Source organism: Cupressus sempervirens, chromosome 3 (assembly GCF_028749045.1).
Source record: "Cupressus sempervirens isolate cs-2001-9-10 chromosome 3, ASM2874904v1, whole genome shotgun sequence".
Classification (NCBI taxonomy): domain Eukaryota; kingdom Viridiplantae; phylum Streptophyta; class Pinopsida; order Cupressales; family Cupressaceae; genus Cupressus; species Cupressus sempervirens.
The window spans coordinates 992403836-992475924 of NC_143120.1; the positions used below are offsets into that span (position 1 = coordinate 992403836).

Here is a 72089-nt window from a genome sequence, read left to right on the forward strand (position 1 = left end):
TGATTATGACTCTATAGGTGAAAGGTCATCCATTGGCTAAAGTCATCAAAAAATGCACCTCCAACCTTAGGAAAGAAAGCATCCCCTTTGAATTTACAATCAAAGACAAGGTTTAATTTGATTTTGACTATAGCTTAAAGTAGTTCCTAGATCAAATAAAGATAAAGAAGATGGTACGAGATGCATCTACCAATATAATACCATATCCTTGAATCCTCAACAAAGCTCATCAACAATTGGCAACACTTGTAATGCCTACCCCTAGTTGACTTTTCATGTTGGATTGTTAGATTATTTTAAGCTAGATTTATGATTATGTTTTATGATTAGTGGTACTTGGTTACTATATTTGATTAAATGTATTTCATATTCAATTGATATATGTGTTGAGTTAGTTATTTCATGTGTTCATGATTATTTTGACGATGATACATGTATGTTCATATAGTGATTTCAGTTATTTCATGATATTAGTTAGAGGAATGATTTATATGCATTTCTATAGATACCCTCCCCATATTTGTATGTGTATGATGTACTTGTATCTTTTACTTTATGTGTGACATTTTTGATGTGGTTGAGGGAGGGAGTCATAGTCACCTACTAGTCAAGATATACACAATGCACCACTTCTTGCCATTGTCTATTTAGTTTAGACTATATGTGTATGTACATGCTCAAAGTTTATGCAAATTGCAAGCATCAAGTATCAACTTCCCTAAATTGACAGGAGAGCATACTGTATTGCAGTATCTTAATGGTAAAAGAGGGAAGATAATTAGTCCAAATCATAACCCTAAGCCAATTGTTCTAGAAAATAGGATAAGTATCTGAGTTGTTTACCTTTTGGAATTCGTTTAGAAACCCTCATTTTGTAAATTTTTAGAGAATTGCATTTTGAAAAGAAATCAAGAATGTTATATATAGATTTGATTGATTATTCGTTTCTCTCCTATCAGATCTATATGGGGAAATCTTTATATATATATATATATATATATATATATATATATATATATATATATATATATATCACAGTAATTAGTAATTACTGTGATAATTATAAATTTATATAATATAAATAGAAATCGTATTGATTAAGTGGGCTTGGTTTTTTATTTGTTTTTTTTAAATTAAAAAACAAAAAAATAAAATTTTAATAACTTGGTAGGACGTGGGCCACTACCACCACCTCCCCTCCTCTTTCTCTCCCTGCAACGGTTGTTGTAAGGACTGCATGCAACAATCTTGTTGTGGTAGTAGCATGTACTGCTAACGCAGTACCCTATTGTTGTGACAGCATTGCCATTAAGGTCGGCAAGCCATAAACATTTTTTTTTTAAATAAAAAGTTTATGTGTTTTATATTTATTAAATTTAATAATATAATAAATGTTTTAATATTTTTTAAATGGTTATTAATTAATTTAATTAATATAGTTTTAATTATTATTTATTAAATTTTAAATATTATTATTTATTATTTTATTATTAGATTAATAATTATTTATTAATAATTTAAAATAAATTTATTTTTTTATCGGTAAATGAACGAAGCCTTTGATTAACTTTAAATAAAATGATACAGCTTAGGTTTCTCTATTCAAACATCCACTAGTAGGAAAGAACGGAGAAGAAAACCTCTAGTCTCACCTGAGACCTTAGTCCTTTATTATTACACTATAAAAGGGGCATACCCCAATTTCACAGATGAGTATTTATTACAAAGAAAGTTGATAGTAATCCTTATTTTAATATGAGTGCTCTAGAGTGATCTAAATCAACCACATGTAATTTGCTCCAAATGAACCAACAGACCAGACCTTAAGATGCTTAGTAGGCATCCCTTCTTTGTTGTTTTGTCAGTAGCTCATAAATCTATTAAATAGAAATCCACTTAACAAGAATTCATTAGTAGTGTTAGTAAGTGATACAGATGAATAACCTGATAAGCAATTTAGAGTCTTTGTCAGTCTTTCTCAAAAAAATTGAGTTATATTACCAGCCCTACTTGTTCCTACTTATTCTTAGAAAACAAATATTGAAGCCAAATATATCTTGAAAAAATCAAGTAATAATACCACATGCTTAGAACAATGTAATTATCCTGGTCATCATTAAATATTAATCAATTATTTAACTAAATTTCTTAACTTATGAAAGGATTAAATTTGGAGACTAGCTTATTAGATTATTTGAGGTGTATTTAATTTAATTAACTTGATTAGCTTCATGAACTAGTAGTTTCACAATGAGCACCATCATACTACATAAGTTACAAATCAATTTATAATAATACAAAGTATCAGATCTTGAGAGCTTGGGCTATCCCGGAGGCACTGAAACTCATGATATCAGTTGCCTGAAAAAAAGTTAAGTTGAACAAAACCAATAGATTAAGAAGTAACAAAACTAAACAATACTGGGATAAACCCTAATAAGTCGAATATCCAAGCTGCATCATGAAATCCTAATTTATGCAAAGGGTAATCTGATAGTGAAGCACCTAGATGAGGGGATTTGATCAAAACATGACTACTACTACCTACTGCTTTGTAACAGGCCTGATTACTTACACTCAGGAAGCCAAAAAAACTCCCATTCTCAAGTAATTACTACTAGGTAAGATGAAGTGACAATAGTGTAATAGGAATGAAAGCTAGCCATTAAACATCTAATATGAAAAGAGAACTAAAAGGACAAGGTGTCCGAATTACAAGTCTACCTTTAAAGTATTAAAAGATGATGGAAATAAGAACATAGTCAAAAATAGACCCAGCTAGTAGATTCCTCGATGGGTCAAAATTTCAACTACCACATCTTCTTCATTAGAGTAATGCCTTAGTCATCTTCAGATAACACTATGATCGCATAAGATGTTCCTATCCTAATGTAGATGTCTCTTGAGAAGATTGAGAGTAACTAGAACTAGCATGAAATAAGAAAAGGAAGGAGAGGAAGCTCAAGGGGAATAAAATGATTATTGATCTCTGATAATTAGGAAAGTTTTCCCATTAGCCCCTTCATTAGCCAATTGATCAGCCTTCTTATTACCTTCCTGATATATGTGAAATATATGGGTATCTAAAAACTTATCAAGAACATTAAGGACCTCCTCTAAATTTGAATTTAGAACCCAATTGGGCATAGCTCTATTCCTAATAGAGTTTAGGATGATCTGGGAATCACCTTCAATGATAATTTTGGAGAGTCCTAGTTTTAGACAGAGTTGGAGCCCATCTTGCAATGCTTCCAACTCAGTAAGGTTATTAGTGGTTGGGACAATGGATTTAGCCCTTCTAGCTATCCAAAATCCTAAATCATTGGTAATAATACAACATGTACCTGCTATGCCTAGGTTGCCTTTGGATGTGCCATCAAAATTTAACTTATACCATCCCATGAGAGGGGGTTTCCATCTACAATATTCCCTTGCCTGTTTATTCTTCTTTTTATAAATGAGCGGAGGGTTGATGAGGTTATTCCAATTTTTCTTGATAAATCCATCACAGTTAGAGAAAGATCCTTCTTCCAATTGGTACTTCTTGAGATGACAATTAAATGTCTCTACTATGCTTGCCTCAATCTATTTCACAATCTCATCTGATTGTTTTTCCTGATCCCTAAATAATCTTCTATTTCTTTCTTTCCATACCTCCTAGATGAGGATAGAAGGGAAAGTATTCAAAATGTTGGCAGTCCAACTAGTGAGAAGTTTAACTAATGAATTTGGCATGGGGGTGTGCCAACCCAACATGTGCCTAAGCTAGTCCCAACAGTGTTGGGTGTAAGGGTAGCTGAATAAAATGTGGTTTGTATCTTTGCTATTTTATCTACATAACACACATTTAGAGGGTCCTTCAAAACCCAACTTGCAGAATATATTAGTTGTGAGGATCTTGTTTTGATATGCCAACCATAGAAATAACCCAGCCTTTGGTAGGTAGGATGGCTCACAACATAGTTTGAGTGGGATATTCACCTCATCCCTTCTTTTGGAATTAGTAAGGGTTTTATAACCATCCTTAACCCTATATTTGTCATCATTTGAAGCTACCCAAACAAGCTTTTCATTCCTCTCCAGTTGTTTGATTTTTCTACTTTTGATTATATTTTCATATATTTCTTTTTTCGAAGGTATTAAATCTATATTGTCTATAGCTTTCCACACCCAACTAATCATACCATTTTGAGAAATCTTTAATTTGTAATTACTAACCTTGCAACCCCATAAATTGACTAATTTCTCTTTGATTACTGTTGGAAACTCCAAGTTGTCTATAGGGGGATGTATGTCCCATGAGTCCTCCTAGAATAAGGTATCATCCCCCTTGCCAATATCCCAAGTGAGATATTTGTTGATGAGGGCTCGGTAGTTTATCATAAAATTCCAACTTTTAGATCCTTTAGGGAGGGTCTTCATCCTAAAAATAGAGAAGGGGTCTACTTCATTAATGTACTTATTATACATAATTTTAGCCCACTTTTTGTTTCTTTCAACAAAGAGGTGCCATATTAGTTTGGCCCCAAATGCTTCATTTTTCCAAATTAAGTTTTTGATGCCTATCCCTCTTGCATCCTTTGGATAACAAATATTTTCCATCTAATGAATGCAAGCTTTTTGGAATCCTTGTCATTCCATAGGAAACTTCTAAGTAATGTTTTGAACTTCTTATTAGTATTCTTGGGTAGAGGGAGGCGAGAAAGGGGGTAGATAGGGATGGCAAATAGAATAGATTTTATCTTAGTTATTTTGCCTACTTTCAAAAGCAATTTATCTTTCCAGTGCCCTATCCTTGTCTCTAGTCTACCCAAAATATTTTGCCACACCTTGGTGGATTTACTTGCTTTTTCTAATTCAATACCCAAGTATTTGCATGAGAATTCACCCTTCTTATACCCCATGATATGATAGATCTACTTTTCTATTTTTGGCTTAGTGTTAATGAAGAAGATTTCAGATTTTGCTGCATTTATTTTTTTGCCTGAAGCTGCAATGTAAAGTTGAATGATGGATCTAATATTTAATGCATCTCTCATAGAATTTCCACTAGGCTGAATGGTTTCATCTGCAAATTGTTGATGTGTAATATTGGGAATATCTTATGTCACCATAATACCCTTGATATCCCCTCTACTGTACGTAGCAAAGAGTGCTCTCCCAAATGCTTCCCCATAATGATATATAGAAATGGAGAGAGGGGATCTCCCTGTCTAATACCTCTAGAAGTTTTCAAGAAGCCCTTTGGGGTCCCCTTCACAAACATTGAGATCTTAGTGGTTGAGATGCATTGATATATAAGGTTGATCCATTGGTAAGTGATGGCATACAACAATAGATGATTTTGAGCCCCTTTTTATGAACATTTGTCTATATCTTGTTAAAGCTTATCATCTTTTATGCCTAGTATTTTGAACCTTTCAATGTATAAAGTATGAACTTATGGCATGAAAATGATAGTTGATATTATGTTTAAAAATGGGGTTCATTATGTTAAATCTTTCTTCATGTATGTTTAACATGGGTGGGTCTTCCTACAGTTGAAAATATTGTGGAACCGTTAGTTGAATGGTTAATGTTTTTCTTATAAATTAATAAATATGAATAGATGTTGTCAAAAGTTTTGTGTGTATCATTGATGATCGAAGAAATTTAAGCCAAGGAAGAATCAATTGGATGACCACAAAAGACTCACGTTGAGGAAGCGTTGGTGTTAATGGACTTGGCGAAAAAAATTAGAAGGGACCTATTTTCATGGATGACGAGTGGGACCTGACAAAGCAGTTGAGCAGAAAAGTAAGCATTGAAGCGGTGAGTTAAGCATACGTGGAACTATTACGAATACCTGGATTCCTGGAGGATGGTTTAAGTCAAAGGAACAAATCTAGCATCCTTTGTGCTCTATATTTGTGGGAATTCATGGAATAGTTAATTTTTTTATATTTGCATGTTGTAACGGACTATCCTTCAAGAGAAAATTGTAAATTTAGGACTTTGTTATTCCTTCCTTTTAAATAAGACCTTGTCTGTATTTGAAAGGTGAGGAAAGGAAAATAATAGAAGGATAGTAGAATTGTTGGTTATCTATTTTTTTATGTAACACTGCATATTTGAATGAATATATGGTTTTGCTGAGTTCTTACACTTTTATCTAAGCTTATCTTTCCTTCATTCTTCCATGGGGGCCCATGCAGAAGGTGAAGTTTACTTTAGTCATTAGGAGTTGTTTAGTTTTCTAAGCTAAGTGTAGAACTATTGTTCATATAGCCACTAATATTAGAACCAGTTACTATTCCTGCAGCAATAGGTGCATAGGTGAATGGCTAAGTAGTTAAAATCTCCTTCTAAGCATTTGATAATTGTCTTTTCTATTGGTAAAATAGATTTCCTTAATAGCACATGCATTCAAAGTAGTAGTGGCTTTTAGTGGAAATTAGAGCATATACTTTGTAGAAATCATCCACAGTTCATGCTCTCGGATTGATATTTAATGGAGATCAGCATAGTACTTTGGTAGTAAAGGATGTCCAATCCTGTAGCTAAAAAGGTGTTATATTGGATAGACATTTTTGGCTCCATTGTCGAGGATGGTGTCAATCTAGTATTCACTATAGAGTCACCTAGTTAGTTTCATTTTTAGTATTTTGCATGCATAGGAGAAGAGACCATCTTAGAAGATTTCTTCTCAACTTCAATTAGGAAGATACTTTTCCTGAAGAAGAAGAAGAAGAAGAACTATTTGAGAACACGTTTGCAAAAATATTGAATCAAGAACATTCACCAACCACATCTGCAGAATCCCTCCATTTAAATAATATTTTTCCTGAGCCTGAATATCAAGATAATCCACTAGCTCTGATCATTTATCAACCCTCACTAGGACATCCACAAATGACAACTGCTCAACCAACCTTTCCATTTCCAATCCCTCCTTAGTAAGGTAACCAAAATCTAAAGAATATACCCTCTGCTGCGCTACAAAAATTTTATGGTCTTATTACCAAAGATCTAGAGACCTTTCTCTTCGAGTTTGAAATTCTTTGTTGAAGCTATGATTATACCACAGATGCCCACAAACTAAAGTTGTTCCCATCAACTCTCAAGGAGGCTGCTTTGAGATGGTTTATGAGTCTAGGTGCCAATGTTATGACAGACTAGCAACAAATGAGCAATCTCTTCCTTGATAAATATAAGGAATATTGTGGAGGTCATGATTTAAAAGGAGATGACATTTTCAAAATGTCACAAAGGGAGGATGAGGCTTTGGAAGACTATGTTTCTTGGTTCATGTTTAACTTGCAGCATAATACGCAGCATCAGTTAAATGAGGAATCTCAGAAGCATCTCTTTTTTAAAGGAGTTCATGATAGGAGTATGGAAGCCTTAGACTTGATGGCTGGAGTTGACATTACGCAAAAGACATGGGCTGAAATCCGGAATATTTTCTTAAATTATTCCAAAGCAACAATAAAAAAAGGGATGAGGTGTAAGAGACTTACTCCAAAAAAATCTTGGTGCAAGACTATCCAAAACAAAATTGTCAAACCTCTTATTAGATTTCAAGCAAGACATCATTAATGATGTTGCTACACAATTGGACACCATGCAAGCAAGAAGAAAGAAGGAGGATGTTGATCTTATGCTAGCAAAATATTGTCCTCACTATAGAGAGAAGAAGCACAATTGCCGATGCAAACCTATCGCTAGCATGGACTCACAGCATGTGCCTAATGAGTTCAAGGTAATTGATGAAGATGGATAAATCATCTACATTGCTCAACAAAGGTTGTGGGCTCCAAAATTAGGTACTCCTCAAGACCCACTCCATAATTATAGTGGTAATAGTCAATGGCAATAGTAATGGGGTAGTCATAATAATTGGCAGTAGCCTAACCGAGGGTGGCAATAGCCTAACCAAGGTTGGCAGTAACCTAACCAAGGGTGGCAGTAGCCTAACCAAGGGTGACAACAATCTCAGCAAGGTTGGAACCAACCTCCTCTTGGTTCTCAGAACTAGCAACAATAGCATCAGCCAGCCTTGCCACAGCCTCCCCAACAACAAGGTTTAATGCCTCCTACAACCAATAGAGCCCCTCCTAAAAAACCACAAATTCCTGCACAACCTGCGCCTAACCCAAATAATGTAAAACCCTTAGCATAGCAATAAATTTATTCCATCACCTTGAATGATATTCATCTACATCTGGAAAAATGCTTGTGTCACCTTAGCAAAACATTATAATAGAAGTAGATGATACAAATGTTGAGTCAATCCAAGAACCTACCAACACTGTCTCTCCTATAGTAGGTTGGCAGAACAAGTATTTCCAAATGAGAATCAAGTTACATTAGATTTGCTTGATCAACTCAAGCAAATGATGGTGAAAATCTCGTTGCTTGATGCAATAAAACATGTTCCCATATATTAAAAAGCTATCAAGGAAGCCTATGTTAAAACTCTAGGAAGGAAAAAGAAATACCAAAGACCATCCATGTCCTTGGCTAGCTTTCTAATCTTATGCTTGATAACCCAAGGATACCCAAGTATGTAGATCTTGGAAGTCCAATAGTAACCCTTGCTATTCAAGGAATACAAGTGTAGAATGTCTTGATAGATTTAGGAGCATCCATTAATGTAATGACCAAGGAACTGATGTGCAAGCTAAACATTATTGGTCTCAGAAAAACTCTAACAAATTAGCAAATAGTTCTACTATTGTTCCCGATGGTATGTTGGAGGACGTCATTGTTACATTACATTTATGGGATTAGCCTATTGATTTTGTAGTTCTTTCTCCAAAAATAAGTGTTGGAGGATATCCTATCATCCTAGGATGACCATGGTTAGCAACAACCGATGCCTATATTGCATGTCGATTAGGAAAGATGACCATTTCAGATGGTACGAATACTAAAAACTTAACCCTGTATTCTCCTACTTAGCCTCTACTCCAAGATGACCAAGTTGTGTGACCAAAAATGGGAGATCCTAAAATGGACTTGGATTCTATTAAACAACTGATGATGATATCAAGAGAGTCATTTCCTCTATCATCCTAAATGAGTATGGAACATAACCTGAGACATCTTCTAATCATGAGTGTGTTTTAGAAAGCATCTTGCCTTTGTTGTTTCACTCTCATTATTCTAAGTCTACACAATTACAACATTTACTCCTTCCACATGAAATAGATTCATCACCAATTGCTCACATCTCAATGGTTGAAAAAGTAGTTACGATGGCAATTACCCCAAGGAAAGAACTTAATTTAAGTAAATCCTTATCTCAAGAACAACATCAAGATGTCTTGTAGCTGTTACAGAAACATCAAGATGCTTTTGCATGGGAATATACATATATGAAAGGTTTAGACCCCACACTCTGTATTCATAGAATCTATAGAGAACTCAACTTGGCCACCAAAAGGGATCATTTCCCATTGCCATTTGTCGACCAAGTTCTTGAAAATCTTGCAGGAAAGAAATATTTTTCATTCCTGGATGGGTTTAGTGGCAATAACTAGATTCAGATAGCACCTAAGGATCAGGACAAGACTACATTCACCTGCCCATGGGGAAGATTTTCTTATTCTGTCCTAGCATTTGGTTTCTTCAATGCACCTACAACCTTCCAAAGAGTTGTTATTATTATTTTCTTTGATATATCTGCAAACTATTTAGAGGTATACGTGGATGACTTCACTACATATGGGTAGACCTTTGAGGAAGCCAAAGAAAATTTGGATCAGGTCCTACAAAGATGTAAAGACTATAACTTGTCTTAAACAGTGAAAACTGTTTCATAATGATGCAAGGAGTGTTGCTAGGGCACTTTATTTCTCCCAAAGGGATTGAAGTGGATCGAACAAAGATAGAATTTATCCATACATTGTCTATACCAACCAAACTAAAGGGAGACAGGAGTTTTCTATGGCATTCAGGGTATTATCGGCACTTTATTAAAGACTTCAATAAAATTGTAGCCCCTCTATACAAGTTTCTCCAAAAAGATGTTGAGTTTTTATGGGACTTTGATTGTACAAAGGATTTCTTGCAACATAAAGAATTCCTTTCGATGGCACCAGTCCTCCAAGGACTAAATTGGGAGTTACCTTTCCACATACATATTGATGCCTCAAATCATGCAATTGGAGCAATGCTTGGTTAAAAGCTGGATTCAATATAACATGCAATATATTACATTAGTAAAAATCTTTAGGGAGCCGAATATAACTATAGTATAATAGAGAAAGAGCTATGTGTTGTAATTTATGCTCTAAATAAGTTTAGACATTATATTACAAGATATCAAATATTTGTACACACAGACCACTCTACTATCAAATATATGATGAATAAACTAGCAATCTCTGGATGATTGGCTTGATGGTTGTTATTGATGCAAGAATTTAACATAACCATTATTGACAAACTAGGTAAGGAAAATGTTGTAGCTGATTTCTTGTCTCGCCTTCAGACACCTGAGGATCCTAAATTCATAGACGCTAGTTTTCCTAATGAGCATCTCTTCCTTCTATCAGCACAAAATCCTTGGTATGCTGACATTACCAACTATCTAACCACTAGAAGAACACCCCCATACTTCTCTACAAAGGAAAAATGGTTGTTGGCAGAAAAGAGGTTTAACTTCTCATGGATCGCAAGGTTCATGTTTTATACTAGGCTAGATCAGGTGACACGTTGGCATCTCAGAGAAGATGAAACTTATGATGTTCTTCGCGCTTGTCATGATGAGCCTTGTGGTGGTCACTTTGCTAACAAAAGGACCACATTAAAGATTCTAAATACAGGTTATTATTGGCCCACACTTCACAAAGATGTAGTTCAATATACAAAAATATGAGACAAATGCAGAAGAATGGGTCAACCAACGAAGACAGATGAAATTCCCCTATAGCCACAAATAGTAGTAGCACCATTTGATAAATGGGGAATTGACTTTGTTTGTCCTATTGAACCACCATCAGAAGGAAAGAGTTACATCTTGGTATGGACTAATTATGTTACTAAATGGGCAGAAGCAAAGCCTATGAAGCACCCTCATGATAACAATGTTGCAAGGTTCCTGTACGAGTGTATCTTTACTAGATATGGTTTTCCAAGAGAATTGTAGTCAGATCAAGGGCCTCATTTTTCATCCAATCTAGTAGCTACACTTATGGAGGAGTACCAAATCTAACATGGTAAATCTTCCCCATACCATCCACAAGCCAATAGACAAGTTGAAGTGACAAACAGGGAGTTGGAAAATATACTCACTAAAATAGTGTCCTTACATAAGAAGGATTGGGCAGCTCAACTTCCTGAAGCTTTATGGGCATATCGAACAGCATGGAAATCCACTACTAGGTTTACCCCTTTTGAGCTCCTCTATGGAAAAAAATCTATCATTCCCATCGAGTTTGAACACAAGACTCTGTGGATAGCCTTAGAACTTGATATCACTCTTCCTATAGCACAACAGGACATCATATTGCATCTTAATGAGTTAGATGAATGGTGCAAGTCAGCTCTTCATAACACAAAATTGATACAAAGATAGAGGAAAAAATGGCATGATAAATTTATTAAAGATAGAGAATTCTCAGTTGGTGATTGGGTGCTCCTATATGATTCATGCTATCAACACCATCAAGAAAATTTTTAGGCCAAATGGCTTAGACCATATGAAATTGTTGCAATTTTTAATAATGGAGCAGTTCAACTATCTACAATTGATCTAATCAAATTCAAACTCTTGGTTAATGGACATTGTTTGAAGCTATATCATAAACCAGCCACCAGGGAGGAATTTCTTCAATAGTTCCAATAAGCAAAAACATTTCTTCCTGTAGCCTCTATGTCTGAGTCTTCCACTCAGACGCCTGCAGTCCCTTGAATTCATTTGAAGGTCTTCATAATAAAAATGTCACATTTATGTGGAATTCATTTCTTTTCCATTTCATTCCATCTCATCTTCTTGTCTTCCCATTATAACTCCATTCCATCATCATTCTATGGTACAATATTCTTCCAACCACGCTTCCTATCGCACTCCAGGTTGGTGACACTTAACTTCTCTCCATTCATTCATTTTATTATTTATTTAGAAAGACATAATTATTTTGATTTTTGGAACTTGCAATATTTAAGGGCTAGTGGGACCCAGTCCATGATAAGTTGGGGGGGGGGGGGGGGGTGGAAATCGAAGTGATAAATAAAAATCATAAATGAAAATCAAGAGACCTAAAATCATAAATGAAAATCTATGAAAATCTTATGTTGGCAAAAAGAATGTAAGGGGTAAGATGATCTCAGGGATGAGCTGGCATCACTTTGTACTTCATTTGTATGTGTGAAGTAATTAAGCAAGTGCAGTCATTATTTTATGATTTCACCAACGCATAACTTCTTATTAAACCCCCATTATGTTAATGCCATCATGTAGTACTAAAGAAAAGTGTGTTTTAAAACTATTTTTTCATTTTCAAACGCCATTGTAACCATTGTCGAAACCTTGTAGCAATCTTCGCCCCACTTTTCAGTCATTTTCAATCCCTTTCAATTTTTTTAAAAATGGGTGGAGAGCCTCAACAACATGAACTAGTAGATCATAGAGTTTTGTTGGTGGATCCCACAACATGCAATTTATTTCAACAACGAGACTGGTTGGCATATTGTCTCAGTTTGAAGCAATTCAACCAGGAAATTGTGCTTAGGTTTTACAACACATTAAGGGATGGGTATGCTACTGTGGAAGGAATTCATATAGAATTCACAGAAGAAGTGGTTGTAGAAGTCACTGGGTTACCCACAAGTGGGGAGAGATGGATAGAAGACATGGATGTGCGGGCAACAAAAGAGCAATTCTCAATGCATGAAGATCCTCGACTAGAGGAAAATAAAAAGCAAGGTACTTTGCAGTTATCTCTTCCTCTATAATTTATCTACCCTGTTGAATTTATTATAAGATATTTTACTTGTGAAGGAAGATACTCTTATTTGCATGTTGTGCATTTTAAAATTTTAAGTGGGTTACGACATGGTGATCACCCTGTGAATCTTCCAAGATTTCTCTATAATATTATTAAAAGACAAGCTTCTGATATCCAGCAATGGAAAGTCTAGTCAGTGTCCCACCATTGTTTAATTAGGGCCATAGTTGAAAGGGAATCAACTAGGCGGCACTTAGGAACATGGGAGGATTTCATTAAATAAAAACAGGTGGGACCTCAAAGTAGTGGACCTAAAGGGCAAGGAATGGGGATGCGAGAGAAGACTGCTGTAGGAATTAGGAAAGTAGTGTATAAAACAACTCCAGAAGCTTTGGCTTCTGCATCCCCACCAAAAGTTGTGAAAAGGAAAGTTTCTCCCGTGGATGCCTCTACCTCCAAAAAGAGGAAAGCCCGTGCAACTATTGTAGAGGAAAGTTTAGAGGAGGCATCTCTGCCATCACATGAAACTAAACTTAATTCTGAAAAGGGGAAATTTGTTGATAAGGGTAAGAAACCAATTTCTACTCCACGAAGAGTCACCAAAATTTCTAGGGTAAATTTGAAGACTGAACCTTCTGTGCCACCTGCTGAACCTCCTACATCACCTATTAATGTTCAAACCTGAGTACTTACACCTGCACAATCACCAAAGCACAAAATACCTACTCCTAAACATAATAGTGATCTTGAGGAAATTCTCCAAAGACCAGTTAGTCCTATCAATACTGATAGTGATACAGATTCCTCAGAAAGAACAGTGTCTGGGTTTGAGCAACAAGTGGAAGAAAATGATAGTTTACCTTCAGAGGAATACCCATCGACTGCTCAAGAAATAGTTCAATAAATTTTTGAAAAATTCCAAGTTAAAATGGCTATTGTGTCTTCTCCTTAAGTCGTTGAGACACAAGAAGAAGTTGTCAATCATGTTGCTCATCAACCGCCTGAGGATGACAACACTATCGCTAGACCGAGTGTTAATCCTTCTACTAGCCACTTTGATGATAATCATTCTATTATCTGACATCATATGCCACCCAATATTCTTACTCCACTATCAACTAGCCTTAATGTTTATCAACAATTTCAGTGGGAAAAAGTAAATTGGGATCTAGAAAGGAAACAATTGCTCAAAACCATTAAAGAATAGGCATGGCAAATTGAAGTCAAAGACAGTGAAATTAAGGTCCTACAACAACATGTTGCTAAAGTAACAAAACTCATTCTAGAACTTTTGAGTTGCAAGTCACCATCTCTTGTTTATACATTGTCTTTAAAAGAGAAAATGGTCAATTTTCAATTGTCTTGGGTTATTCGGGGGTTGAATCCTTCCTTGAACACACCCCAAGAGTTTTATGAAGCATTTAAATTAGTTCCAATGGCCCTCCAAAATCTTCTTTATGAATTATACATCCATAATCTTGTAGTGCCAGATAACAAAGATTGGAATTCACTGTTGTATGTAGGAGATGTACAGTTTAGTGCCATTATGTCTTGGATGCAAAATGAAATCAGTCAAGAAAGTCAGGCTGCCCCATATAGGGAAAAGGAAATGTTAGAATCATTATACATTCGTCCTGAGCTACAGAATGCTCATAGAGTATTCTTTGACTCGCTCTTCATTAACAGTAAACCCAGTGATGTTGCTAAAATTCATCCCGTACGAGAATAGGCATTCCTAAACTGGGAGTGGCATTGTTCTGCAATTGCTCCTGAAGCCATACGAGCCTCTATTCAAAGGTGGATTCGATTATCTGAAGATCTGAAGACAAGGGAGTTACACTCACCTCAAAACTTGGAATTAGCCACCTACAAGATGCCTAGGTATGTGACATTGGCCAAGAATCAGAATAGCTATTGGGTCCTTCTTTGCTTTCAACCACCTATACTACTGCATCCCATGCTTGGAAAATATGAATCATTTTCTGATTATAATCTGAATCATGAGGAATAGAAATGGGAAAGATTGAAATAGGACCATGGATACTTCAACTATAGGGCTCACGAGTTAGGGGAGAAGATTCCCAATGATCTCGGGTTACATATGAAAATCAAGAACTTGTGAATGCTGAAGGGACCAGCATTGGGGTGGTTGAGGGGAAAATGATGGCACAGAACAATAGATGTTTTTTAGCCCCTTTCTATGAACATTTGTCTATATCTTGTTAAAACTTATCATCTTTTAAGCCTAGTATTTTGAACCTTTCGATGTATAAAGTATGAACTTATGGCATGAAAATGATAGTTGATATTATGTTTTAAAAGGGGGTTCATTATTTTAAATCTTTCTTCATGTATATTTAACATGGGTAGGTCTTCCTACAGCCGAAAAGATTGTGGAACCGTTACTTGAATGGTTAATGCTTTTCTTATAAATTAATGAATATTAATAGACGTCGTCAAAATTTTTGTGTGTATCATTGATGACCACAAGAATTCAAGCCGAGCGAGAATCCACTAGATGACCATGAAAGACTCGCATCGAGGAAGCATTGGTTTTAATGGACTTGGCAGCAAAAATCAAAAGGGACCTATTTTCATGGATGACAAACAGGACCTAACAAAGCGGTTGAGCGAGAAAGTAAACATTGAAGCGGTCAGTTAAGCATGCATGGAGCTGTTATAGATACATGGATTCCTAGAGGATGGTTTAAATCAAAGGAACAAATCTAGCATCCTTTGTACTCTATATTTGTGGGAATTCAAGGAATAGTTAATGCTTTTATGTTTGCATGTTGTAAAAAACTATCCTTCAAGAGTAAGTCATAAATTTAGGAGTTTGTCATTCCTTCTTTTCAAATAAGACCTTGTCTGTATTTGAAAAGGTGAGCAGAGGAAAATAATAGAAGGATTATAGAATTGTTGGTTATCTATTTTTTTTATGTACCGCTGCATATTTGAATGAATATATGGTTTGCTAAGTTCTTACACTTCTATCTGAGCTTATCTTTGCTTCATTCATCTATGGGGGCCCACACAAAAGGTAGAGTTTACTTTATTCATTAGGAGTTGTTCAATTTTCTAAGCTAAGTGTAGAACTGTTGTTTCTATAGCCACTAGAAACAGAACCAGTTCTTTAAGCATTTTCATTTTTGAGAAAAATATGTGCATTTTAGATCCTTTGAAGATACCTTGCTTCCACCAATCTCTAATTTTTTCAAGAAATTTTAGGTCTAAAAACCACATTTTTTCACATTTGAATGAATTTTTAACCAGTTTCAAAGGTTTAGAAAATTCAATTCTAACAAAGAAATGATCTGAAATAGCTATTGGAAAAATAGAGGAAGAAACGTTAGCATTAATTTCACTCAATTCTCCTTTGAGGAAAAACCTATCCAATTTCTCAGCAAATGTATGAAGAGTCCTTCCTTCTATTGTTCCATGTGTAATTCCCATTACTAGACAAGATGTCAATCAAATTTTTGGAGTTACACCAATATTTAAAGTCTTTAGTGGCTTCGGAAGATTGTTGAATAAGATTGAATTTTTCATCGATATTTAAAATGATATTAAAGACTCCTCCTAAGATGATTAGGTCTTTATCATAATTATGATGAATATAGTGATTTCATCCCACAAGATTTTCTTATCTATGTTATAGGTAGGACCACATATATTTATTAGGACAAATTGAAAATTAGTTTTAATGATTTTGACTCTACTACTTAACCAATTATTATTTGATTTTAAGATATCTAGAGACACTTTCATGGGGTTACAGATGAAGCCTAAGCCTCTTGAAGCCCCTCTAGATTTGTGTAGTTTAATATTCCAGCTACCTAACTTTTTTTCAAACTTTGATCCTTCTAACTTGTTTAACTTCGTTTCCTGTAATAGAATGATTTCAGATTCAAAAAAATTTAAGTTTTGTTTTAATAATCTCTTTTTACTAGGGTTGTTTAAGCCCCTAGCATTCCAGGTAGTGATCTCCATGTTTCCTTGGGAAGGATCTTCCCCTTCCCTATGTTGCATAATTGGCTGATCCTTTGCTGTTCTCTGGCCTATCCATCTGCCTCTTTGAGTTCCTTGTAGGATTTTCTACCTCTTTTGGATTTCACCTTACCACACTTAGGGGATTTGTTTCCCTCCTGATTCATATAAATACCTAACTATTCTATATTATTCTGTGCACTTAATGCAATTTCAGATTGATTTCTTTATGTACCTACCTTATCTTCATTTACCAGTTCCTGTAATAGTTGCTCCATAATACTCAAGTGGTTGTTTATGGTTCTATCCTCTACCAGAGTTAGCTTTCTAAAGTCATTCCCTTCAAATTCCTTACCTTGAAAATTTATTGGAACATCCTTGATAAGTTGTGAATTTTCCTCGTCTTTGTCATCACCTTCAATATTTAATAGATCTCTACTTAGGTCTTCATAGGTGTAATTATCTCCTCCTAATTTTAAGACTTTTTGTATTAAGATCTCCTTTTGAGCATCACTGCTCTTGTCAATGTTCTCATAGCTAAAAACTTTAATTAATTCCTCAATCAAGGATTCTAGATTGTCCCTTTCAACCTTATTTAAATTTAGATTGTCCTGCTCTAGTTCCCAAACCGAGTCTCTATGTAGAAATTCTTGAAAGTATTGAATTAGTGGCCTATTTGTTATACTCAGTTCGCTACTCTTCTCCTTTTGAATGCTACCAAGGGGGCTTTATCTTTAGATTTAGTTGGTGGTGATTGCCAAAATTTGGAGAAACTACTATTTGATTTTTTACTAGTGTTTCCTGTCTCTATCCCATTCTTTCTTGTTTGAATCTGAGGGGATCCCTGAACCTCTTCTATATTCTTGCATAACCCCTTTGTTGATTCTACCCCAACAAATAGAAGGGCATTTTCTGTTTCTTTTATGTTGCTATCACCATCATCCAACTACTTCTTGGATAGTTGTATCTTCATTTTTTCTTAAGACTCTTCCTTTTTTATTGAAGCATTACTATCCTTATTCATCTTGGGTTTCCTTGGATTCTCCTTGGATTTCCTAGTGTTGACTATGAACCTCTATGAATTCTTGATATCCATATCTCTTTTACTATTTATATCAGCTCTATTGGAATCTTTGGGTTTTTGGTTCTCACAGGGAGTCTACATTTTTGAAGGAGGGCTTGCACTTTTGCATACCCCACTGTCTGATACATCTTCTTTACATTGGTTGAAACTTGGTCCTTTACTTTTTCCTTTTTCTCTACCCTGACCTCTCATTGTTTTATTTGCTTGCATTGCCTCTGGAATTTTCATTTTCACTTCCTTAAGATCCATGGGGGCATTATGTTTAGGAACTAACTGAGGAGTTGTTCTTTTGGGTTCTTCCGTGCTTGCTTTCTCGTATTCTTGGTTCTGAGCAGAACTTAATGGAATGTCTTGGAGAGAATGAATTGAGGCTTTCTTCTATGTGGACTGCCTTTGAAGCTCCTTTTGTTTTCTTATATTCATCAGTTTGTTTTCTTATATTCATCAGTGGGAAAGTCCTTTTAAGATCTATTTTTAGTTGTAGTTTTTTAAATGTAATTATACTATCATTATCTAGTCTTATGATTTCAAAAATTTTGCCTTCATATTTGTGAAATTTAAGGCTATATATTGCTCTATTAGTTATTACTTTGATTTGGTTAGAATCTTGACTATTGATCTTGCCTCTAATCAGTAGTTTGATATTGTTACAAAATTGAAATCAAGAATCCACACCTATCAATTCACCCAATGAAGCCCCTAATTTTTTGATGATTTCAAAATGTAGGAGTTCCGATGGTAGGGATTGTCTCAAAGTCTAACATCTCCTCCTTACAATCCGAGGTCCATTCAAAAAATTTTGCAGCATAGCCTTTAAAGAAACATTTAGAAACAAAAAGGAAATCATTTTTAACAAATTCATCACTATAGTGCAAAAATACTAATCTATCTAAATAGTGAGAAATACTTACTTGATATTCATAGAAGTCCTAAACCGACTTGCAGAGGTTGAGTAATGCACACTTTGGCCCATTCCAATATGTGAATATGCCCCCTTCTTTTCATTCTTGCTAGCAAGCTTCCTTATGTGGTTGTTGATAATGATAGTATTGTCAATGGGGGAGGGGGAGAAATAGGGGAGGGCCTAGACTTATGGTTAATATGATCCAATGGAGAGGCAACGCAGAATCTAAGATGGGGTAGGAAATAAAAGTTAGGTGAGGCATAAGGGGATGAAAAGGAAAAGGGCTCAGGGCTCCTTGGTTGGGCCTTGATGGTCTGATCTGCAGCACTATTCGGGAAGAACCCCATTTTCTTAAAGCCTAAATACTTAGTGAGGTTGAAAAACCTAATTTGGCTATCTAGGGTAGCCACAGAGAAGATGATAGGGTGATAACTGCGAGCACCCGATGGGAGGGAGGGCCAAAAAGAATTGAGTCTGAGATGTCTGATGGCGAGCCTTTATGCAATGCTTGCTATCTTTTCTGATTGATGAGGCTAGGGGATGGACTTGATCAGGTCCTGAATGAGTTTGTTTTAACTTATTGGTATAGGCTACTTTTGCTCTTTATACCTATTTAGAACCTTGAAGGTGCCGTTGTAGGCACTTCTGTCCAAAAATAGAGATTCTTCAGAATCCAACGGTACACGTGTGGCGTACTGACAATTAGAATCAGAAGCCAATTTTAGTCGTTTACATGCAGCATAGCCAATTAGAATCTTTTACATGCAGCATAGCCAATTTTAGTTATGTTTTTCACCATTTTTGCGTAATAGGTTAGAGAGATGAGCAGGGAAGTAAAGATGAGCATCAGAGGTCAGTTATGAATTGGGGAGAAAATAAAATAGGAGGAGATTATGCTTTTGGGGGATATCAGTGACTGGACAAACAATTGGAGCAGGTTCTCTCTTTGTCTTTTGAGTACTCAAAATTGAGTTGTTTTGATGTATGGAAGCTTGAATTAAGTAGTTGTTGTCGCATTCTAAATTGGAAGTTTGGCGTATGTGGTAGTTTTTTTTTTTTCGATACAACTGCAACTTGTTTGTTTGATTTTTTTATCTTCATTTGCGTGCAGTCTCCTTAGAAAATTTTTGAACAAAATGGTCAAAGCTTGGGTAAAGTAGACTCGTGAGCCGTAACAGGGCTATGCAACAATTTTGTTGCACTCAGTGAAGCATTTGGTGCCACTAGAATCATAACAAAAACTTGTGATTTGAAACCCCCAACTAGCAAGAAATAAATATTTTTTTGAGAAATCATTCTTCACCCAAAACAATCTGGCGGTGTGCTTGAACATAGATAGGTGGAAGAACAGAGTTGATAGGATAAACTTTCCCTCTCGGACTTGAAAAATAACAAAATAGATGAAATCATTAAAGATTTTATGGTGAACCAAATGATAAAGAAACAAAAGAACAGAAGGGAATAGGAAATAATATGGGTAATACTGCTAATATGGGTTTGGGTTTGTTAAGTTTTGTTTGCTAATATGGGGTAGAAAAATCGGAAGTCAATGTATTCGTTTGCATGCACGGCAGCCATCTCTACATTTGACCCTCTGCAAACAAAAGATTCATGTTATGTATAATAACTTTCAACATAATGAAGAACAAGACAGCCCACTTCACTTGATATATGTAGACAAACTATTAGTGGTAGTTTGATTTGATTTATGTAGACAAACTATTAGTGGTAGTTTGATTTGATGAGAATGTGAGTCAGACTGATGATGGTAGAATATTTAGATTAATGAGAGTGTTGAATTAATGAAAACATATTATGTTGTAATTAAAATCAATCTTCACATATAAAAGCCGCAATGTCACAATCAACTCTCACACTATTCTACAAATGACTATTTTTAAAACAAAATAATCCAAAAGTTAACTGGTCCCTATTTTAACAACGTATCCCTTTACATCTTGTAGTTGTAGCATTTACAATTTATTGTGACTCATAATGATATAACAGCTAAATTCAATTCAATACAGCCATACTCTCAACATAGAACAAACATTAAAAAAATTAAAACTTTTAATAAAGCTGAACAAAATAAGATTTCATAAAAACATTAGATTTAAGAAATTTCAATCCTTGAATATAACATCAATTTATCAGAACTTGGCCTTTAAATTATAAGAATAATGTGGAAGTAAAGTCACGGTCTTACAAAACGAATATTTGGTAAGCTCGATGCGTAATCATTTCAATTCTAGCTTTCCGTATGGCGCTTATGCCGTGTGCTTATTGTCTAAGCTTTTTTCAGAATGTCATTATTTTATTCCCCCGTGTCTCTACGTGGTCGTAATTTGTGAATTTGAACAAGTTCAACTTGCGTCCACCCCGATTTTATATATTTTAGTAATTAAATACATAAAGTTCGGAATCATTTAGGTGAGGTTAAATCTACATACACAAGATGAAAACTGTGAGAGAGAAATATGATGGTATCTATTGTTTTCTAGTGATATCACAATAGTGAAATATATAAAAATTTATTTTTCAAATAAAATTGTTAAGGCTAAAATTGTATTTAATATATAAGAAAAGTATTATACATGTACAAATCGTGAACATGATAAATGATGTATATGATTAGATTTAAATTGAGAATTAATTTGAAATAAAGAATTTGGTTAAGATTATAAAAGAAAGGAAAGTGACAATTCCAATTTTAATAAATTATGTGGGCTTTTAAAGTGATTTATGTTAATCACTTTATAATCTACAGAATAAATGTTAAGAGAAAACTCTGTATTGGTATACATGCAAGCATTACACTGAAAACTGTATCTAATACTTCAAAAACATTACACTGGAAGGAAAGATTTCATTGGTGGACTATAGTGTTTGTTTTTTGGTTTTAATTATGTATATTCTTCAATCAATAATGCATAGTTATTTAAATTATATTCAATTATCATATATTTTATAATGCGTCTAATAATACACGAAGTTTAGGATCATACTTCTGTCTTTATATTGATAAATTACTGAATACGATCCAAAATATCATTTTCAAGTAAGCTTGATGCATCACTAGATGCGATCAGCTAAAAACATCAAACTTAAGTGATTAAGAAAGAAGAACTCAAACCAACTAATGATATATATTGTTTAAAAATGAGATATTTGAACTTTGTAAGAATGATTTTGAATGAACAATCATAACAACAAACAGGGGGGAAAAATGAAACTTTAATTGAGAATGGCATTCAAGAACCACTCTCTTTTTCATGTTAATGGATCACTAACACGATCTAAAACATCATATTCAACTAAACATAGGCTACACTAGTCGATGATCACTTTTCTCTTCTTACTAATAGATCACTGAACGTGATAAAAATATAGATGGAAGCTATTATACACTCAATGAACACTGTTAATCACTCATAACTACTAATCATGCTATATTTTGTTTGATATATCAACTACGATTTCGAATGAATAACAAAGATAATAATGCCACTTCACCATGAGTTTTTATTTCCACAATGCTGCTCCAGGTAGATGTCGCCCTACAAGCTGCCTGTCCCCAAATTCTAGTAGCTCTTTGAGCTCCTCATAGATAAGCAGGCAACCAATGCATCACCTTATTTATGGCTCAAACACTCTCTTACATCTTCCAGACAACCATGGTCCTCAGAAATGGAGTCCAAGTAGGCCTGAAAAATGTCAAATGGTTTGTTGAGTTTTAAACTACAACATTATTCTTCTGTCTTCTATTAAACTACATTAGGGTTTCATTTGTATTCATGCATGTCTAACCTGAACCTTTCTAGTCCATTCTACCAGTATTCTATCAAAAAAATCACATTTCATAATTTGACTTGAAGATTAAAAACAAATCAGGTATTCTGCAGTAGGAATAAAACTTCAAGTTGATCAAATAACCAGCTTGTTAGATAAACCATCCTTTTTATTTATTGCATCAGGGAAAAAAAATGGACAGATCTATATATTTTTGCATCTTAATTATCTGAAATTTTTATTATAAATAAAATGCTTCTTAGCAGTAGCAGATTTTTAACCATACTATCCACAAGATATCAGCATTTTCAGTTCCAATTTATTTGCAGCTTCAATCATATGTTTTCAATCAGTATCCAATTTTTAACAAGTTAAACCTATCATTTTCTTTAAAATCTATAACTTACTTTTCCTAATTAGCAATTATATTTTATTTTTAACATATCATTATATTAAATTGAATGTTTTATTGAAACATTTGGTAATTATTTATTGAAATAATTGATAATTATTTTTTAATATATGACTGAATATTTTGTTAATATATTTAATTTTCTTTGTATTTTTAAATATTATTTTTCATCTTACTAATGAGTTTTTATTGTTTTAAATGAATAATGCAGATAAATATAAGTTTGGTTTTACTTTTATATAGGTACTCTCCCTTTCCTCTCAAATAAATCTTATTATTATATATATTACATATTGTTTGTGATGGGAAGAGTTAAGCTTCAGATCAAGAAAATAGAAAGCAATACAAACAGACAAGTTACCTATTCCAAGAGGCGAAATGGACTTACGAAGAAGGCCTATGAACTCTCTATTCTATGTGATATTGATATTGCACTTATTATGTTTTCGCCTTCTGGAAAACTCAGTCATTATCCTGGAAAGAAAAGGTAAGCTCTATTAGAACCACTGAATAACTTGTGTTTTTAATGTCTACGTTGGTTCTATAGATAGTTTTATTTACTAAAGAGATTTATTTCATATGTTGTATATTTAAGGAACACTTCAAATATGGTGAATATACTTTGGATTATGTATAGTATTTCATATGAAATAAATGCCTAGTATTAGGGGAATTCTCAATTAAAGTTCATTCTATTTTATTTTATACTACAATATTAAATTTACATTTTCTTTTTAGATTGACAGAAGATGTTATAGTTCGTTATGTTGATCTACTAGAATATGAGAGAGGAAGGTATGGACTTTTTTGCAATATCTTAAAAAGATAAAAATGAAATTCATAATATTTACTTTTACATTTCAATTTATTTTTTTACATATAATATGCTCACTTCAATTCCAATATTCTTGTATCAAATTACTCATTTAATAAGATAGATCTTTTACAAAGAATAAATATAAAATTTCATTAATCTTAGTTATAAGTTTTCTATGAACAAGATTGCTCCATTATTGCACTTATATGAAAGTTTGATTAGACAATTTGTATACAAATGTATTGCAATTCACAGTAATATTATACCCACTTTCTTTTAGCTTTTTCACCTACATACCTCTAATAAGATTAAGTTTTGAATAAAATTGTGTTCATGTTTAGTTTGGTTTTATAACTAATATTTTTGTCATTTTTGTTCTCTATTTGGTATAAATTCTTTGAAATACGACAAATATACAGGCTTCAAAATCAAGAAGTAAGTCTCAATCTACAATGTTTAGTTTAATTTTTCTTCTTTCTGGTGTAATTTATTTTTGTGAATAATTTATTAATGTAGAAACAAAATCTTAGAATTAGACATAAATAAATGTTATTTTATGATATGTCTTAGCAGCTTTTAAATGAAATATTGAAGAAATTGAAGAGCGACAATGATCATGCCAATCATTTATCAAGGTCTTTTTTAAATTTATCTATTATTTTTGTACATGTAGTAAAACCCTTTTTACTAAGTAATATCTTACTAATGAGTGTTTCTACATTCTATCCATGACTATGCATTATCATCAACAGCTCAGGAAACATTCCAAATGTTGAGGTATGCTTGATTTCACCATGATAAAGAACAATGATTTCTATTTTTTAAAGTTATGATCCAATTTTGATGTATAATTATTATGATAAATTTATAGGAGATTCAAAGAGAAATTAATACATGGAAATTGCAACTATTGAATGCAGAATCAACACTAAGGTAGAGTCTCTTACTTAATCTGAAGTAATATTTTTTCCATTAAATTATACTACATTGTAATTTAGTAAATTGATCTTAAAAACATCTAAACATGTGCAATTACTGATATGAAAATTATCCATTAACGTTTTTCATTGATTTCACTGTTCATATCAATGCTACCTATACTTTTATTCAATTTCCAATAAAATTATCCCTCCCTTTCTATGAACTCCTTCGCTCTGTAACCCTCCCCTTCACTAAAATTACAAAAATAAAAATTGAAAATCATACTGTTACTTTCTGTATAAATCAAATGCCCAGGCAGTATTTGTGGGATCTTAAAGAACTATTTTTGATTTTGTAAAGAACATAAATATGAAAAAATTATATAAATATATTGAAGTTTCATATAATATTTCATTTTTTTGTTTTAAATTTGCAGGTGTTTGAAAGCAGATCCTAATATGATAACTTCAGTACATGATGCTGAGTATTATGAGAGAGTTCTGGAAGAATCCTTAATTAAAGTTCAACTTAAAAGGGTAAAGAACTCCACTTCTATTTCATTAAATGTCTTTTTGTAAACATATCTTACAAATTTTAATATTAAAAAACCAGTATAACAATTAGTTTTGATAATTATATCATTTTCAAATTCTAAGAAAATTATAATTTTCTTCAAAACAATTTTGAAATATATTACATAATTTTCTTGAACAATCTGGCATAGTCTCGTATGGCCAAGCTAACATCCATGGTCAATCAAATATGCAGGTATGTTCTATTTGTGAGAAATCAAAATTTTGTTTTTTTTAAATAATATTTTCCATATATCAGTGAAGATAAATTTTCATATAGAGATAACTTATTCAATGCCAAAACTTTTCTCTCCATTTTTTTCTCAAAATGTACATGGCCAATCAAAATATACAGATATGTTTCATTTGAGCGATGCCCAAAAATTTTCTTTTGTCATATCTAATGAATGGAATAGACTAGCTAAACTTTAAAAATGTTTCATACTAATGTGCATTAGAAATAGATACATTAAACGATGATAAACTATTTTGCTAACTATAAATTTTAATTTTAATTATATTGATATTTGTAGCCACAAAATAATTCAAGTGAGAGTCAAATGTTAAGCCAGATATCACAAAGAGACCAAAACTCTGTAGATATTGCCAATACTGATGGCATCTTTAGCATTAGGTATGTCTTTAGAACTTGTATTATTCATGGAAGTGATAAATGTTTACAAATATTTTGACATTGAATAAGTGTTTGGCGTCTTGAAATGAAGGGACAGTGGGGGAGAATGCATGGCTACAACAATTCATCCATCCTTTCAACAAGGCAATGGAAGTATGCAACTTGGAAATCATGCAAGTGAATCCAATATATCACATTTGAGTTATTATAATCTCCCTGTTGAAGACAACAATAGTGATGAGCATGTTGAGCATGATATGGTGGGCAGTGATTATGGCTCTACAATAATATTCCCATCACAATGGCAATCAACATATGGTGGACTTGATGACACCTTCATCAATGATGTAATGTATTGATATGCATGATTATAATGTTTTTGCTAACACTTTTGAAAACTATATTAGATTTATTTTTCCAGAAAGGATCTTAAAAATATTTCAAACAATTGTAATTAGTTTCAAACATATATTTTTCATTGCAATTTTTTGTTTCAATTATTAGTTCATGTGCCAATTTTTACATTTTGACATTTCAAACTATCAATGAAATTGCAATATTAAATTCTATTACACAAAGTTACAATAGTTAATACTTATTTCTTATAATTTAGAAAAGCAACTTTTTTTGATTTTTGATTCCTTGCAACAAACGAAAAAAAAAAATTGTTTGAAAAAATACCAATTTTTTAAACAACATTTGAAGCCTCTGAGTTTCCTATTCTTCTTGACATGCAGATTCACCAAAACAAACTAAATCCATATGTATATCCATTAATGATGTAGTTTGGTGGTCTATTTTTTATATTATTCTTTAAAGTTGTTTATGCTGTTATTTTTCTTCCATTGATTTCAGAGTAGGGCTAATTTGTTTACACCTAGAGAATCCAAAATGTTCATTTTAAATTTACTGTTCCATTGCAGTTAGGGTTTCTTAAAACTAAGATAGTGCAAATGTTAATTCTGATGTCTAAAACAAAGCACTCTGCCTAACATATGTGAAGGAAGTAATTCCATATTATTTTTTCTAATACTTCTTCTACTAATATTTGTAATGCTAGAATTCGCCTACACTTCATCATTATATTGTCACTTTCATTTTCTATATATTTTTATTTCAATGGGTGTCTGTGGAATACTACAATACTATCCCACACATTGCATTTATCTGGTAGCATTTCAACTCTTCCTAAAATAATTAAGGAGGCTCCTTACAAGTCTACAAATAAATAGAATCAGATAGTGTTCAATGAACCCATGTTGAAAGTAGCTATAAAGTTGAAGCAAAAGACTTGGGACCTTCAACTCTCGCAAACAAGGAGAAACACTCTATTCTCAGATTTGCAAGACGTGCAACTCCAAGCCAAGCCTGTACTATCAAATTCAGGATTTGATGTCCCAATTTTCTTTCTCTTATGCATTCTATTTGTTCTTAGATTCCTTTCATGAACTATATAACTCAATGAAATTGGAAGAACTTAATTCTGCAATACATGATCATGAAAGCTACATAATGAAACATTCTTTCGTTCTTTCACTACTACTACAAAATATAAGGAGATGGATTCACACAATATTTTCAGCCAATGATATCAACAATGGCATCTTTTATTTAAACTTTAAGATTCATACCATGCAAGAAGAATTACATATGGAGTGGAAATCTCATCACTCAACTCATACAATACATTGAAGGAACAAAGGTAAGAAATGGAGAACTCTCCAACAACAACACTTGATCACAAAAATCATGAATTCCTTTCATCACAAGGTTCCAATAAGAAGTTCGAAGCCTCCCAAACTACCCAACATGGACCCACAAAACCTGCAAATAAGATTTGAACATACCATGGAGAGCTCACCTCCCAACCTAGGCTTCAAAGACACCACCCACTGAGATAGGATAACCAATGCCAAATGGGTCACAACCACAATCAAACCACAAATGCAAGAACATCACATGAACTCCAAATCCAAGGATTCACAATGGGTTTCACCTAAGAACCCATGACAAGGGTGAAGGTGGAGTAATCGTGAAGGATATTTCAATGCCAATACGCACAATTGTCATGGCTTCACAAGGCTCGTAGCAATCACATTTCTTTCATAGACATTCTCCTTATCACCCCCAAATGACATCAAGTCATTGAAAAGAAAAGGCTCATACACCTTGCTTATTTTTCCTCTTATCCATGAGAAGAGAACCTACACTTTCATGGAGGTCACAACTAACCCTTTCGCCCCAAGGCCACTTCTTCCCTCCCAAGGGTGAGTAATGCCTTCACACCCATGAACGGTCCCTCAAATAAAATGCAAGAAAAACAAGCTTGAAATTGTCATTTCCCAACCCTTACAAGAAAAAAATAACAATACATGTAAAATGCAAGAAATACATGAACACTTGATCTTCAACATGCTATTCTATTATAAAAATGAAGAGCATCCTTGGAAAGAACCACCAACCTTACTCAAAATGTGATGGAATAGAAATTTGAGAAGAGCCCTATCCTTTTTTATCCAATATTCAAACCCTAGTGTCTCTAAATCTAGAGAGTTGGTGAACAACCACTAAGTTCTTCAAGGCCCTCTAAAACGGCCTCCAAATCCCACCCACCTACTAGAAATCACTTCTTGATTTGACCCTAAGTTCTTGGGCATCATAAGTGTCTCCTACCATTAATGCAAATCTGGGAAAGTATGTGGATAAGGGTAAGGACATAAGAATTCTCCATTTTTGCAACTTTCGGAAAATGCATCTTTTGGAGGGTCCCTAAAGTTGCTTGGGCCTTCTAGTGGTACTTAAATCCCACTAAATTAAGCTCCTATGATTACTATTTGGCTTCTAAAAGTGAATTAAATTTTCTAATTGAAATTCTTCTTTTGTGGGACTTCACATGATACCTCTAAACAAATGTGATTAACTTAAGCTCCTAATTAAGTTTAGTTTTAGTGTAAGGGTCTCATTGCCAAACCCTGATTGACATGTCATTCACACATATACATGGCATGTTTCAATTGACACCAAAAAATTATATTACACCTTACAATTGACATGTGACTAATTACATAATGAATTAACCTAATACATACATTAAAATTATGATTACAAATTAAATTATGTAACAATGAGGTTTAAATCTCGTCAATGGGTTCAACCTTGGTTTCACAATTTGTACATAGGTTTAGTTTTTGGTTCTCCGATCAATACCATGGTTTATTACCTATTAATTCCCTACACACTCAATTTGAATATTAGTAGTTTGAGAAAATCACACACACACACACACACACACACACACAAAACTTGCATAATCAAATTTAACTCAAAATATTCCTAAATTTCATTTCAATAACTTTACCATTTTCTACACATTGATTAGATATAATAGATTTGCATAATCGGAACACTACGACATCTTCATCAATTCAATTTAAATTACCAAAATAAACCATCATAATGCATGCACGTATATAAAATATCATCAAGCATCATAAGTACAATATGTTGAAGTAATCATCATATGACATCTATAATATAGATCAATGTCTAGCCAGTTGAACAATGTCTCAAAATCTTGAGCCAAAATGTATCAAAAATAATTGTGTCAACTGAGCTATGATGGGTTGAGGTAAGGCCTCATAGGATTAAAATGGATTTCCTTGAAGATCAAGTTCTTAATGATCACAAGAAGATCTAATGGTTACTTTTAAACTGGAATGGTCACTTATTTTTTCTTCCAATGTAACAAATTTCAAATTCCCTCCTTGTAAAAGTGACTTATGTCACTTATTGTAATTAAAGTCAACTTTAGGTCTTAATCATTGTAAAATTTAGGTAAATCCTAACTTATTTTCAAAAGGGAGGTTATTCCAAGTTATTCCAAGTAGGCACTTAGGTAGTTATTCCATGAAGATGTCTCAAATAACTCCTAGCTCATTAGTCTAAGTGATTGCTTGAGTAGTCTTCCTAGGTACTTACTCTGAGTAGTTATCCTAAGTAGGTATGATAAGTGGTTACAAGTTGGTTATCAAGAAAATCTTATAAAAGAAAAGGATTTGGTAATGAAAAGGGGGGAAGAGCTTTTGCAAAGGAAGAACTTTGCAGAAATATTTAGAGAAACTTTCAATAAATAATGATTTCATATTATGTAAAGGTTTTTGGGTTGATACTTTCTCGAAAATAATAAAGAATTCATTTGTTCATGTGTACAAATGTCTCTCTAATTTATGCTTGCTAATTTATCATATGTTAAATTAGTAGCTCCTTTATGCATTTGTATGGATTATGTACAATCCATGCAAAGAAAAATGTTCATCTCTTGGTATCTTGATGTGAATGCACTAGTATAGTTTATCTTTTCATATGTTAGGGTCTACTACTATCCACTCTTTTTCATTGTTGCATTTTATGCTCAAAACCCCTTTACAAATTGTTGTCTTTTAGGAATCTCATTTGGTGTTTGTATGTATATTCTTTGAGTTTTTTTTGTTCATCTTATTTAGATTCATGTTCTATCCCTTTATACTTTCAAGTGAAAAGTACACCAAAATAAAAATAAACCCATCATATGAGGGAGATGCCCCTCTCAAATGCAGAGGAAGATTGCAATTTGATAGTGAATAGCTGCAATCTCTCCAACTATTGGCATAATTGTTACTGTTCATAGAGCAAATAGGGTCAATTTTGAAGATAAACTCATAACCAAAACAAAACAAAAAGATCTCCTTTGCCTAGACCTTTTGAGCTCTAATACCAGATGATATAGCCAAAATTCTTCAAATAATTAACTAAAATATAAGAGAGAAAGAATACAAAAATAAATTTCAGAATTACCTCTAGTGAAAAGGAAGAATCGTAACCTACTTAGTCACAACCCTAATCAACCCCATAAATCCATTGAGACATCTTAGCAGGAGAACCCTATCATTGACTATCCTCGTACCCCTCAACTTTTTCATTATGTTATTCCTTGTGTCAATTCAAAAGCAATTTGTGCTTCTCTTGATGAATTGTAAACTACATTCAACAAACATATAGAGGCCCCTCCTCCAAAGAGGGACCTCTCCCAAATCGTTTCCCTACTTGGTCCTAATGAGACTAATTCAGGATTCATCCAACATATGCCTAAGCTCAACACAAAACCCAAAACACCCAAAAAAACATTCTAGAGAAAATTAAGAAAATCTTAAGCCACAAGTTCATGAACCAATCTATGATTCCTCTAATGTTGCCTCCCACTGATTTTCTTGTTTCTCTCTCTTAGTCAATTTCTTTGAAAGCAAGAACATCAGGGGGAGGGAACATCAAGCCAACTAAGATCCCAAGAAAGAAACTCCTTAAATGCTCCACAATCTTCCAAGCTCCTATGGATATTGAAAATTATAGGTTTCCCAATTACTGCCAAATTCATATCGTGGAATGTCAAAGTACTTGAGTCTCCTAGCCGAAAGTATGTTATGAAGAGGTTTTTGAGAAACCATAATGGTGTTGATTTTCTCTTCGTGCAAAAAATCAAAGCAATTGATTTTCAACTTCATATATCTCTCAAATGTATTTTGAAGGATGCAAAGTCTTCTTGACAAACCATTAAAAAGGCAAGGGAGGGGTTGTTGAGATAATGGGTGTTGCACACATTGCATAGTATTGTTATATTTTATTATGTAAAGCTGCACCTAGGACTACCTAGATGGGCATGCAACATGTAAAGATTTCCATGGGATATACTTGATGATGTAATTATTTAACATTGAGGAAAAGAATTAAATGTCCAATATTAAATGTGGGATCAATAGGTTAGACAACCCATAGTTTATGTAATACTACTTGGTGGCTTTGTGGGACTTTCTACTATATAAGAAGCCACAAAGGTAGTTGTAGAGACAAGACAAAAAGGCAAAAGGCAAAAAGGTAAGTCAAGCAAGATAGGGCTTGACAGGTTAGCCAAGGGAGCATTTGTGAAGGTTGGAAGCATGGCATTAGATGTGTGAATTCATGATTGTTCACATGGATTGTTTGGTTGTGGCTATGGCTTTGAAGGCTTCCATGGTTGTATTGCAATGGTGATAAACACTTTTGGAGGCTAGGTTTTTTCCCTCAATGAGGGTTTCCCAAGTTATATCTTGTGTCACATTTTTTGTGGGTATGTTTTCTAGTCTCTTTCACATGGATTTTAATTACATATTTATTTCAAACCTATTATGTGTTATTTGAAAGCAATTATATTTTTGGTTGCAAGTTACCTTGCAAGGACTACCATTCTAATTGGTCACAGGTGGCACAAATGCATCTATTATTAGGGCTCCTCTCCTTGCAACATAATTTTGTGAGTTATCTTGAACCTAGATGGTAAAGACAAAAGAGTTTGATTTTCCTATCCTCCCAAGGACCATAATGATAGAAGCACCCTTTGGAATTGGATGTGCCAACTAAAAGACATTCCTTGGGAGTTTATTGGGGATTCCAATATGGTATAAAGACAAAAAGACAAGTTAGGATGTTCCAAATTAGATTTGAAACAGGAAGAAAAGTTTTTTTGGACTAAGATGGGTGGTAAGTATAATCTCTTTGACCATTTGACCGATAACAAGAATGGATATAAAGGCATTTAGCATATGTGCTCTAGATTCCAAAAGGGTGGGAGGAGGATATATTGTAGACTAGATAGATTCTATGCATGTAGGAATACTTTTAGCTTTAGAAAGAATGAAGAAGGTGATTGTGTACAAGTCTTCCCTTACACTCTCTTTGGTCACCATCACATAGTAGCATCAATCTTTTTGTTTAATCAGAACCCAGTCATCCCTCACAAATCTGATGGATTTTCCCTTAATACTTCTCTCCTTAAAGATGAAGATACTAGGACTATTGTCTTGGTAATCAGATGGTATAACCATAATATTGTCAAACACGAGTGATATCCAGAGATGGGAGACTGTGGCTGAAAGCTAGAAAAGGCTCTTCTAAACTATGGGGAAGAAGAAAGCTATAGACTCTAGATTAAAACAATGTACCATTCACAAATCTCTAATTGAAGCTTAAAAAATTACTTAGTTTAGGCAAAACCACATAACCATGATACTCTAGACACTCTGACCATTGCCATAGATTCATTAAGAAAGATAACACATTCTAAGATTTAGGGAGCTAAAACGAGGACTAGAATTAATTTATTAGAACATGCTGATAAGGGGAAAAGATAATATTTCTAGCTATTGAATTTGAAAGAAGCCACAGACAAGATAGACCATATTTGTGAGGATGGTAAGGATATCTATTATCAAGGAGATATTCTTAAAGCTTTTGCCAACTATTACTCTAACCTTTTGACCTTAGAAGAGGTGGATGATTCTATGAATAGCAAGTGGGACAGAATCAAAAGTCTTATCCTGATGCGGAGCACACAACAAAAGGGTAAATAAAGCCCAGTCAAATATATTCAAACACTGCATAATTACCAAGACAATATGACTGTGCCTGACGGCCAGCGAAAACAACAATTCCCAAACATATCATATTTCATTAATTCAACTTGCTGTTACATCTTGGCTATCCTCTATTGAGACACCATCCACTATCCTCTTCTATTCTACCATTACTCATGTCTACCCTTGTCCCTTATCGGATTTCCTTACATTATTTATAGCTTTGCAAAAACTGAATAACTAACTCCACTAATTACTAACTTCCCACAACTGGAAACATTCCTGTTCTAAACACATTAACTAAACTATAAAGTTATCATGGTTTATTCAAACATTTCTAAATATCAATGATACTTAGACCACTTAGACTTACATTCAAATTTTCATAAAATCAATTTATCGTGCACTCCATAGTTCTTAACTTTGATCTTGGTGCTCCTGCACCATACTCCCCGACTTTGAAATTGTTCCAAGTCCTCTTGGAAAGCTCTATATAAAAAACTTTATCAAATGTAGTTCCATGTCTTCTCATATCTTTGACACATTTGTACTAAGCTCCTTGATGCTCCATCCTTGCTTGTTCTCGTGAATATCTTGTGACTATACTTTCTTCCTTGCCATGCTTCTCCATGCTTAATTCTTGCTGTCCACACTGATTATCCATGTTTTCATACACATTTTGGAAGTGTGTTCCATGTATTATCCTTCTACACCTTCATTTCTTCTTCTTGTGCTTTGGAGTTAGTGACCAAATTAGTATAAAGAAAAGGACATAACATAGCCCTTCCATTATTGGGCTTTGACACAACCTTGTCAACTTTATCATGCCATAAATTTGTACCACAGTTGGATATACCTTCAATACAAACAAACTTAGTACCAAAAAACATAGTAATATCTTCATAGTAGTACAGGCTGCCCCTATACACATGCTTGGACTGATTTTGTCATGACTCTTCATCCTTATGCTCTTCTCATATTCAGATACTTCATGTTTGTACACCTCTTTCCATGTCAGTAACTTATCATCATCATTTAGCCATGCTCATTTTCCGTTCACCTTCCTCTTGGTGACTACCATACCATTCTCCCCAAACTTTAATGGACATAGAATTGTACCAACTAGTATCATTTTTTCAGCATCAAACTTTACTTCTTCCTCTTTTTCTTCCTCAGAAACTGTATTCTTTACTACTGTCTTGCATCTTAGAACCTCTTTATTATGAGATTCACTCCTCTCCATGTAACCTATCTACTACAATCTTTCTTCTTGTCCCTTAGAGATGGACCACATACTTTTGTATCAGCATTCTCGATGTCTTCATGCTCCAAAGTACCATCACTCTTCCTCAGCATTTTCTCTTCACCTTCATGTTCCTTACACCTTAGGAACTCTCTTCTTCCCATCAACCATGTCCTTGACATTCCCCATGTAGCCTTATCATCTTACAGTGAACTCATCACAAACTTCTTTCCATCATTGTTAATAACATATTCATTTTTCCAACCAAAATGTATGGTTTTGACATCAACTTTCCATGTCCTACCCGAAATCATATGACAATCATCCAAAGGTACAATATCACATAATATTTTATCAACATATTGGCCAATACTGAAAGAAATATATTATTGTTCTTTGACATAAACCCATTGACCATTATTCATTCCATACATTCTATAAGGTGTACTATGTGCTATCTTCTCAATATTAAACTTAGAAATCATATCACCTGAAACAAGATTAGTGAGAGTACCACTAGAAACAACAACTTACTCCTACATTTGCATTGTGTCTTGAATATGGATGACATTTGAATGTACCTTGTACCATCACTATCTGCCATGATGACCTGCTACCAACCTTCTTCAAACAGCATCCTCAGAAAACACCTTCAACCAAGATCTATTTGACTTGGAATCACCACTTGGAACTCTCTTGGAGGATGATTCAACTCAAAGCATCAACAAAGGACTCCTGGTCTTCAAAATCTCAGATCTTCACCCCAAACCAGATCTTTTATTGTGCTCTTATACCAATCTGATGCAGAGCATCATACAAATCAACCAATTAGTTGGGATACATGCTAATCCCTTTCAAATATATTACATAAACTCCATAATTAGAGGCATCTTACAAGGTAAAACAAAACATTTTCCAACATAAAAATATCAACCTTTCTCCATTCACATATCTTGATTTCTATATCTGATTCCATTATTCATAACTTCAATTCTAATTATCTTCTTGAAAAAAAAAATTATTATAGTTTTTCCAAATTATAAATAATAAAAGATATCCAAAGATGAGCCAAAATTAATAAATCTATTGAATTTTATAGTCTGTATACTTAGACCCATTTTCTCTATCATAAACTAGAAATAAAACTAGTAACCCTTCCTAGGGAATCAAATAACTTTCTCAAGATGATTCCAAATTACATCAAATCAATTTCCACTCAACCTTATATGATTCTATTTTCAGAATATATAAGCCATTAATTCTTACAATGCATAAATCATTCTACAAGGACCAATTGTGTCTTGTAACTTCAGTGGAGATTTGTAAAAACCAGTCTTCATCAAAATGAAAATAACTTACACAAATTTGAATGAAAATAACTCAAACCAATTGTAAATCAACCTTTATTCACATATATTTACAATGGATATAAATAAGCTTTATTATTAATTCAAATGTGATCATTCCAAACATTTTAATTTGACTATAGTTGGGCATCCTCAAATCTGCAATTTACAAACTTTTCTAAAACCTGCATAACTTCTTCATTTCTAAATGAAATAAATACAAACCAAATCCAAAAGAAATTTTATTCACTTATCTATCCCAATATACAATACTTTCATGGTTTTCAGGCTTTACATGGCCGTACAAGACCTAGAACCAACAGTAAAATTGAAAAACCAATCAAAATAACAACACAAGATATTACCAATTGTGTTTCAAAATGTATCTCTTCCTTTCATTTATTCTTTGGTTCAACCATAAATCTATTTTTACATATTTTTTGGTTGGTTATAACTTCCAAACCACCCTTTAAACCAACTCATTACATTCTTTTAACCCTTTTGCATTTTTGACAACATTTTATGCACTTTATGCATTTTTACATATCAACTTTCATACAAACCCAACCTAGACCAAAATTATGACTCAAATGAATAGATCCATTCACCTATGAATTAAATATTTTGACATTATTTTTCATATTAAGACCTTCTCTTTACAACTTTGACAACTTGTTACAAATGGCTTCTCTAGCCTGTATATCTTGACTCAAAAGACTCAAATATATAATAAATGGATCACATTATTTCAACATCTGACTTAATGACTATAAACCAATTTGTTCTCTTGAAATTTAGGTGCCTCTGCACCATACTCCCAACCTTGAAAAGTTTCTAGGTCCCTTGAAAAAATGGAATCAATAACTTGCAAGAAAAAAAATATTAGATCAAAATCCTCATCTTCACCTTCATTTGCCTTTGCTTCTTCATGCCTTTATCACCATCATCATTTCTCTTAAGGACATAGGACTATCCCTAAAATCATCTTTTCAAATACTCCTATCACTGGAGCATTAATGGCTACAACTCCATGGTTCCTTATCAGTCAGAGATCCACCTTTATCATTGCTGATTCAAACTCACCACAAACAACTCTCCCCTATGCCTCACCTAGGATTCCTCCTCTTTGCCTCTCTCCCTAGTCTATTGGAAATAAACTAGACCAATCCTTGGCCCTTGACCATTCATCTTACCCAATAGTAGATCCTGGAAGATGCTTCTCTCTTTAGATTGCCCTATCTACCCAACTTGATCTCCATTGGAGAATGGTTATGATAGACCTTCTCTTGTCTACCCATCATTCCAACCTTCATATGCAGCAAGATGGATAAGCACCTACAACCAAAAAAATAATTAAAAAAAATACCAAATCTCCAAGGTCCTAGCGTGGATTGCCTCTATTGGCGCTCTATCCACACACTCAAGATCTTCAAGCTCTGATACCAATCTAATGTGGAGCATATAGTAGAAGGGTAAATAAAGCCCAGTCAAATATATTCAAACACTGCATAATTACCAAGACAATATGACTATGCCTGACAGCCAGCAGGAACATCAATTCCCAAACATATCATATTTCATTAATTCAACTTTCTGTTACATCTTGGCTCTCCTCTATCGAGACACCAACCACTATCCTCTTCTGTTCTACCATTACTCCTATCTCCCCTTGTCCCTTATGGGATTGCCTTACATTATTTATAGCTTTGCAAAACCGAATAACTAACTCCACTAATTACTAACTTCCCACAACTGAAAACATTCATGTTCTAAACACATTAACTAAACTATAAAGTTATCATGGTTTATTCAAAACTTTCTAAATATTGATGATACTTAAACCACTTAGACTTACATTCAAATTTTCATAACATCAATTTCTTGTGCACTCTATAGTTCTTGACTTTGATCTTGGTGCTCCTGCACTATATCCCTAAGAAACTTAATGAAAAAGACAAATATATGCTTGAACAACTAATATTGAAAAAGGAAATTATTAATGCAATCATGAAGATGAGTGATGAGAAGTTACCCAAGCTTGATGGGTTTCTAATTGGTTTCTACAAGACTAATATTGAGTGGATTTGGCAAGATCTATTGATACTTTATGAGAAAGTCATAGATAATGGATCCCTAGGCTTTGCAATTAACTTGAAACTTATCCAACTAATTTCAAAAGATGGTGATAAATCCTTAATCAAGAATTGGAGGCATGTTATCCTTCTTAATGTTTCATAAGATTCTATCGAAAGCTCCCTCTCAAAGACTGGAAAACATCATTCCCAAGGAAATCAACTGCACACAAACTATCTTTATTAAAGGGAGATACATTTTAGATAATTTAATTACTTGTTGGGAGGCCATGGAATGGGCTAGAAGTTGGGGACAACACGTATGTATGTTTCTAGTAGATTATAAAAAAGAATATGACAAAATTGAATGGAAATACATCATGATTATGTTAGTAGGGCTTGGCTTTCCTGATTTTTTAACAAAATGGTTATGTTTCTCATAATCAATGCTATAACCCCAATGAAGATAAATGGTACTAGATCCAACTCCTTTGGCCTCTCTAGATTTATCAGACAAGGGTGCCCATTAGCCTCGTTATTGTCTATTAAAGTAACAAATTACCTATTATATATATTGAGACATAATTCTTTATATCAAAGGGATTGTGCTTCGCAACCAAGAGGATCTAACTAATATCAAATTTGTGAATGATAAAACCTTTCTTATATGGTTATCAAATGAAAAAAAAATATTGAAAATCTTGTTGCCAAGATACATACCTTTTGTTCCACTTCTGGTAGTAAAGTCTCATTAACCAAGTCTATCATGTTAGTTTAGGAGGGTAGTCCCCAAATTTGGTACGAAAAATTGGGTATTTCTTGGGAAGCCCTAAGTACTAGGTAAGATACCTTGGTATCTCATTCTTGGTTCATCCTAATCAATGTAGGAATTGGTCAAGACAAAGATTGATAAGAAACAATACTAATGGAACAATGGGTACTTATGTTTAGTGGGGAGATTGTAGGTATGCCAAAAAGTCTTATCATACTATATATTATTCTTTTGCTTGGCTATTCAACCAAGCCCATATTAACTATGTTCAAAAAGCTATAAGAAATTTTTTGTGGTCTAATGGAAAATGAAAGAAGAGGTATGGTGTTAGAAGGGACGAGCGTGTTAGAAGAAAAGAGTTGGGGTGTCTTAAGCAAAAAGACCTTAGATGGCAAGGCATTGCCCTTGCCATCAAATGGGTTGCTAAGGCCACCCAAGGAAAGAACCATGTATAATTCTAATAAAGAATAACATATCAAGGGGTGCTTCTGTTGATGCTAAATCTTGGAATGGTTTACATATTTCAAGCTATTTGGAAGCGGTGGGAGAAAGTAAGACATCTAATATTTGGGAATGATTTGGTTTATCATCATCACAAAATCTATGGGGAAAAATCTATTTGGTGGATCTTAAATGAAATGATAAGCCCCTTGTCCTTCTTCAAGATTGTTCTACAAAGAGATGGTCCATAAATGTTATTAAAAAGTTCAATGATATTATATCTAAAGGTAATCTTATTAGTTGGCAGGAAGTGATTTCAATGTATAATGTACCTCTCTCACACAAAAGGATCTTTTCCATCCTAAAAGAGGTATGTGGTACTCTCAATCTCCTGAGGTTGATGATAAGCTCTCCCTACTAAGATGGCCATATGGGTCTCCCTTGTGCTCCACCAAGGCCAAAAATGTATATAACCTTCTCTTGGATTCCTCTATCATTCTTGAACATTGTAATTCCAAATGGTCTTGTTACCTTGACCATCAAAATTGGATTAGAATCCTTGGTAACCTCTGACACTTACCCATCAAGCCCAAAACTCAATGTTTAATGTGGCATATGCTCTTGCACAAGCTTCCCTTCTTTAATTTGATGGTGATACATGTATGTTCATATAGTGATTTCAGTTATTTCATGATGTTAGTTAGAGGAATGATTTATATGAATTTTTATAGATACTTGCCCCATATTTGCATGTGTATGATGTACTTTTATCTTTTACTTTATGTGTGACATTTTTGATGTGGTTGAGGGAGGGAGTCATAGTCACCTACTAGTCAAGATCTACACAATGCACCACTTCCTACCATTGTCTGTTTAGTTTAGACTATATGTGTATGTACATGCTCAAAGTTTATGTAGATTGCAAGCACCAGGTAAAAGAGGGGAGATAATTAGTCCAAATCATAACCCTAAGCCAATTGTTCTAGAAAGTAGGATAAGTATCTGAGTTGTTTACCTTTTGGAATTCGTTTAGTGACATGAATTCATGATTTTGACCCTAGAGTTTGATTATGTTCTTTGATAGGAAAGCATACTGTATTGCAGTATCTTAATGGTAAAAGAGGGGAGATAATTAGTCCAAATCATAACCCTAAGCCAATTGTTCTAGAAAGTAGGATAAGTATTTGAGTTGTTTAGCTTTTGGAATTCGTTTAGTGACATGAATCCATGATTTTGACCCTAGAGTTTGATTATGTTCTTTGTCTTCAATTGAGTTGTCATATTTAGTCTTGTGAGTTTGTTGTGATTTTCAGTTATAATCAAATCAAATTAAAAGATAATTTAATAGAAATTTTATAAAGAAAAATCAATATTTAATTATATTTAATTAATTGAGAAATTAATTAAATTAAAGAATTAAATTTAAAGATATAATTAAAGTTCTAATTTTGGCATAAGCATATTTATTTAATTTAATAAAAATAAATTTAGGAGTTTCATTTTTGTAATAAACTCTAAATATTATTATTAGTTATGTTAATAAATATTTTATTAAAAACATCTTCTGAATTAATAAAAAAAATGAAAAAAATTGATTTAATAAAGATATTTTAATTAATTTGTAAAAAGGTTGCACATGAAAATTAAAATATAATAAAATAATTAACGAAAAGGGTTTCGCGTGATTGCAAAATTGAAGCTTTGCTTTGGGGGAAAACTCTTTATTTGTAAATTAGAGTTCATTTCTTAATACTAAGATTTGGAGGAGCCAATTTCCGAGAAGAAGGTTTTCGGAAGAAGGGGAAATTGCTTGTGAGCTCCATGCATTCATTATTTTAGCATCAAATTCAAGTAGGATCTTGTGGGTTTTACAAAATAGTTTCCATTCTTTGATTTCTCTATGTTCGTCGTTTTTGTTGTGGGTCTGTTTTCAAAATTTTAAATTGAGTTGAAACCCTTGTTGCAAATTTCATTATTCTTCATTTTGGAGTCATTTATATATGAATTGAGAATTAGAAACCCTCGTTTTGTAAATTTTTAGAGAATTGCATTTTGAAATGAGTAGGGTTTTGAAAAGAAATCAAGAATGTTATATATAGATTTGATTGATAACTCGTTTCTCTCCTATCAGACCTATATGGGGAAATCTTTATACATACATACATATATATATATATATATATATATATATATATATATATATATATATATATATCACAGTAATTATTAATTACTGTGATAATTATAAATTTATATAATATAAATAGAAATCGTATTGATTAAGCAAGCCTGGTTTTTTATTTGTTTTTTTAAAATAAAAAACAAAAAAACAAAATTTTAATAACTTGGTAGGATGCGGACCACTACCCTCACCTCCCCTCCCCTTTCTCTCCCCACAACGGTTGTTGTAAGGACTGCACACAACAATCTTGTTGTGGTAGTAGTCTGTACTGCTAACGCAGTACCCTATTGTTGTGATAGTGTTGCCATTAAGGTCGGTAAGCCATAAACATTCATTTTTTAAAATAAAACAATTTAAGTGTTTTATATTTATTAAATTTTATAATTTAATAAATGTTTTAATATTTTTTAAATGGTTATTAATTAATTTAATTAATATAGTTTTAATTATTATTTATTAAATTGTAAATATTATTATTTATTATTTATTATGTTATTATTAGATTAATAATTATTTATTAATAATTTAATATAAGTTTTTTTTTTTATCGGTAAATGACTGAAGCCTTTGATTAACTTCAAATAAAATGATACAACTTAGGTTTCTCTATTCAAACAAGCAATAGTAGGAAAGAACGGAGAAGAAAACCTCTAGTCTCACCCGAGACCTTAGTCCTTTATTATTACACTATAAAAGGGGCATAACCCAATTTCATATATGAGTATTTATTACAAAGAAAGTCGACAGTAATCCTTATCTGAATATGAGCGCTCTAGAGTGATCTAAATCAACCATATGTAATTTGCTCCAAATGAACCAACTAACCAGAGCTTAAGATGCTTAGTAGGCATCCCTTCTTCGTTGTTTTGTCAGTAGCTCACAAATCTATTAAACAGAAATCCACTTAAAAAGAAGTCATTAATAGTATCAGTAAGTGATACAGATGAATAACCTGATAAGCAATTTACAGTCTTTGTCAGTCTTGCTGAAAAATTTTGAGTGATATTACCAGCCCTACTTGTTCCAACTTATTCTTAGAAAACAAGTATTGAAGCCAAATCTATCTTGAAAAAATCAAGGAATAATACCACATGCTTAGAACAATGTAATTATCCTGGTCATCATTAAATATTAATCAATTATTTAATTGAATTTCTTAACTTATGAAAGGATTAAATTTGGATACTAGATTATTAGATTATTTGAGGTCTATTTAATTTAATTCCTAGATGGGTTTAGTGGCTATAACTAGATTCAGATAGCACCTGAGGATCAGGACAAGACTACATTCACACGCCCGTGGGGAACATTTGCTTATTCTATCCTACCATTTGGTTTGTTCAATGCACCTGCAACCTTCCAAAGAGTTTTTATTAGTATTTTCTCTAATATATCTGTAAACTATTTAGAGGTATACATGGATGACTTCACTACATATGGGCAGACCTTTGAGGAAGCCAAAGAAAATTTGGATCAAGTCCTACAAAGATGTAAAGACTATAACTTGTCTTAAATAGTGAAAAGTGTTTCATAATGATGCAAGGAGTGTTGTTGGGGCACTTTATTTCTCCCAAAGGGATTGAAGTGGATCCAACAAAGATAGAAGTTATCCATACATTGTCTATACCAACCAAACTAAAGGAAGTCAGGAGTTTTCTATGGCATGCAGGGTATTATTGGCACTTTATTAAAGACTTCAATCAAATTGTAGCCCCTCTATACAAGTTGCTCTGAAAAGATGTTGAGTTTGTATGGCATTCTGATTGTACAAAGGCTTTCTTGCAATTTAAAGAATTCCTTTCGATGGCACTAGTCCTCCAAGGACTAAATTGGGAGTTACCTTTCCACATACATATTGATGCCTCAGATCATGCCATTGGAGCAATGCTTGGTACAAAGCTAGATTGAATAGAACATGCAATATATTACATTAGTAAAAATCTTCAGGGAGCCCAATATAACTATATTATAATAGAGAAAGAGCTACATGTTGTAATTTATGCTCTAAATAAGTTCAGACATTATATTATAGGATATCAAATATTTTTACACACAGACCACTCTACTATCAAATATATGATGAATAAATTGGCAATCTCTGGATGATTGGCTCGATGGTTGTTATTGATGCAAGAATTTGACATAACCATTATTGACAAACAAGGTAAGGCAAATCTTGCAGCTGATTTCTTTCCTCACCTTCAGACACCTGAGGATCCTACAGTCATAGAAGATAGTTTTCCTAATGAGCATCTCTTCCTTCTATCAGCACAAAATCCTTGGTATGCTGACATTACCAACTATCTAACCACTAGAAGAACACCCCCATACTTCTCTGCAAAAGAAAAATGGTTGTTGGTAGAAAAGAGGTTTAACTTCTCATGGATCTCAAGGTTCATGTTTTATACTAAGCTAAATCAGGTGACACGTCAGCATCTCAAAGAAGATGAAACTTATGATGTTCTTCGTGCCTGTCATGATGAGCCTTGTGGTGGTCACTTTGTTAACAAAAGGACTACATTAAAGATTTTGAATACAGGTTATTATTGGCCCACACTTCAAAAAGGTGCAGTTCAATATACAAAAAGATGTGACAAATGCCAGAGAATGGGTCAACCAATGAAGACAGATGAAATGCCCCTACAGCCACAGATAGTAGTAGCACCATTTGATAAATGGGGAATTGACTTTGTTGGTCCTATTGAACTACCATTAGAAGGAAAGAGTTATATCTTGGTATGGACTAATTATGTTACTAAATGGGCAGAAGCAAAGCTTATGAAGCACCTATGAGATGCCCCCTCAAGAAGGCGGTGGGGAGAGAAAGCGAGGCTCGACGACTTCTTGAAAAGTACAAGAATCCGAGATGAGCAAGAAGACTCAGATTTGGTTAAGAGAAGAGGTTTGGTTAGCTCAAACTCTCACTACGGGAGAATGATAAAGGGAGAATTAGAGGCACAAGAGGAAGCAAGCTTAAGATCTCAGGGATTGCAGAGGATGAAGGAGCGGAGCGCTATAAAAAGGAATCCAGGATAGGGAGATGGATGAGGGGATTAAAAAGATGATGCAATAGGATTTCAAAGAGTCAGATTGGTGGAAGATGGGTTTCGGAGATCCCTAGGACTAGGATTGTGGATCTCGAAAGATGAGGCTTGGTGGATTGATTTGGATTAGTGGATCCCTAAAGCTAAAGGTGAGGAGTGATTCAAAGAGATACTGATGCATAAGCTGGGGTAGGAGAGACAGATGCTAGATATGGATGGGGGATAATGGAGATGAAGGAAAACCATTGAAGCTTTTTGAGCGGGCGGGATACTTCAAAGAGAAGTACCACCATGTAGTTGAGCACTAGATTTTCTATAGGACTGTTGGTTAATTGCCAAGGTTACTAAGAACATCAAGGCCTTTTCACCAACTATCCAGAGGACTGACAAACTGACTCAAAAAAAACATGCAAGGATTGCCCCAGTATCACACATGAATCCCAGGGGAAGCAGTGTGGAAATGACACTGGGTAACCCACAAGCAAAAAAGAAAACAAGCAAAAGACATGATCAAGACCTTACGCTCTGATTGCCCCATTTATAGTATACCATGATATGGAAGATCGTGGCAACCTTGAGGAGGGAACAAGGAGATTGCTTGGAAAAGATATTTCAAGACCCAATAGGGAAGTGTCCAAATCAAAAGAAAGCAAAAATCCAAAAGAGAACTATTTGCCAACGAGATGGGTAGGACGAGGTACTAACGGACCAAGATCAGACATGAGGAAAGCTATATCCTACAAGGACCTATCAAAGAGCACCTAAGCTTGTGGATTTGGATGAGTAATGCGTCTGGCAAGCTGAACTAAGAAAGATAACACTTTGGTGATAGGAAATCTAGCTAAAAGATGCATTGGAATAGCTAACCAAGATGTGCGATGGGTGCAAGATGTTGATCAAGGATGAACTGACACGAACGCTAGATAGATGCAATGGTACTAAGCTAAAGAGGATGTACAAGCTAACAGACCAAGATATTTACAAGTGATCTAATCAAGATATGGTACAAGCTAACGGACCAAGATAGTTACAAGCAGGCAAAAGCTCAGGATGATAGGATAGCGGGATGGTTCGATGTTGTGCAAGATGTGAAAGCTAAGGGTGGGGTGATAGCAAAAGATATGGATTTGGCAGGATGCATCTAATGATGATGAGAGATTTTGTGACCAAGGATAGCTAGAGGAGTAGGATGAGATGGCTGGATAGGATGGTAGATAGCTAGGATTATGATGGATATAAAGAGATGACATTGGGTTTGCATGAGGATAGCCTAGAGCTAGATACCAATGACAAGGGAGGATGGACAAGAAAAGATCTCCAAGGAATATAGTGCCCCCAATCAGAAGATAACATGTGGAAGGAGGTCTTATGATGGATGTGATAGGATTGAAGCTAGGATGGAAAAAGCTAAAGGGGCTAGGGAGATGGATGATAGCTGAGATGATTGGCTGTAGCTGCATAAGATTAGTGGATGGTGTGAGATGGAAGCTGGAGGATGGAGGATAGGTGGATAGATTGGAAGATGGAGGTGGATGTCAAGAGATGACCAAAAGCATGAGGGTGATAGGCTAAGGATTACGCATGACGCTTGTTTGCCAAGTTTTCATCATGGTACTTATCCAAGGTGCTTGAATTGCCAAGTTTTCACTAGTGGACGCTTTATTTTTCTTTTCTTTTTTTGACTTTTTAACTTTGGACTTAGTTGGAATGATTTTGGCTTTCTTCAGCTATTTTGGCTTTTTTGGGATTTTTCACTGGCTGTTGGAATGTTCAATTTTGTTGCTAGCTATTGGTACACCGGATGTGTGATTTATGCAATAGATCGGATTAGTTGGGATTGATGGTAGGAGATGGAGGGATGAAAATTTTGGAAAGGAAAGCAACATTAGCACATGTTGGGATGGGTGTGAAAAGAGCATATGGGGGATAGATGGTAGATGCGGGCATGATGGAGGATTTGTGGAAGTGTGCTTGGGGATATAGGCACCCAAGATGGAGTTAGGAGGTGGGGGACATGAGTCACTAGATGGGGGATTAGCAATGGTGGATGCCATTATGCATTGGGTTTCAACTTTTTTCTTGGGGATCCACATGGTTTTGGATTTTCTTTTCATAGGCTTTTGCATTGTTTTGCATTCTTTGATTGGATTTTGCCTTTTTGGAGTATGTCTTTTAGAATAGACATATGATTGCCTAGGATGTGGATTTTTAGCTTTATGCATTTTGAAGTTGGCATTTACATTGTTGTGGTAAGCTTTGGGAAGATGGTTAGGAGAAGCTTTGTGAGATGGAGAGGATATGAAAGAGCATGTAGGGGGATGATGATGGATGATGTGCCCTGATATGTGCCTTTGTTGATCTTGCATAGGAATGGATGGAATAGGATTTTTATGATGGCTAATAGGAGGATGGAGGATGGTAGATTTTGGGACATAGGGACCCAAAATGGATTTAGCGGATGAAGGGGGGATATGGTAGGTTGTTTTGGGTTTCAAAGATGGTGGAGGGGGTATGACATAAGATTTCTTGAAGGAGTGATGGGAGGCTGGCATGGTGGGCTTGGAGATAGGCTTGGTTTGGGGGTGTGGTGTACCAACACCTTTAGATGGTGAGCCTTTGGATACATATCGAAGACCATGAAATTCTAAATTTTTTTGTGCAATAATAGGCTCTCTGATTCCTTGCTCTTGTGGTCCTAAACCTTGACCTTGATAATGCCATCGATTGAGCATTTGAACAAGCTGAGAAAACTTTTTGCTTGCAGAAAATGGTAGAAGTGATTTATTAGGTGTATTGCAATGGGGAGATACTGTTCTTAATTCTTCCGCTAAGAGAGGTCCACTGTGGATGAATGCAAGTGAACCAAGAGGGTAGATTATAGATGGTGGAATAGCTTGGATAGGTGTTAAGATGGAAGCATGGAGCGGGGGAGATGGAAGGATAGGATCTTGATGTAGCTGGTGGGATGACAAGATATCTTGTAGTGGAGGAGATATGGCTTGAGGTTTTGGAGATGGAGGAGATGGTGACTGCACTATGGATGGAAGACATGGTACGATGATATCTTCATTTATGCTTTGGGAGATGTCAACATGCTTTTGGCCAGGATCTTGATAGGATTGGTTTGGAGTGGATGGTGTGATAGGAGGTGAAGGGATGGATTCTTCAAAGGCAGTGGATGGATAGATGGGAGATTCAGTAGTGGAGATGGGTGAGTAGAAGATGGATGCACAAGGGTCATTACGAGAGATTTAGGAAATGCTTGTAGGTGATGTGGATAGGATTTGGAGGGATTTGATAGGTGGTGGGATTTTGATGCTTGCAGGAAGTGGAAGGATTTTAAGAAATTTGATGGATGGTATGGGGATGATAGCTATGGGAGATGGAGGTGATATTATAGATGGGGAAGCTTCATCACTGACTACTTCACATGGTTGGATTAGATGACATGGCTTATCAACTGTTGGAGGCAACTTTTCTTGTATTTCCTTTAGGAGATTCCTTGGAGACTTGTGTGTCAAAGGTGAAGGTGGATTGACAAGAATAGCTAGTGTGGTGGGGGTGGAAGATTGGAAGCTTGGTTGATGGGGTGATGGAGGGGAAGCTGGGATATCAGATGGCATGAATAGATAGTTTGGAATAACTCTTGGATTTTGGGGGATGCTTGGGGGAATGTTTCTAAGGCTTTCAATATACCCGTCATAGTCAACAATATTTTCATCATCATTGGAATAGGAGGTGGTGGGAGCAAGGACAATGCGACCAAACACATCATGATAGGATTGGTACTTCATGCTTTGATGATGAGTTTGATGGGGATGGGGTCTTGCATATGGATGAACACGGAAGCTCATGGTTGGATTTGGATTAAGCACAGATTTTGGATTGGCTGATGAAAGATTTCCTAGGGAGAGTCAAAGTTGTATGACAGACCTAAGGAGGATTGGCTAGAGATTTTTGGCTTTCTTGTGGGTGGAAGACTTCAAGGGTATGCTATCAAAAAGTGAGATTTTTTCTTTCCTATGTGCAGGATTCATGGAGATTGTATCAACTTAAGGATAGACTAGTGATCCTATGGCATGACACGAGATTGACCACTTGTGGATCCCAACCTTTAGCTCAAGGTGATGAGGGATACAAGTGACAAAGCTGGATTACCCTAGACAATGCTCTGTCAAAGGGATAACCTTGGTGAGATTGGTTGATTGGTAGGATTGATTGGATAGAAAAATCTAGCAAAGTGACAACAACTCTTTAAAGGCTTGGGTGATTTTGGATTGGGTTGCTAGCTGGCTATGATAACAATGTTGCAAGGTTCATGTATGAGTGTATATTTATTAGATATGGTGCTCCAAGAGAATTGCAGTCAGATCAAGGGCCTCATTTTTCATCCAATCTAGTAGTTGCACTTATGAAGGAGTACCAAATCTGATATGGTAAATCTTCCTCATACCATCCAAAAGCCAATGGACAAGTTGAAGTGACAAATAGGGAGTTGGAAAATATACTCACTAAAATAGTGTCCTTACATAAGAAGGATTGGGCAGCTCAACTTCCTGAAGCTTTATGGGCATATCAAACAGCATGGAAATCCACTACTGGGTTTACCCCTTTTGAGCTCCTCTATGGAAAAATAGCTATCATGCCCATCAAGTTTGACCACAAGACTCTGTGGACAGCCTTAGAACTTGATATCACTCTTCCTACAGCACAACAGGACCTCATATTGCATCTTAATGAGTTAGATGAATGGCGCAAGTCAGCTCTGCATAACACAAAATTGATACAAAGATAGAGGAAACAATGGCATGATAAATTTATTAAAGATAGAGAATTCTCAGTTGGTGATTGGGCACTCCTATATGATTCATGATATCAGCACCATCAAGAAATTTTTTAGGCCAGATCGCTTAGACCATATGAAATTGTTGCAATTTTTAATAATGGAGCAGTTCAACTATCTACAATTGATCCAATCAAATTCAAACTCTTCGTTAATGGACATCATTTGAAGCTATATCATAAACCAGCCACCCAGGAGGAATTTCTTCAACAATTCCAAACAGCAAAAACATTTCTTCCTACAGCCTCTACATCTGAATCTTCCACTCGGACGCCTGCAGCCCCTTGAATTTATTTCAAGGTCTTCAGAATAAAAATGTCACATTTATGTGGAATTCATTTCTTTTCCATTTCATTCCATCTCATCTTCTTGTCTTCCCATTATCACTCCATTCCATCATCATTCTATGGTACAATATTCTTCCAAGCACGCTTCCTATCACACTCCAGGTTGGTGACACTTAACTTCTCTCCATTCATTCATTTTATTATTTATTTAGAAAGGCATAATTATTTTGATTTTTGGAAATTGCAATCTTTAAGGGCTAGTGGGACCCAATGCATGATAGGTTGGGGGGGGGGGGAGGGGGGGAAATCGAAGTCATAAAAAATCATAAACGAAAATCAAGTGACCTAAAATCATAAATGAAAATCTGAGCAAATCTTATGTTGGCACAAAGAATGTACGGGGTAAGATCATCTGAGGGATGAGTTAGCATCACTTTGTACTTCCTTTGTAGTTGTGAAGTAATTAAGCAAGTGCAGTCATTATTTTATGATTTCATCAGTGCATAACTTCTTATTAACACCCCCATTATGTTAATGCCATCATGTAGTACTGAAGAAAAGTGTGTTTTAAAAACTATTGTTTCATTTTCAAATGCCATTGTAACCATTGTTTGAAATCCTCTAGCAATCTCCACCCCACTTTTCAATCATTTTCAATCCCTTTCAGATTTTTTTTAAAATGGGTGGAGAGCCTCAATGACATGAACTACCAGATCATAGAGTTTTGTTGGCGGATCCCACAACATGCAATTTATTTCAACAATGAGACTAGTTGGTGTATTGTCTCAGTTTGAAGCAATTTGACCAGGAAATTACACTTCAGCAACACATTGAGGAATGAGTATGCTACTATGAAAGGAATTCATATAGAATTCACAAAAGAAGTGGTTGCAGAAGTCATTGGGTTAGCCACAAATGGGGAGCGATGGACAGAAAACTTGGATGTGCGGGCAGCAAAAGAGCAATTCTCAATGCATAGAGATCCTCGGCTAGAGGAAAATAAAAAGCAAGGTACTTTGCGGTTGTCTCTTCCTCTGCAATTTATCTGGCTTGCTGAATTTATTATAAGATATTTTACTTGTGAAGGAAGATACTCTTATCTACATGCTGTGCATTTTAAAATTTTAAGTGGGTTACGACATGGTGATCACCCTGTGAATCTTCCAAGATTTCTCTATAATATTATTAAAAGAAAAGCTTCTTATGTCCAGCAACGAAAAGTCTAGTCAGTGTCCCACCATTATTTAATTAGGGCCATAGTTGAAAGGGAATTGACTAGGCGACACTTAGGAACATGGGAGGATTTCATTAAATTAAAACCTGTGGAACCTCAAAGTAGTGGGCCTAGAGGGCAAGGAATGGAGACACAGGAGAAGACTATTGTAGGAATTAGGAATGTAGTGTATCAAACAGCTCCAGAAGCTTTGGCTTCTGCATCCCCACCAAAAGTTGTGAAAAGGAAAGTTTCTCCCGTGGATGCCTCTACCTCCAAAAAGAGGAAAGCCCGTGCAACTATTGCAGAGGAAAGTTTGGAGGAGGCATCTCCACCATCAAATAAAATTGCACTTAATTCTGAAAAAGGGAAAGTTGTTGATAAGGGTAAGAAACCAGTTTCTACTCCATGATGAGTCACCAGAATGTTTAGGGTAAATTTAAAGACTGAACCTTCTATGTTGCCTTCTGAATCTCCTGCATCACCTATTAATGTTGAAACCCCAGTATTTACACCTACACAATCACCAAAGCACACAATACTTACTCCTGAACATAATAGTGATCTTGAGGAAATTCTCCAAAGACAAGTTAGTCCTATCAATATTGATAGTGATACGGATTCCTCAAAAAGAATAGTGTCTGGGTTTGAGCAACAAGTGGAAGAAAATGATAGTTTACCTTTAGAGGAATACCCATCGACTGCTCAAGAAATAGTTCAAGAAATTGTTGAAACATTCCAAGTTAAAATGGCTATTGTGTCTTCTCCTGTAGTCATTGAGCCACAAGAAGAAGTTGACAATCTTGTTGCTCATCAACCGCCTGAGGATGATAGCATTGTCACTGGACCAAGTGTTAATCCTTCTACTAGCCACTTTGATGATAATCATTCTATTGGTCAACATCATACCCCACCCAATATTCTTACTCTTCTATCAACCAGCCTTAATGTTTATCAACAATTTCAGTGGGAAAACGTAAATTGGGATCTAGAAAGTAAACAATTGCTCAAAACCATTAAAGAAAAGCCATGGCAAATTGAAGACAAAGATAGTGAAATTAAGGTCCTACAGCAACATGTTACTAAAGTAATAAAACTCATTCCATAACTTCTGAGTTGCAAGTCACCGTCTCCTGTTTATACATACTTTTTAAAAGAGAAAATGGTCAATTTTCAACTGTCTTGGGTTATTCGCGGGTTGAATCCTTCCTTGAACACACCCCAAGAGTTTTATGCAACATTTAAATTAGTTCCAATGGCCCTCCAAAATCTTCTTTGTGAATTATGCATCCATAATCTTGTAGTGCTAGATAACAAAGATTGGAATTCACTGTTGTATGTAGGAGATGTGTAGTTTAGAGCCATTATGTCTTGGATGCAAAATGAAATCAGTCAAGAAAGTTAGGCTGCCCCATATAGGGAAAAGGAAATGTTAGAATCATTATACATTCGTCTTGAGGTGAAAAATTCTCATAGAGTATTCTTTGACTGGTTCTTCATTGACAATAACCTCAGCAATGCTGCTAAAATTCATCCCGTATGAGAACAGGCATTCCTAGACTAGGAGTGGCATTGTTCTCCAATTGCTCCTGAAGCCGTACAAGCCTCTATTCAAAGGTGGATTCAATTATCAGAAGATTTGAAGACAAGGAAGTTACACTCACCTTAGAACTTGGAATTGGCCACCTACAGGATGCCTAGGTATGTGATGTTAGAATCTGATAAGATTAATAACCCAAAAAACTAGTGCAAAGAATAAATATCTAAACTATGAATGCAAATGATACAAAAAAAAAATAGCATCATAGAGTTAGTCTCCAAGAGAGTAATGCAAATGCTAGAAGCAAAATAGCATTAAGAGGATGCAAAAACAAGAGATGCAAATACAAGCCATGTAGCATGCTTATATAGGCTAGGAAGAGGGAGGAGGTGGCAACACCAACCAATGAGGAGCAACCATCTATCGGACTGAAGATAGAAAAGTATCTTCCCAAGATAGCTAATGGATGCTCACATGTAGGAAGGTAACACCTCACAACCATTCACCTAATAAGACATGCTTTATTAACCTAAGCGAGATTACTAAAAGTGTAGGAAAAACCTAGCAAAACAGGAAAAATAAAAAACTACACTAACACCCCCCCATAAGCGAAGCTTAGGTGGGTGTAGAAATGGGTCCTGGCAATTCAAGCCTGATGAGGTACCCATGTACATAAAATTCCACCAAAAGAGCGAGAAAAGAGACTCCCCAAAGAAAATTAGGAATCCAAGTGAGAGGAAGAGGCTCCCCCAAAAGATGAAGCATCTTGTACCCCCAACAAAGCTCACAAATTTTGTCCGGTAGATCCACTTACATCAAACAAGTTTTTTTCTTTTAGGAAAAGGGACAAGATCCCAAGTGTGGTTCCTCATCAAGGAACTATACTCTTCCTACATAGTTGTATCCCACTCAAAAATAGCAAAAGCCTCATGAAAGGACTGTGGATTTGAGGTAGTAGCAATGAAGGTATGCAAAGCATCTTGGAATTGTGAACAAGTTTTCTTGGTGTCTAATGGATCCCCAACCCAATCACCTACAAACTGCAAGGTCTGTCTAGCCCAAAGTGGACCGAAAGATGGAGAATCTGGAGGAGAATCATCAACTTGTGAATGATGACCAGGAGAGGAAGGAGATGAGTCCTCTAAATCACTCTCTGCATCAAAAGTGGAGGTAGAAAACTACTCAAGTGAATATTACCCATCAGAAGATCTATCATGTATTCCAAGTGACTCCAATGTCAAAGTAGAAGGCAACCCTGTGACCATGCTCTGCTGGTTAACCTAATGCAAGTAGGGGAAATTAAGATGGCCAAACCGCTCATGCCATAATTTTCTCACATCATTAAAGTGAGTGAGAAAAATAGTCAAAGGAGGATCAGGAACAAAGTGAGAAAATATATAGAGTCATGACTGATGGTCTACTCTCCCAACTGCAACTGTAGATTCATTGTGCAACTCACATATCTCCACTGAACTAGGAGTGAACTCAGCCCACTTGCCTAAACTTGTGTGAGTGATCTAGTATACCGATAGGAGATTAGTTGACAATGAGGGTACACAAGGAACATCATGGAATGTGCCATCCCCCACATCAATAGACCCTCTCCCACACACCGCAACAAGAGTGTTATCACCCATCAAAATAGAAGGCATAGTACATGGCTCCAAGGATGCAAGTTCTTCCTTAGATGAAGCCATGTGGTGTGAAGCACCCGAATCAAGAACCCAAATCGATGGTGAGGAAGCAACTGCAAAAAGAGCCTTACCCTTTCCTTTCCCCTTGCTATTTTCTTTTTCTTTGTTAGACCCTTCATTAGAACTTTGTTTGATAGACTCAAGAACACTGATATTATTCTTCTCAAGAATGTATGTCAAGTGATCAAGTTGTTTCTACAAAAATTTATGTTCATCTTGACCAAATCTTTCACAATAGGCACATTTGACCTTTTCTTTCTTAGGCTTATCGCCCTTGGAAGATGGTGTATCAATAGTTTCTTTTGAAGAAATCGATATCTGATCCGTCTTCTCCTCGCTATTCTTTTGTTTCTTGTCCTTACTATTGTTGTTACTACTTTGTCCTTGTTGTTCTTTTGTGCCTTGGTTGGCAGCCAAGGCATGTGACTTAGAGGACTTAAGAGTGCCCATCTAGATTAGCTTGTCCTGTTATTGAGTGAGATTGATAGTAAAATCATCTAAAGATGGCATGGTGAATTGAGTACCAAGTGCACCCTTAATAGCATAGAAGGTAGAGACAAACACAAAATATTCTAAACTTAGCTTAGAGAGAATACTAAGAATTAGTTGTTCATCTTTGTTTTCAATTCCACATTGTTTTACCTACAGCCTTAGTGATTTCAATTTGGTGAAGAAATCTTGGATTGTGTTTAAATTTCCTGGACTCAAACTAATTAATTCATTTTCCAACATATGACCCCTCATTGAATCTTGTGTGCCAAATAGTGTTTTTAGCTTTCTCTATACTTCATTTGGTGTATCCAAAGACTCAATGTGAAATAGCAAGTCAAGAGAAACAAACAAACACAATGTTTCATATGCCTCATCACATTTGTTAAACCACTTAGGCTTATCTTCATCTTTAGCAGGTTCAGTTTCAAGTCCCATAGTTATCCTATTTAATCCAGCTTTCCTTAAGTGAATTGTCATGCGTGATTTCCACTCAAAGTAATTGTATGGAGTTAGGATGGGAATTTTTTTTGATCCATGATGAAGAAATGCAGAGAAGAAATGCTGAAAAGAAGAGAACCCAACCATGACAATGCCCCCCCTTTTTACTCAATCAAAGAACCCCCCCCCCCCCCCCCCCCAAAAAAAAAGTATGATTTAGCACTTTATTTTAGTGCGTTTACAACTACTAGGAAATACTTAGTGGTCTTGATTTCAATGCTCATGAAGATCATATGTTGAAAGTAAAATTTAGGCACAATAATCAAGGAAACAAATAGCACCACCATTATCTACTTGAAAAATCATGCACTTTCAAAAAAAGAATCACCTCAATACGAGGTGGTATGTGAAAGTTATGATCCTTTGAAGTTTCCAAAATGAGAACTATGCACAATCATGGCCGAGAATCTGCAATTTTTGAAGAATTAATGCATGAAAATCAAAAAACAACTCCACTAGTGGATAGAGCATAAAAAAATAGCCAAGTTCATAACAAGAATCATCAAAATTGAAGTCTGTATGAGCAAGAACGAGACATTTGAAAATTGCATTCAAATCTGCGATTGGCAATGGAGAGGGGTATGGCTATAGCTTTTCATGCTCAATTCTAAAAAATATACAGACTAATGCAAAATCTAAAAGATACCCAGATGGTTTTTTGGGGCTGCAAACAAAACCCAGAAAGCATTTTTCTTGTTGATGTACAAAAGATGTTGTTGTAGTGTAAATTAGACGGCTTTAATAGTAAAAAATGGCTCCAAAAATCAAAAAATGACCCTAGCAACCAAAATATGACATGCAAATGCGAGATCAGCTTCCTAAATCCATCAATGGCATGTTGGAACATGCAATATTGATTGGAAACTCCAAATATGCAAGTTCGTTATCAGATTTGAAATTGAAATCCCAGAGAAAAATCATTTTTGTCAAAACTTTTCTGAATCTTAGGATCATCTAAAGATGTAAGAGAAGAGCATACTTCATTTTTCAAAAAACTACAATAAAGTTTATTAGCGCCCCCACCCCCCCCCCCCAAATCTCTCAAATAAGGAAACTAAAATCTACTCTTGCACCTAAAAAAGCTCTGATACCATGTTAGAATCTAAAAAGATTAATAATCCAAAAAACTTGTGCAAAGAATAAATATCTAAACTAATGATACAAAATCAAAATAGCATCATAGAGTTAGTCTCCAAGAGAGTAATGCAAATGCTGGAAGCAAAATAGCATTAAGAGGATGAAAAAACAAGAGATGTAAATACAAGCCAGGTAGCATGCTTATATAGCTAGGAAGAGGGAGGAGGTGGCAACACCAACCAATGAGGAGCAACCATCTATAGGACTAAAGATAGCAAAGTATCTTCCCAAGATAGCTAATGGATGCTCACATGTAGGAAGGTGACACCTCACAACCATTCACCTAATAAGACATGCTTTATTAACCTAAGTGAGATTATTAAAAGTGTAGGAAAAACCTAGCGAAATAGGAAAAATAAAAAACTACACTAACATGTGACATTGGCCAAGAATCAGAAAAGCTATTGGGTCCCTCTTCGCTTTCAACCACCTATACTACTACATCCCATACTTGAAAAATATGAATCATTTTCTGATTATAATCTGAATCATGAGGAACAGAAATGGGAAAGATTGAAATAGGACCATGGATACTTCAACTACAGGGCTCATGAGTCAGGGGAGAAGCTTCCCAATGATCTTAGGTTACGGATGCAAATCAGGAACTTGTGAATGCTGAAGGGACTAGCATTAGGGTGGTTGGGGGGGAAATGATGGCATAGAACAATAGATGATTTTTAGCCCCTTTCTATTGAACATTTCTCTATATCTTGTTAAAACTTATCATCTTTTAAGCCTAGTATTTTGAACCTTTCAATGTATAAAGTATGAACTGATGGCATGAAAATGATAGTTGATATTATGTTTTAAAAGGGGGTTCATTATGTTAAATCTTTCTTCATGTATGTTTAACATGGGTAGGTCTTCCTACAACTGAAAAGACTGTGGAACCGTTAGTTGAATGGTTAATGCTTTTCTTATAAATTAATAAATATGAATAGATGTCATCCAAATTTTTTTGTGTATCATTGATGACCGTAAGAATTCAAGTCGAGTGGGAATCAACTAGATGACCATGAAAGACTCGCATTAAGGAAGCATTGGTGTTAATGGACTTGGCGGAAAAAATCAAAAGGGACTTGTTTTCATGGATGACAAGCAGGACCTGACAAAGCGGTTGAGTGGGAAAGTAAGCATTGAAGCAGTCAGTTAAGCATGCATGGAGTTGTTACAGATACTTGGATTCCTAGAGGATGGTTTAAGTCAAAGGAACAAATCTAGCATCCTTTGTGCTCTATATTTGTGGGAATTCAAGGAATAGTTAATGCTTTTATGTTTGCATGTTGTAACAGACTATCCTTCAAGAGGAAGTCGTAAATTTAGGAGTTTTCCATTCCTTCTTTTTTAATAAGACCTTGTCTGTATTCGAAAAGCTGAGAAGAGGAAAATAATAGAAGGATAATAGAATTGTTGTTTATCTATTTTTTTATGTATCACTACATATTTGAATGAATATATGGTTTTGCTGAGTTCTTACACTTCTATCTGAGCTTATCTTTCCTTCATTCTTCTGTGGGGGCCCACGCAGAAGGTGGAGTTTACTTTAGTCATTAGGAGTTGTTCAATTTTCTAAGCTAAGTATAGAACTATTGTTCCTGTAGCCACTGGAAACAGAACCAGTTACTGTTCCTATAGCAATAGGTGCATAGGTAAAATAGATTTCCTTAATAGATTTCCTTAATATATTTGATAACTTTCTTTTTTGTTGGTAAAATAGATTTCCTTAATAGCACCTGCATTCAAAGTAGTAGTGGCTTTTAGTGGAAATTAGAGAATATACTTTGTAGACATCATCTCAAGTTCATGCTCTCGGATTGATATTTAATGGAGATCAGCATAGTACTTTGGTAATGAAGGATGTCTAATCCTGTAGCTAAAAAGGTGTTATATTGGTTAGACAATGAGAGAACCCAAAGGCTTCTAAGGTTTTGCATAAGAATCTCCAATCCACCATGTCATAAGCCTTTTGGATATCTAATTTTATGAATATGCTTGCCATTTTATTCTTATTTGTTGAGTGGATTGTTTCTCGGATGATAAGGATACCATCTAGGATAGATCTTCCTTGAACAAAACCTATTTGATCTTCGGATATGATTTTAGGGAGGATTGTCTTAAGCCTATTTGCTAAAATTTTAGCTAAGATTTTTTAGATGGTGTTGCACAATGCTATTAGTGTAAAATCCCCTAGGTTTTTTGGGTCCTCCTTTTTTGGGATAAAGGAGAGAAAGGTATGATTGATCGTAGGTAACAATAGACCACCATTTCTATACACTTTGATAGCTTTTTAGAGGTCTAGACCGATAATATCCCAACATTTCTAATAGAAAAAAGTTTGAAAGCCATCTAGACCTAGAGATTTATCCATATTCATACCAAATACTACCAAGATGAATTCTTCTAGGGTGATGGGTCTGTTGAGTCATTTGTTGTCTTCTAGAGATACTACTTTGGGAATGATTCTAAGCAATTTTGTTTGGGCTATCTTATTAGAGAAGTCATAATTGTTAAGAATGCCCTGAAAGTGATTGACTAAAATCTTAGAAATTTTAGCCGAATCCTCGATGGTGGTGCCCATGTGGTCTCTAATTTTAACAATTTTACTTCTAGATCTGTTGTGGAGGGTGGAATTATGAAATATCTTGGTGTTCTGGTTCCCTTCATCTAGCCATTTTTCCCTTGACTTTTATCTCCAGAAAACTTCTTCTTTGGCCAAAATGTTTTCTTGTTTGGCAAGAAGTTCTTTTTCCAATAGATAGCTTTTGCTATTCATACCCTTTTTATTACCTTTAAGTTAATCTCCTTTAACCTTTCTTCAATCTCTAATTTTTCTCTGAATATGTTGTTGAAATGATCTTTGTTCCGTTTGAGAATGAGTTCTTTAAGCATTTTCATTTTTGAGACAAATATGTACATTTTAGATCCTTTGAAGATACCCTGCTTCCACTAGTCTCTAATTTGTTTAAGAAATTTTAGGTCTAAAAACCACATTTTTTCACATTTGAATGAATTTCTAACCGGTTTCAAAGGTTCAAAAAATTCAATTCTAACCAAGAAATGATCTGAGCCAGCTATTGGAAGAATAGAGGAAGAAATGTTAGCATTAATTTCACTCAATTCTCCTTTGAGCAAAAACCTGTCCAATTTCTCAGCAATGTATGAAGAGTCCTTCCTTCTATTGTTCCATGTGTAATTCCCATTACTAGACAAGATGTCAATCAAATTGTTGGAGTTACACCAATATTTAAAGTCTTTAGTGGCTTCAAAAGATTGTTGAATAAGTTTGAATTTTTCATCGATATTTAAAATGGTATTAAAGTCTCCTCCTAGGATAATTAGGTCTTTATCATAATTATGATGAATATAGCGATTTCATCCCACAAGATTTTCTTATCTATGTTATAGGTAGGACCAGATATATTTATTAGGATAAATTGAAGATTAGTTTTGATGCTTTTGACTCTACTACTTAACCAATTATTATTTGATTTTAAGATATCTAGAGATACTTTCCTAGGGTTACAAAATAAGCCTAAACCTCTTGAAGCCCCTCTAGACTCGTGTAGTTTAATATTCCAGCTACCTAACCTTTTTTCTAACTTTGATGCTTCTAACTTGTTTAACTTGGTTTCCTGTAATAGAATGATTTCAGATTAAAAAAAAATTAAGTTTTTTTTAATAATCTCTTTTTACTAGGGTCGTTTAAGCCCCTAGCATTCCAAGTATTGATCTCCATGTTTCCTTGGGAAGGATCTTCCCCTTCCCTATGTTGAATAATTGGCTGATCCTTTGCTATTCTCTGGTCTATCCATCTGCCTCTTTGAGTTCCTTGTATGATTTTCTACCTCTTTTGGATTTGACCTTACCACACTTAGGGGATTTGTTTCCCTCCTGATTCATCTAAATACCCAGCTATTCTATATTATTCTGTGCACTTAATGAAATTTCAGACTGATTTCTTTATGTACCTACCTTATCTTCATTTACTAGTTCCTATAATAGTTGCTCCATAATACTCAAATGGTTGTTTATGGTTCTATCCTCTGCCAGAGTTAGCTTTCTGAAGTCATTCCCTTCAAAGTCCTTACCTTGAAAATTTATTTGAACATCCCTGTTAAGTTGTGAATTTTCCTCGCCTTTGTCGTCACCTTCTATATTTAATAGATCTCTTCTTAGGTCTTCATAGGTGTAATTATCTCCTCCTAATTTTAAGACTTTTTGTATTAGGATCTCCTTTTGAGCATCATTGCTCTTGTCAATGTTCTCATAGCTAAAAACTTCAATTAATTCCTCAATCAAGGATTCTAGATTGTCCCTTTCAACCTTATTTAAATTTAGATTGTCCTACTCTAGTTCCCAGACCGAGTCTCTATGTAGAAATTCTTTAAAGTCTTGAATTAGTGGTCTATTTGTTATACTCAGTTTGATGCTCTTCTCCTTCTGAATGCTACCAAAGGGGGCTTTATCTTTAGATTTAGTTGGTGGTGATTGCCAAAATTTGGAGAAACTACTATTTGATTTTTAACTAATGCTTCTTGTCTCTATCGCATTCTTTCTTGTCTGAATCCGAGGGGATCCCTGAACCTCTTCTATATTCTTGCATAACCCCTTTGTTGATTCTGCCCCAACAAATAGAAGGGCATTTTCTATTTCTTCTATGTTGCTATCACCATCATCCAGCTGCTTCTTGGATAGTTGTATCTTCATTTTTTTTTAAGACTTTTCCTTTTTTATTCAAGCACTACTATCCTTATTCATCTTGGGTTTCCTTGCATTCTCCTTGGATTTCCTAGTGTTGACTATGAACCTCTGTGACTTCTTGATATCCATATCTCTTTGACTATTTATATCAACTCTGTTGGAATCTTTGGGTTTTTGCTTCTCAGAGGGAGTCTACATTTTTGAAGGAGGGCTTGCACTTTTGCATACCCCACTGTCTGATACATCTTCTTTACATTGGTTGAAACTTGGTCCTTTACTTTTTCCTTTTTCTCTACCCTGACCTCTCATTGTTTTATTTTCTTGCATTGCCTCTGGAATTTTCATTTTCACTTCCTTAAGATCCATGGGGGCATTATGTTTAGGAACTAACTGAGGAGTTGTTCTTTTGGGTTCTTCCGTGCTTGCTTTCTCATATTCTTGGTTCTGAGCAGAACTTAATGGAATGTCTTGGAGAGAATGAATTGAGGCTTTCTTCTATGTGGACTGCCTTTGAAGCTCCTTTTGTTTTCTTATATTTATCATTGGGAAAGTGCTTTTAAGATCTATTGTTAGTTGTAGTGTTTTAAATGTAATTTTACTATCATTATCTATTTTTATGATTTCAAAAATTTTGCCTTCATATTTGTGAAATTTAAGGCTATATATTGCTCTATTAGTTATTACTTTGATTTTGTTAGAATCCTGAGTATATATCTTGCCTCTAATTAGTAGTTTTATATTGTTACAAAATTGAAATCAAGAATCCACACCTATCAATTCACCCAATGAAGCCCCTAATTTTTTAATGATTTCAAAATGTAGGAGCTCTGGTGGTAGGGATTGTCTCAAAGTCTAAAATCCCCTCCTTACAATCCGAGGTCCATTCAAAAAATTTCACAGCATAGCCTTTAAAGAAACATTTAGAAACAAAAAGGAAATCATTTTTAACAAATTCATCACTATAGTGCAAAAATACTAATCTATCTGAATAGTGAGAAATAATTACTTGATATTCATAGAATTCCTAAAGCTTGTTGCAGAGGTTGAGTAATTCACACTTTGGCCCATTCCAATATGTGAATATGCCCACTTCTTCACTTTCTTGCTAGCAAGCTTCCTTATGTGCTTTTTGATAATGATAGTTTTGTCAATGGGGGAGGGGGAGAAATAGGGGAGGGCCTAGGTTGATGGCTAATACAATCCAATGGAGAGGCAACGTAGAATCTGCAATGGGATAGGACATAAGAGTTGGGTGAGGCATAAGGGGATGAAAAAGAAAAGGGCTCAGGGCTCCTTGGTTGGGCCTTGATGGTCTGATCCGCAAAACTATTCGGGAAGAACCCTATTTGCTATGAAAATAGAATATTCTTGTTAGAACCTAAATACTGAGTGAGGTTGAAAAACTTAATTTGGCTATCTAGGCTAGCTGTGGAGAAGATGATAGGGTGATAACTGCGAGCGCCCGATGGGAGGGAGGGACAAAAATAATTTGACTGATGATGAATGCCTCTTGGCTCATCAAATTTCTTCTAGTGGGCATGAGTTTGAGATGTCTGATGGGAGCCTTTATACAATGCTTGCTATTATTTCCATTCACGATATTAGATTTGGCTTCTTTTCTGATTGATGAGGCTAGGGGATGGACTTGATCAAGTCCTGAATGAATTTGTTTTGCCTGATTTGGTATAGGCTGCTTTTTCTCTTTATACCTATTTAGAACCTCGAAGGAATGTGAGATTTCTATCAAAAATTTGGTAAGCAGGTTAGATTTGGTGGTATACTCTGTATTTTTTATTCCCCATGAATTTTGCTTCTTCCTCTTGAGGTTTTTGATGTGTGACAGTGGGTGTCATGCCCCAAATTTACAAGGCAAAAACTCAACAACAAAAGATTCTTTTGGATGGACGTAAAGATAAAGTGTGAAAGCCTACACGAGCTATGAGAGATCTATCAAATTTTTGGTGTTGGGATTAGTCATCTTATATTCTTTGCAACCATTAAATGATTACTCTAATAGGTATTTATTATTGATTGACATGGCGGAAATTTTATTTCATCCTAGCACTATATTTTATGTTTCCAAAGAAAAATGAATTAGTACCTAACATTAATTGAAAACCTAGGAGGTAGATAATGATGTGTCCCTTCGACTTCATATCCTACCCTTAGAAAAGAATTTAATAGCTTTCGTATATGAATGTGAAGAGGTTTTGTGTTTGCTCTAGATACTTTTGTTCCTTCAATTCGTCATGTCATATATGTGTTCATAATTATAATTTGTTTATATTCTAATGTTCAATTTCTTCTTAGTTGTATCGTGCCTAAGGTTCTTCCCATTTTAATTTAAAAGTTAAATAAGTTGAGAAAATATGGAGGTTCCAAACAAACATCATTCACCTCTTTTCTAGTTTGCTCCTTTCATCTTACTATCTTGTTCTACTATAATTAAGTGATGATTTATCTAATCAATTTATTACTACCAACAAGCTCTAACCCTATATCTAATCACATTCCTCTTACCACACACCATTCCTTAATACGTGCTTTAATAACTTTAAATATAATTCCATAGCTTAAATATGTTTTAATATATTAAACATGATTTATAAAATAAAATGATCTAGTTCAAATTCTTAGATGCATGAGTTACCATCTTTATCTAAATTCTTCACCCAACTAATGTTGAGCCCAACTAATCCCTTCACCCAAGGCTTCTCTTCCCTCCCAAGGGTGAGTGAAGCCTTCACTCCCATGAACACATTCAAACAAGAAAATCAATAAAAGCAACAAAACCAAAAGGAAATCTTCAAGAACACATAGCACATTCATATTTCCACAACACAATGCCAAAGTCCACAATGCAAGATTCACAATACAATGCATGCTCCATTGATAAAACCTTCACACTTGCAGATTTATTTTTCCATACTAAAAGAAAGAGAAGCATAGTCTAAAAACACCAACCTTGGTCCAAGGTAGGGTAATGATAGTTGTAGTAGAGCTCCCTTGATCTCCCTCCAAAACCTAACTGTCTCTAAACTTAGAGAGTGGATGAACAACCCAGTAATTTGGTCGAGACTCTCTAATAAGGCCTTCTCCCTAACTATTTTAGCAAAGACATCAAGCCTCCTCTTTCTTACATTGTTGCCTCTCCAAAATAAGAAAGTTGACAAAGTGGGATGGTGAGGGTACACTCATGGGGAAACCCCAATTTTCGAATTGGTTCAAGAGTGCATTGTTTAAGAGGTCCCCTAAGTTAGCTAATCACTAAAATGGTTGAACTTAGGCCCCTAACATGCTATACTACCATTAGGGTGGCTTATTTTCAATAAAATGACACTTTAGGATCCCATTTAAGCCCCCTAAAATCACTGACAAGTTTGAATTCGAAAATCAACATGATGGTGACCCATCCTAACACTCTCTCCCAAGTGGGTGTACTTAAACATTAATTGGAAGAAAAGAAAAGGACTAAGATTAAGTGACCTTTTGACCAATACTCTAGGTGACATTTCATCAAAACAGACAAATACAAGTGTCAACTAACACATGAAAATACATTACACTTCACCATGACATGTCCTTAATGCATCTAAGTTATGATTAACCATTCCTCATACAAACAAATCTACATTACGAAACAAAATGCTTTCAGAACAAGGCTTTTGAATCTTCCAAAGATTCGTCTTGGTTAAACTGTGTTCACATAGGTTTGGAACTTGTTTCCCCCAAGAATTTCCATGGTTCCACTTCCTGCACATTAAACTCGAGCATTTGTAGTAACATGTATATCATAAATGCATAATTCAAATTTTACATAATTCAAATAATTTTTCCTTTCCTAGTCATTTCAATTATTCCATTCGAAAATATCAAAATATCAAAATCTGCATATCACAAGCATTCATCTCATAAGGCATCATAATCAAATTAACATTTAACTACAAATCATAAATCATCATAATCAAATTAACATTTCGCATTGCATCAAAATCTAATAGTACCATGTCATAAAACTGCATCCATATGTGTTCGATTATCTCATACACAATAACAAGTTCCTAGTGCATATCATAATGTAAAATACTATTACGGTATCAAAATCAATAGATAAAACAATCCACTGTCCATCTAAGTCTTGAATAGTTGTCAAAATATCAAGTCTCAATCTATCAAAATGTAATAAAAAGTCTATGCTATGATGAGTCAGGGTGAGACCTCACAGCAGGTTACTTGTTGCATCTGCCCTAGCCACAAGAGTTGCCTTAGGGCTGGGCTTATTGACAAACCATTGACTTTTGGATTTTTTATTCAATTTTATCGGGTTATCAAAGTGTTTACTTATGATATTGTTTGCTATGCTCAGCATTTTTTCGCATTTTTTAAGAGATTGGATAGAAATAGTACTTTTCGTTAATTTTAGTATATAATTTAATATAAGTTATGATATTAATAAATAAATAATTATTATCGTTAATAATTTAATGATTATTGATTTAATTGTAAGAATATTCAATTGAAGTTTTAATTAATTAATTATTAAAATGTATATGTATAGTAATTTGATAAATGTAATTAGAGATATGATTATTTTAATAAAAACGAGATTTACTTGATGGATATTATTTATATGAAAATAATTTCTATTATTAGGATAAATTGATTACATCTTTTAATAATTTGAGAACCTTAGTAGTTTTAATACTTTGGTAACGAAAACTTGAACCCTATTATGTAAACAAAATCTTGTGTTTTCAAAAGCAAACAAAATCTATGAAACTACCCTGCTTGGATGTATGTTTCTTTTGTGTTGAGTTTGGGGTTGACCATACTGATTTTTTGATGACATGTGATGTCATGATGATGTTATATATGTGATCCTTTCTACCCAACCATTGTGATGAAGTCACGTGTTTTCTATGATAAGTCCTGATCAGTGCTTATTAGTGCTTTCCAGTTGCTTGTATAGAACTGAGATGAATGGTATGATTTCCTAATATAACCTTTGAGCCTTTGATCAATTATCTTTTGATGCTTTCCAATTGTTTGTATTGGACTGAGGTGATTATTAGATTTTAACTTTTGGTTCTTTCTAGTTTCTTTTATAGGACTGAAGTGATATTGAGATTTGGTCTTTAGGTGATTTCCAATTGCTTGTAAAGGACTGAGGTGTATACTATATTTTATCTATAGGTGTTTTCCAATTGTTTGTAAAAGACTGAGGTGATAATTGTGATATTACGAGTAATACTTTTCTGAGCCTAGTTGCTTTTATAGGACTGAACTGATATTGAGATTTGGTCTTTAGGTGATTTCCAATTGCTTGTAATGGACTGAGGTGTATACTATATTTTATCTATAGGTGTTTTCCAATTATTTGTAAAGGACTAAGGTGATAATTGTGATATTATGAGTTATACTTTTATGAGTCTAGGATAGGTAATCTTTGAATGTTAGGAATTGGCTTGTAATGGAGGTTGGAGCCCTAAGTGGCTTGTAATCTGTGTATGTTTCAATTATTTTGTAAATATAATTTCATTGATTAATAATTAAGCTCACTTTAAGATCAATCATGATGAATCATGTTTTACCCCCATGGAGCTCGTAGTGCTATATAGCTTTTTATAATGCTCAATCAATTAGGTTAAGTTTCATTGGCCCATTTAAACTAATATTAATAGTTTATATTTTATCTTCTTTTAATTTTGGATAATTTATCTTGATTTTAACTTATTCTAATTTTTACTTATATATTATTTCCTCATTTTATTTGTTTATCCATTTATTCATGATTTTGTTCTTTTCTATTGATAAAAATAACTACATACCTTATTTTTATTAATATTCTTGATTTTTTTTAATTAATTGAAAACTTTCCTAATTTAATATTATGTTTTTTAAATAAAAATCAGTTATAGTTTTTTTCATAATTTTTTAACATTATTTGAATCCCATGCATGAATTTACTCTCTTATGAATATCCCCTCAACTGAGAGTTACATAAAAGATAAATATCATTAAGAAAACAAATACTTCTTAGCATTAAATTTGAAATTGATGAAGTCACGCTGCATTTTTAGGTGCCGTTGTAGGCAATTCTATCAAAAAATAGAGATTGTCATCATGTCTAAAATTTGAAAAAAAAATTGGCATCACTTCAACAAGTAGTTGTTTAAGTAGATGCCCATATTAGCAGTATTACCCATATGGGCCTTCAAACAGATTGGATGTAGAAGGAAACACGAAATTATTTCCTGTTCCTTTCTGTTCTTTTTTTTATTTATCATTCGGCTCACCATAAAATCTTTAATGATTTCATCTATTTTTTTATTTTTCAAGTCCCAAATGGAAAGTTTATCCTATCAACTCTGTTCTTCCATAATTTTGTATCAGAATTTCCAAATCAATGGAAGAGGGAAAAGAAGCATAACTTTGAATTTTGCTACACATATAAAGAGAAGAATAGAAGCAACAGCTCAGAACTACGATTATAAAATAGCAGCTCCGTACGCCTAACTCTGCCACGCGTGTAAACTGCACCGCAAAATTTTAAGATTTTATGCTTTGTACCATTGGATTCTAAAGAATCAAAATTAAAATTTTAGTAATGTAATTTTAAGCTTGATTTACTTTATTCTTAAGCTTAAAATTACATTACTAAATATTTAATTTTGATTATAATTGGAGAAGAGGCAGAAAAATCGAAAGTCAATGTATTCGATTGCATGCACCATTTCCCAATTGATTTTATAAAGGATGGTTGATAATCATAATTATGATCTACTTCTGCTATCTTTTTCTTCTCAAATTTTGTTTCCTGGCCTGTGTATTATCTCCAAGAACAAATTCAAAGGTATGCTTCTTTTTTCTCTTTCAATGATTTGGAGACTTTCTGTTACAAGTTTTTTTGAAGGATGAAGTAGGTAGGATGACTATTTCAATTTGTGTATGTAAAGAATCAGAAAACACAGATGGGAACACATAAAGAAATTTTGGGTAAACCATAATGACAAAGAAACAAAAGAACAAAATAGAACAGGAAATATATGTGTTTCATTTGCATGTAAACTGTCTAAGGCCTATATGGACAATATTCACACTTGTATCTAAATATTCAATCAAAGATTTGCAGAGTTTTTCTATTTTTACTACTTACTGTTGCAAGATTTTAATGGAAAATTTTTCGTGCAATTTAGGTGGCTTTCTTTAATATCAGATATATTTGTTAAAATAAGGAAATTAGCTTCTTTTTGTTTGACTAATATTTGTAATTTGATATAGCTTATCTTGTGTAGAGTTTTGGATCCCTTCAAAATCTATTTTATCTATTAATACAAATATAAACTTGTTCTTATATTCTATAAGCTTGTCTTTTCATGAGAACATAAGCTCATATTTGATTGTTTATTGATTTGCCAAAAATGGCTTTCTGTTGTCATAATGGTTGTTGTTTGGCATAGCTTATCTTGTACATCAACTATCCATTTTCATAGTGGATTTCTGATCCTCTCAAAACCTAGCTTATTCATTAATAAAAAAATTATAAACTCGTGCTCTTATATTAACTGGTGCTTTAATATCAGATAACCTTGTGCTCTTATGTCAACATAAGATCATGACTGGTTGCTTGTTGGTTTAGAAATTTGCTTTCTATATCTATTGATAATTTTTGTTTGACATAACTTATCTTGTACCTCACCTATTAGTTTTTGCAGAAGGTTATCGAACCTTCAAAGCCTACTCTATTCTCTAATAAAAAACATAAGCTTGTACTTTTATATCAGATAACAAACCAACCTTTTAGATATTAGTCTTGATTTGATTAATTGGACTATATAAGATTTGGACAATTCTATTAACAAGCTTAACATAACATTGATTAAGAAAACTAAATCCTGAACATAGAATAAAAGAGCATAGAATCTAATGCTACGAGCTTCATTGTCAAAGCTATTATTATGGTCTCGTGGACAAGTTGATCTTGATAATGGTGCTCTCTTTGACAATGACTATCAAGCAAAAGATCCATTGGCCTTAAGCCATGCTGCCACAAGATACTCCTCTGCAATTCAAGACTGAAAATCTAATGATTCTGAAATGGAGAAAAAACTTGGATATATTGAACACTGATTTGAATTGGTATTGAAATGTCAGATGGAGTTTTAATGGCGGGGAATGCTTATATGCTCAATGTGCAAAACTTATACATGAAACCTTCCATAGCTTTTTCTTTATCAAATGGGCATTTGATTTCATCAATGAATTGAAGGCATTTGATTTCATTACTGAACTCAGTTGGTATTGAAATGTCAGGTGGAATTTTAATGGTGGGGAATGCTTATATGCTCAATGTACAACACTTGTACATGAAAACCTTGAAACATTCTACAGCTTTTCCACTGTCAAATGGGCATTTGATTTCATTACTGAGTTAAGTTGGTATTGAAATGTTAGGTGGAGTTTTTGATGGTGGGGAACAAGTGCACAGAAATTGTATATCCTTACATTGCAAGATTTCTTCAGGAAACCTATGAAACATTTTAGAGCTTTTCCATTGTCAAAATGGGCATTGATTTCATCCATTTTTCCAATGTTGTATAGCTTGGCATGGCAGATCCAAGTCAAACGCTGTGGGGTAAGAGATAAGATATGGAGGAGAAAATTGGTGGTGAAGGTACATAATGAATTATTTAGATGGGTTATTTGTGATACCCACAAATCTATGAAAACCTAAAATGAGCTATTATCAGTTGGTGGAAGCTGGAAATCATTTACACTTGCCTCAATGTGTGTTGTTAGTGTTGTTTGAATTGATTCCCATTGACAAGAGGAGGAAAAGAAAACTTTAAAACTGGAGGATACCTAAGAATTTGTCGTGCAATTTAGGTGTCTTAAGTTTCAGTTTAGGTGGCACAAAAATGGTAAGCCAATTTTCTAATAAGGGATGCTAGACATTCAAAATTAAGAGTTGCTCCTGCTATTTTTCTTCTTATGCTTTGTTCCATGACTGGTGTATTATATCTGCAAACAAATTCAAAGACATGCATCTTTTTATTCTCTTAAATGATTTGGAGATTTTCTTTTACAAGATTTTAGAAAAGAGCACGTTAGATGATTGTTCCAATATGGGTATCTAAAGAATAGGACCATGATTGAAAAAATATAATGAACATTTTAACGACTGATAATGACAAAGAAACAAAAGAATAGGGAAACACTGGAAATGCTTTGGTTTTTCCTTATACGTGTAAAGTTTAGTTTACACCCTATTTGGGAAATATCTTTATCCAGGCACATAAACAGCGAACAAGAGGAAACAAAATATGTATCAAAATGAAATGAAAGGTTTTTGATGACGTCCAAGAGACCACCAGTCTAAAGGACCAAAAGACAGTTAAGCAGCCTTCTGTAATTTCTGCAAGTTGTTCATTTTGTTGTGGATTCATATTAGGAATCTAGTTGTCCTGTCTTGTGTAGTTTGAACTCTTTGAAAAGTTCCTTCATCATGCTCACCTATAGGGTATACTTGCTGTGAATATCTTCGTATGCTGCACACTCTTTTACAAAGTGCAAATCTGTTTCCACCAATCTTTTGCTACAGAAAGTACAGATTCTCTCTTCCCATCTTTTCTTTAGGACCTCCCACCTACCAATTTTACATCATACACGATGAGAGCTGGTCCTTAATTGAGCAATTAAAATTTTGGCCTATTGTGGATGTTAAATATTCTTTATCCCCGTGTTCCTATGTGTGATTAAATTCTTTGACGTAAAATTCTTTTTTACTACCTATCAGATTTGTCCACATGGCAGTTTTGAATTTCTCTAACGCCCATTTTTTTATGTCTATATTGGCATTCAAACACTCCTTAATGTTAATGTTCCATTTGTTCAACCACTTGCTATTTTGTTTCTTCCATGTTTTTCCTCTGTTTTAGCTCCTCATCAGCCACCAATTTAGGGCAACAATGTTTATCCATATTTCCCACTTTTTTAGATAGCTTAGCAATGGGATAATAGCTGAAGCCTCAATTGGGAACATACCCGCCTCCACCAAAAGGATCTCGGAAGCAACTCTGTTGACTTGACCTTGAGGTTGGGAAAAGTCTATCATATTAACTTATTAGGTGTAGAACATGGTAAGTAGCCTCAATGGATATAGATCAAATTTATATTTAAATGCACCATGCTTGCTTAATTGGTCCACTATGTCCTTTTTAGAAAATTGGCATGTCTAGCCCGGGGCAATTTTTCACGAGCATTAAATATGTTTGCTCTTCTAATAGTAAGGTTTCAGTGAAACTTGCCTTTCAGTTAACATTTTTGGAGACATTGTTTATAAGAAATAGCTTCCTATTTTTTTTTAATATGATAGTAGAGGTTGCTTATTCAAAATATATAACTATAAAATGAGTTTCCATTTCTGCATATAGTTTTTCCATTGCTGGACTCATATATTCATAACAATGAGATGTTTACGGAAGCCTGGAGAGGACTGTGATTGCGGGCGTCTAAATAGTTAAGTGTGAAAGAAAAAATAACAAATTTAAAATTTCTAATGGAACACAAATTACACTAACAATGATAAAACTCTCAATATCTGTCTACAGTGGGGCCTTAAGAACTTGATGTTAAGGCTATGGTCAAATTGAAGAGGGTTTCTATAATTTGTAAATAGGAGCTAGTAAGAAAAATTAGGAGCCCAGTTTAAAGCAAAAGACCTCATGTAATTTCAATTCTCCCTATTATAAAAATTTAAATGAAAAATAAGCTTTAATGAGAAAAAGTTAGCAACCAAATAATACCAGAGGAATCTTTCAGGCCCCCTTCCTGCTATGCTCTAAAAATATGCAGTTATAAATGTTTACCTAAAATTTTAAAGGAATGATTCATTTTAATCATGTAGCTGCATTTTTCAAATACCACATGACTGCCTGCAAAGTGTAAAAGAGATCCCCAAGTGCCTTCCATGGTACCATTTACATAGTATCCACCCTAATGTGATCGATTATTTCCTGTTCATAATTTAATGTCTTCACACTCTAGCATACTAAATGCTGTTCACAGTCTCATTGACCTTCTCCTAGTCCCAATCATTTGTGGATGTA

The 72089-nt window shown here is 34.4% G+C and overlaps 1 pseudogene; it reads left to right on the forward strand.

Moving 5' to 3' along the window:
• The first annotated feature begins 23413 nt into the window (after positions 1–23413).
• Positions 23414–50932, forward strand: LOC149570087 (uncharacterized; annotated as a pseudogene).
• Positions 50933–72089: the final 21157 nt, after the last annotated feature.